The 61,219-nt window shown below is 42.1% G+C and overlaps 2 protein-coding genes and 1 long non-coding RNA gene across 4 annotated transcripts; 1 reads left to right on the forward strand and 2 right to left on the reverse strand.

The window, feature by feature from the left end:
* Positions 1-21,896: 21,896 nt before the first annotated feature.
* LOC110016431 (uncharacterized) lies at positions 21,897-26,043 on the reverse strand. Its single transcript, XR_002291744.3, has 2 exons — positions 25,809-26,043; positions 21,897-24,566 (listed from the first exon to the last, which is right to left on the reverse strand). It is a non-coding gene; the product is annotated as an uncharacterized LOC110016431 (long non-coding RNA).
* A 126-nt stretch (positions 26,044-26,169) lies between these two features.
* Positions 26,170-28,300, forward strand: LOC101159460 (heart- and neural crest derivatives-expressed protein 1). The gene is made up of 2 exons (XM_004076814.5): positions 26,170-26,948; positions 27,619-28,300. The coding sequence occupies exons 1-2, from the start codon at positions 26,469-26,471 to the stop codon at positions 27,712-27,714; spliced, it is 576 nt and encodes a 191-aa protein (XP_004076862.1). The 5' UTR covers positions 26,170-26,468; the 3' UTR covers positions 27,715-28,300.
* Positions 28,301-28,610: 310 nt separating this feature from the next.
* Positions 28,611-34,689, reverse strand: sap30l (sap30-like). 2 transcript variants are annotated; one of them, XM_078930883.1, is made up of 4 exons: positions 33,904-34,689; positions 31,877-31,999; positions 30,587-30,685; positions 28,611-29,860 (listed from the first exon to the last, which is right to left on the reverse strand). In XM_078930883.1, the coding sequence occupies exons 1-4, from the start codon at positions 34,087-34,089 to the stop codon at positions 29,660-29,662; spliced, it is 609 nt and encodes a 202-aa protein (XP_078787009.1). In that variant the 5' UTR covers positions 34,090-34,689; the 3' UTR covers positions 28,611-29,659. The 2 variants fall into 2 exon arrangements, with proteins under 2 accessions (XP_078787009.1, XP_023818045.1); XM_023962277.2 differs by having other exon boundaries at positions 28,611-29,937.
* Positions 34,690-61,219: the final 26,530 nt, after the last annotated feature.

Here is a 61,219-nt window from a genome sequence, read left to right on the forward strand (position 1 = left end):
AGCAAGGGAACGTTGTCTTCATTTACAGCAGAAACTTCTCGTCATTTCCCTCCTTGGTTTGCTGGGACCATGAAGATTTCACATGAACTTTAACCTCTTTCAGAACTTGAGATTGACCTGGACTTGTGACCAAAGACTTGAAAGTTGACTTCGATTATTGGGTAGAAATCTATCTCAGACTTCGCCAAGCATGTTGGAGGTCAAAGTTGAACTGAGATTCATAAAACTGCATCAGGACAAACTACATGACCTCTGGATCCGTGTTCTTTACCACATGTTTAGGGTTAATTCGCACTGACCTGTGTGGAGACGATGCAAACATGTCAGCCTCCTTTAAAGCACGGCAGGGGAGGAATGATGATTTGAGCTTGATTTGTAAAATGTTGGTATAAACTTGCACATAAACCCTGAGATCTGCATTCATTTCAATGAAATAATTGTTGACAGAAAATAAAATGTTTTTTTTTCTTCAAAACCTTAAAGTTCATCTGGTGGTTCAAATCCTTATCCTTAATGCTCCAAAACTCAGTCTCGGGGTGGACACTGTACCACACTAGACCATGGAGCTGCAACCTTAACCCTTGTTCTATCCTAGGCACTTTAACATTGGGAGTTGGGTCATCTAGACCCACTAGACAGTGCTCTGAACCTTTTTTCTTCAATGATTTGTGATCTTCACTGGTGTCCATGGATTACATGAAATCTTTCCACCTTTATCCACCTTTGTCATGGTAGGGAGAACACGTCAATGGAAGGGTGGGGTCATCTTGACCCCACTAGATAGCACAAGGGCTAAAGCAAAAGGTGTTTGTACTCTGTGTAAGATTAAAAACATTGTAGCAAAACTATTAAAATGGGGTTTTTGTTGACAGAAGCAGCGGAGGAACTAATGACTGAGGATTTTAGTCGGTCTGAGCTGTCTGAATGATCGGTTATTTGCTCTTTCATAGTGAACATACCTGTGAGGACGAAGGAAGCAGGAGAATCCGGTTGAAAATGTCTAAAAGCTGAAAATCCTATAAAAATGCAATCCAAGGCTGCGTCTGACGTGAAGGTCTGGTCGGCTGGTTCTCATGAAAAGCTCAGAGGCCCCGGACAGATATTCAGGTGTAATTAGAAGCGTGTGGTGCGGCGTGTCAGCCCGCAGCCTCAGTGCTTCTGTCTGCACGTACAGAGAGATTCCGACCTGTACACACACTTTAAGTTGAGTCACAGTATATCACGGCCCCACGTCTCAGCTCTGCTTTTACACTGATCTATGGGCTGTGAGAAAGCGTGGGAGAAGGGCGTCTGCAGAGGACGCTCAACCACGAACGACGCAAAGAGACGGGAGGAAAACACCCGTCGCTCAGATGCTTCGGTCTGTTTGTGAGGATTTCACATTTCAGTCAAAAACATTTTCAGAACCTTAATTAGCTGGAAATGGTTCCAGAAAGGTTCTCCTCTTAACTCGGAAACAAAAAACCAAACTGAGGTTGATGCAGATTCACCAATAAAGCCGCCACTGCGATTATTTTAGCAAAATGACCTATTTACCCAAAAGAAACTCCACTAACGTCACACCAAAAACCTTCAACTTAAATGAAAACTCACAAACCCTAAAAGTACATGTTATTTCAACCGTATGAAATGATGTAAACAAAGAGAAAAATTATAACTTAGAGGAAGAGGAAGAGGAAGAGGTGGTTTGGATGGATCTCCCTCCTGTAAGGATAAAGCAGGAAGACCTCATACTCCACTGACTTCAGCAGATCTGTGTCGTCCATAACAATGAAACTGAAAAAGTGAAGCAAGAATAAATAATTTAAAATGAAAGAGTTGACTATAGAACGGACAGTCTGTTAAGGCTGGGCTCCAGGTTTAGCACGATCAGTCGTTCATAAACGCTCTTTACAGTGCGGGCCCTGATAAGAAAGTAACAGAAAGTAAAAGACAAATACTCTGTGAAGCACTGCGGGGTTCACTGAGCTGTCTTCTGATACTTCATGCAGGTCACCTGTGTGGCCATTTCTCACCTGCAGACGGCCCGCATCCACCTGCACGGACAGCTGGGACGAAGGTTTTAGTACATGACAGCACAGCTGAGAAACAGACTTCAGTCACCTGAAACCTGAAACCAGAATTGACAACTCTGACTGTTTTAGGAGAGTTTGACACAATTACTTCAAAACATTTAACAACATGAAACAAAATTCTAAAAATGACCCATTTCTGAACATTTTTGGACAAAGAGAACAAACCCGTGTCAGCTCTCTTTCCTGTTAAAGTGCTCCGTATTTAGCTTTCATCCCAGCGTTTAAAAACGGCTACGTAAAGGGTGAGATGACAAAAATGTGCTGATCACGCCAGAAGGAGGCAAAGATCCCGGTGTGTCTACAGTCTGATTCTGAAGCATCTGTTTCATGTTTGGAACCCGGATTTTGCCGTATCACTGTTGTGTGAACATTTTCTCCAGGCAAGTCTTTGTGACAGAGTTTCTCCAAAACCTCTTTTCTTTACACAGAAAAGTCCTCATCAGACACCAGGAATCCCAACATTTCTTCCCCCAGGTTTCCACCTCGTTATCTCCGGGGGAAATCTTCCAGGACAGAAGCAGATACGGGCTTCAGCAAGGGAACCGCGGCGAGGAAAGGCTTGGCCTCCATCCATTCAGCTGGGATGTTACGAGCATGGGATCTCTGATAGCAGAGCAGCCCCCAAACAGCAGTGGCACATGCAGAGTCGACCATAAATCCCCTCCACAGCTCGGTGAGAATGAGAAACAATGAGTGGCTGAGGCCAATGGCCAGATGTGCGGCGGTGCTGCTGAGGAGCAGGACAGATTTATGGCCTCTTCTTTAATGAGGTAACATCCTTTTCACTCATAAGACTTTTAAGAACTTATTTCTTTGGCTCCCACGTGCAAGGAAAAGCAATCCGGCTGCAGGTGAGGCAAAGATGCAGGAAGGAGGGTGCAGGAATGAAAGTAAGACGCAAAAACGAAAGCTTTTGTCGTTCTGACGTCATTTGAGCAGCCGGTAAAGTCAGGAGTTCTGGGAGTAAAAGGGAGGCTGGGAAAGGAGAGAAGCAGCAACATAAACAGTGCAAAAATGATCTATAGTGCATTTTGTGAATGGAAAGATTAGGAGTTTTCACCCCACAGATGATGGGAAAACACAGAATTACAGAAGAATATTTATAGGAATCTGACACTAAACTCATGAGGTCATCAGCAAAAGAATGAGGGTTTTCACACAAACATAGTCTCAGTTTCTGCAAGAACTCCAGAGGGAACTCCATCCTAATGCATGTTTGATGTCATAAGTATGACAAACCGAAGCTCAGCAGCAGAGAGGATGACACCAGATCCTGAAGATCATAGAGGGAATCTACGGTGGCTATGAAGGGCAAGAAAAATCCCTCCAACATGTCATAAAACATGAACGTTTCCTTTTTAATTTTTTTTAAATCTAGTATAGAATTTTGTTTCGATTTCTAAAATCTAATTTTTTTTTTATATGATTTGTTTTGCCTTTTTTTAACTTGTCATAGTGATTTTTAGTATGTTTTTGCGTTGAGTGACTAGATGAGATTTGGGCTTCCGGGCCACCGTACTTGCCTCCAAAGAACCCTTTAATGATCCAGCGAGCGCACAATGAAACCATCTTCTGTCGTCTGCAGCCTCACCACGTCTGAGAGCTGATGGGCTGGAAAATTTCTCCTTCTAAAGTTGATTTCTGTCAGGAAAAGTCTGAGTTTTCTCCCTAGTTTGTTTGGACTCTTCAACTTTAGGAAGCTGGATCTCCTTGTTGCAGATGTTAGAAAGTCCATTAGCAAACAGCAGGGATTCCTTTCAAAAGCAAAGATTTAACAGAGCCCTGAGTGTTTAAAAAGTAAAAAGAAACATCACAAAATAATGTGCCGCTGCAGGTTTGTGGGCTGGATGGTCGTAGAGAGGAGCTACTGCATCTTAAGGGATGCCATGAAAATGGAACGTACCATTGTTGTGCGTGTGGTAGGTGTGCTGTGAAGTATTTGTAAGGCTAATGGAAGTCGGACGTATGTCGTACGAGTGATGATGAGTCCTTTTCTTCCTCATTTCTAACAGTTTGGTTGCAGCAAGAAGCGCACAGCGGGCGCAGCTTCGGAGGGGCTTGAAGAAATGAAAAATTCAAACGACACGCCTGTGTCTCATGTTGGACACGTGTTCACTATAACCTGTCGCCCACAGCACGCCCAAATGAAAAACATTTGCATGAATATTTTCTTTCTATGGGGTCACTGAGCGGTCTACCACCTTTGCTGGGGGGTCACCTGTGTGGTCCGTACAGGTTGGACCATTTTTCACCCACAGAGAGCCCGTATCCACCTGTAAGGACGGCTGGGACAGAGACACAAGAAGTCATAGAAGTGTGAGAGTTTCTAAAACCAACCAAAACAACGCAGCAATGCAAAGAAAAAAGGCTAAAAAGGAAGGTTTTGTTTATGTCCAAACCACCAAAGTCACCTGAATGCACCGTCAGAGAGAACTGATTAAAATAATCTGGGATTGGTTTATTCCAGCCCTGACTTTCCAGTCTGACGTGTTGTAATTGAAAAAGCCGTTATAGTCTAACAGAACCAAACTCCCTGGAGAGTTTGGGTGAAAAATAGAATCTGGACATTAGAGCAAATTTATTTTGTTTTGCTTAATAGTTCTTTACATTTATAGAGGATTCCTTTTTTCCATGTTAAGATATAAAAAGTGCTTCACAAATAAAGGATTAATTGGTCCAGTTCTGGAAAAAACACAAATTGTATCTTTACCTAATCTGTGAAAAATAAATGAATTGAAACACTGAAGATGGAAATATTCACATACTAATAGATATTCAATGGAGAATGTGGTTTGACACTGACTTGCTTCGTTAAGCGGCGTGGAACCTGAAGTAGACGGCAGCACATGTCGCCTTGGCGTGGAGTTCCCGCTGCCTTCTAAGGGCCGGGCGGACGGCGTGCCATGTGCGCTCATGCAGCCGCTCGCACTGTTTGCTGACACAAAGCTGGGTGGTCCTCGTCTGCAGACGTGGTGCCCGCCATTTCCCAGAAGTCTTTGTAAACGGGATCAGACTGCAGCTCTGACTTCTGTTCACCGAACTCCATCAGACCTGATGTAAGGTGTTTGTGTTGCTGCTCTCATCCTGAAAGGGCGTCGCCCCTCTGATTGGATGAATGGATGTGAAATGTATTTCATTACTGTTGGAACTTCAACAATTCCACTGTTTTTCTTGACATTGATGCTGTTAAAAACGTTTTGATCTGTAGTTAGATCTAAATCTGTCAACTTTGGAAAATTCTTTCTACTGCTTAGAGTTTGAAGAGAAACACACTTTGAGAAACTGCTGTAAAATAAGACTAAAACTAATTTTGAAAAAAAAGAAAAGTGCTAAAACCCCAGAACTCCTTTAAGTGAAAGACCTTCAAGTTTAATCTGGAATTTTAGCTTTTGTTTTTTTAGAGTTGAAGCCCCTCCCACAAGTTTATAGAAAAAAAAAAACTCCTTAAAAGTGGCATTGGTGCTGCATGAATATTCCCTGAAGATAACAAAGAGCCTGAAATTCCAGTGACAATGATGAAAAAACCAAAAGAAAAGTGCTGTTTACCTGTTGCTCACCTGTGGCCACAGCTGGACGTGCAGGTACATCGTGGAGACTGGCCGACTCTTACAGGTACGGAGGCGAGCTCAGTCCAGAGGAGGCTCCTCCACATTCAGGAGATGAAGCCTTTAAAAAGCCCGTCCGTCCATCGGGGCAGCGGTCTCAGCAGTGATGCCCAGACGTCCCTCTCTCCGGCCACTTCCTCCAGCTCCTCTGGGGGGACCACAACGTGTTCCCAGGCCAGACCAGAGAGTCTCTCCTGCGTGTCCCGGGTCTTCCCCAGGGCCTCCGCCCATTGGGTCATGCCCAAAGCACCTCCCCAGGGAGGCGTCCAGGAGGCGTCTGGAGCAGATGGCCCCTGGACCTCAAAAGCATCTCTGGGTGAAACACCAGGGGGACGTCCTGTCAGGAGAAGGGGAACCTCAGAATGTGTCCTACTATGAGTCTGGGAACGTCTCTGGGTCTTTATTGCTGGAAGTTCTTGGAGGTTCTGGAACATTTGTAGAGGAGTCGTTCACTTCATTTTGTCCAGGCTAAACGGAGCGATCACAGAGACGAACCAAGGTCAAAGGTTAAAGGCTAATGTTGAGTCTACCATAGCATGCATTTATTTTGAAAAGTAGTTGAATTTTTACTGTAGAACGGATTCTTTTAACTTGAAATTCTTTAATGTTTTGTGGTCATTGTTCTTTGATGTGAATAAATCCACCCTCAGCTTCCATGTCTGCTCAAACCCGAACCTCCATCTTGGTAACAGTCCTGATTGTGGCCCAGCTTGGATGTCCTTTTCTGAGCCGCCGGGCCTGATGACTCCTCCTCTCCTCACCCTTCCTCTCTCCTGTCAGCAGATTTGGACCAGGATGGGAAAACCTTCATGAATGGGCGCAGAAACCACGGTGGAAAAAGGGAAAACCCAAAGTGGGCAAAGTGATCTGAGAGCTGACTGAGAGCGACAGGAGCCGAAATTGAATTTCCGTGTTCAGGTGATGTAATCCGTCGGCCGTGGGCTCTCTGAGATGTTATTATCTTAATTTGGGGTTCATTAATCGCGGGCCGATGACAAGGTTTCCACCTGGTCCCAGCTGCCCGGAGCTGCCAGCTGATTTAGGACGGCTTCCCGCCTCGGCATGTAAACCATGTGCAGCAGGAATGCATAAGCAAGCCGTAAAAATAGGATTTGCTTTGAGGCCTACAAGACAGATCGCGCTGTAAAACAACGCTCCACATCTTCACCAGTGGGGGGTTATCGGGGGGGGGGGGGGGGGGGGGGGTATTGGTTTGGGTCTTAGTGACAAGTTGGAGATTTGAGGAGGGGAGGGCTTGTTTAAAAATAAAAATGGATTACAATCCCCAGAGGTTCTGATCCTCCTCACAAATAAACAGTTGATAATGATTGACTCCCACGAGATGGCTTCTTTTGGGGAGGGGGCACCTTCACATGCAGGCCAATCACCTGCACTCAATGTTTATGAAGTGCTAAAAAAAAAGAAAATGGTGCTTAATCTCAGAGCAGATCGTAATCCATCATAAACAAGAGAAGAATTGAAGTGAGCAGCTCCACCCGAGTCCGCAGAGAGGCGACCTGTGAGGAACCGATTCGTCCTCGATGATCTGTGGGACCTTCCAAAACCCAGAGGGACCCGAACGCACCGCGGTTCGTCTGCCAGGGAATGTTTAAGGAACCAAAACTTTAGGCTAATCCTTTACCCAAACATGCCAAAGCAAAGCGCGGCCTCGCTGTACACGCGTGACGGAGAAGCACATCCGTCACGGCGCTCTCCTTTAAACAGCAGAGATGGTGAAGATGATTGTGGATGAAGAGCGAGATTTACAAAAACAGAAGCAGTGTTCTCATCCTCTCAGGTGAAGCAGCTGAATTCTGCTTTTGCTTCATAACCAAACATTTATTGAAAGCTTTTACTGCAGTTTTATTCTTTTAAAAAATTTGTTTGTGTTTTTGGACACAAACAATCAGAATTTTTGATTAGTCATCAAAAACAGAAATTCTCTAACTTGATTAATTCTTAAAATTTTTAAAATAAAGAATTCATTTAAAAAACATTTAAATAGAAAAATTATGTTTTTTATACTTAATAATTTATACTTAATAATTGTGAACAAAAAGTAACTTTAAATCCTTCTAAGAATAATAACAATAATTAATGTTAAATGCTGTATTTTATTTTATTTTTTAGTCTCCTTGAAAGTGTTTCAAACTTTTCAGGACTAAGAAGTTCAATGAAATCTTAAAATGTTAAGTCCACCTCGCTTTATGTTTCAACTGTTGCTTCAACTCGTGCACTTGAACTTCCTCTATTGTCGTTATTTGTGTTATTATCACACTTCAACCTCCTAACCTACTTTAAAGAGACTTAATTGTGACCTGACTTTGTTTTTCAGAAGTCGCCATCAAACTGTGAAAATATGTGAGAACCAACCTTCCCGCTCGACTAGACTAACGGGTAACTTCACTGAAGTGAAATAAAACATCAAAACCTCCTGAACTGGAAGACCCGGCGGGTCACGCTCCAGTTTGGATTAGAAAGACTCGCTGCTCTTGATCATTAATCACCTCTCCTGGTCGGTTCCTGCTCCGGTTGGGACTCAACTATTACATTTAAATATTTATAATGATGCAAGAACGCAGCTCTTCAGAATAAATGTGGTGCAACGTCTGTCTGACTGATGTTCCTGAAGCAGGTTCCCGTTTACGCAGCGTTATCTCCTTCCTATATACAGCTGTGTCCCTCGGTCGGACTCCCGGCTGGACCAGGAGCTCATCCGTCATGTTGCATGCGTGGAAGAAGGAAGGGTTTCCTCTGCAGCTGAGACTTGACGTGCCGTCCTCGGCTGCGTCAGGCCTGAGGAGGAGGTCTGGAGAAATTCACGTCAAGGTTTGGTTAGAAACGCGCCGGAGACGCCGCGGGCTGTTATTTCACACCAGTAAAGTTATGCCTTGGAGAAACTGTTTGTGTTGCAGGAAAGACAAGAGTTTTAAAGAGGTTTTATGCGTCTGTGTGAGGAGATTTTCTGCCAGACTTTTACAGGAGGTCTGAGGTCAAGTGTCTCCAGCACGCTTTTGGTTTGTGTCAGAAACTCTGTTAACTGCATTTCAGATTTACTGTTAATTCCCTCAGTTTTAGTTCTGTCCGTGCTGCTCCTTTTACTGCTCCAGATAAACTCAATCGGAGTTCCTATTTGCAAGAACTTAATCTTCCGACGACCAAATTTAAAGTAAGTTTCGGCTACGACTGAGAAAGTCCAGATATACTCTTGCAAACAATAAAATCCGTTCTGAAAGTGTCCCGGAGAGTCTCTCCCTTTCAGCTGTTGGACAGATGGCCCAACGCATCCCTGCAAAACAGAAGGTGTTCAAGTCCTTCAGCTGCTAATCGATCCCACATCATCATCCCTCCATCCTCGTGCTTCACAGTGGAAAAGACTTGAACACGTTTTTTAGAATAAAACGCAGCAGCCGACGTTTCTCCTCTGAGGTCACAGCTGTGATCGGTACCACAGCAGAGCAGCAGAATGGAATTTTGTGAGGTTCTGGATCCCAGCAGGCGGTTCTGTGGTTCTGCTGAAACCACCACTAGCAAATTCCAGGTCAGATATGTTTGTAAAGCGCATTTATGACGGCTAAATCTGCTGTGCGGTTAAAACATATGAAAGATGCAAATTAAACATAAAACAGGTTTATAAAAAAGTCAAAGCAGACCATATATGGTGTGTCTGTGTGTGTGTACTGCATGTATAAATACATACGTGTATATTTATGATTAGTAATGTTAAGAAGATGGCATGTTCTTAAAATGTATCTTTTATCAGTTTATTAAATATTATCCTAATATCTTTATGCATTTATATTGGAATTTTCCTTTGTTTTATTGATGAAAATTTATTAAAATAGAACTAAATAATAATCATAGATAAAAATCAAACAAAGCAAAGTTTAAACCAGCTATGGTTGGTTTAAACACGATAGAAGTGCTGCTGTACTTTGCCATGCCATCCACATTTATTTCTGTTTTATGAAAACTCTTTTAATCAGAAATCTTATTTTTAATTTATGTTATTTGTATTTTTATGTTGTTTTTTTTTAAAGTTTCATTAGTTGCATTCATCATAATGAGACATGCTTTGGTGTTTGGGAGTCCTACCTCGTCAATTCGTAACCTTTTAATTCAGGACATTATTTAGAATCACCTTGGACAGAAAAAAATGCTTTTTTGAACAGGAAATGAGGGGTAGAAGGGGTTAATGTTTTTTTTTATTTCATTTAGTTTAGTTTTAGTTTTTTCTGCTCATTTGAGGCCAGACTTAAGGTTTCCGGCGCAGCATCTTCTCCAAAAGCTGCAAAGAAAATTCATGATTTGAAGCGTCATTGCTGCAGATGGCCTCAGATCTTGTTCCAGGTCCTCATTTAACATACGTGTGCTGCCCCTGATGAACATGTGTCAGGGGGAAAATGGCCGCTCCATCGGAGCACTGAGGTCACTCACCTGGGACAAAGACGCCACGAAACTCCACGCCACTCTAATGAGCTGCACCCTGGTTTCCCAGCAGCCCTCATAATTTAACCTCCACTATTTAGATTGAGGTTTCTCTCGGCTCGGCGGCGGCGGGCAGCAAAGTTGTTCTCATGCAAATGAGGTGAACGTGTACGCCAAATTACAGGCTGTCGTTCTTCATCAGGCGCAGGCGAAGCAGACGAGCAGCAGAGTCCGGTGCGCAGACGAGGCGGCAGGGGAGGATGAGGAAAGAGCCGAGTGAAATACTGCACACGGCAGAGATGATTTCTGACTCTCTGTGGCTGCCGTTTGATTGGATTACAGTACAGATGTGTTTTGCAGAGGATAAATCAAAGTTTTGCTATCGCCGCTGAAACCTGTCGAGGATCTGGCGAGCTGGACTCACAGGACGACTCTGAGGAGGCGAGTAAACATTCGGAAACCCGTCCTTGCACATTATCAGTCTGCTCGGCTTGATTCTGGCTGTTTGGTTGTGTACATGCAGCCTAATGCATGGCAGAGGTCACATGTTAGAAGCCCTGCCATAAAAAAGGCCCAAGGGGCAAAGGGGGGAAGGAGAAGAAAGCCGGCACAGAGGGAGCAGGGGGGGACTGGCGGCGGCAGAGGAGGCGTCTGTTTTTCCTCAGGAGTGAAGCTGCAGAGCAAAGTCGACACGGAAAAGCCGGGGAATGGGAAAGTGGTGCAGAGAGCGGCGGGATCGCGCCTTCAGCCCGGCTCCAGAAAGCCTCTCTGGCCCATCAGAGCCGAGCTCTTTGGTTCTGGAGCGGCTCAGCCGGACCTGACAGACAGACTGTCACTGCTGGAGCCTCATCACAACTCAAATCCTCTTTTGTGTCTCATTTCTCTTCTTTTGTGTTCTGTTTTTCTTTATAGAAGCTGCTTCTAAAAGTCCAGATCTGACAGGAAGTGAGTCCTGAAGATGAACAATGAAGCGATGCAGTCGCAGCAAAACAGTCGACGTTTGGTTCCTGAAGACGTCTTCTTCCCGTGTGCGTGTTTGCATGCCTGACTTTTTACACAGGAGGACAATCATCTGTTTTTCACTCCAGACAACAAAGACATTTAAAACAAATCAAAATATACTTTCAAACAAATTATATCTGTGGCTTCAAAATACAATTACATGTATTTCATATGTAGATACACAAATTAAAAAATCCAGCGTGTGACAGAAAAACACAAATAGACAAGAAACAATTGCATTAAAAAACTGCTTGTTTTATTCAGACTTTAACAAAAAGATTTCAAACTATTAAAAATAAATGTCATTGGTTACATGTCATTTCTTTTTAAACGGTACATTGAAAAAAATGTGAGAAAAGGAGCAAAATGAATAGAGCTATAATCGATTTATCAAAGCAGATCGTCTTAAGCAAGCTGTTAATCAAAATGTATAAAATTAACCATTAATTTTTTTTAATTAAATAAATCAAATAAAATCTATCCTGGAAAATCCCATTTGGATTGAAGTCCAGTACATTTATTTGACTAAAAGGTAAAACCGACCAATCACAGCAGACTACACATGTGATGTCATGAACACGGATCAGTCCATCATTCCAGTCCAATGTGTGGACAGACTTTGAATAAAGTCATGTGACCATCCAGTGTCTAGAATGTTCTAAGAATGTTCCCTTTGGATTCTTTGGATGTGGAAAAACAACAGTGGTGAACTTTAGGAAACTAACATGTGAATGGATTTGACATTCATTCTAGTTTACTTGTTGGTTTGGACACAGATTTCATTTAACTTGATGATCTGGAAGAAATCCAAGAATCTGGAAAACTGTTCAGTAGCAGGAATTTCTGTCTGAGTCTCACTGCTGGAATTTTGGATCAAGAGGATCTGGATCCACTTTAGGGCAGACAATCTGGATCAATCAAAATGAACCTAAATTAACTTTAAATCAGATCGAGACATGGTAATAATAATAATAATAATCAAAAATATCTCCAAAAGCTTTTGACAAAAAGTCAAACTGGGAAAACGTCACAGCAGCAGTCAGACACGGTGGTGGTAGTGTGATGGTGTGGGAATGCGTACAATTGTAGGACCAAGACAATTTGTTAAAAATTTCCTTGAATTCTGCGCCGTTCTATAAACTCCTGAAGGGAAAATTCTGGCTTAGTCCATCAGTGGAACAGGGGTTCTGCTGGAGAACACAGACCCAAACAAACAGCAGCAAGAAACACTCAGAAGAAGAAAACTTGATGACTGGATGTAAAAGATGAAGGTGTTCATGCTGTGAAAACCTTTACTGGATCTAAACTGAAATCTGCAGATGGGAAAACTTCTCAAGTGCAGATGTTGCTCTAATACACGTGTCAAACTCAAGGCCCGGGGGCCAAATGTGGCCCTCCATTTCACTTCATGTGGCCCGCGGGAGCATGAAGGTTTTTCATTTCTTAAAATAAAAATTGGTGTGTATTAATTCATATCTGGGGGGAATTGGACTTAAAATATATGGGCAACTATACATTAGGACCTAAACACTGTCCATATAACCTAACCTGACAGAATCAAATTTAAACGGATTCATGGTAGAATAACAAGCAAACATATGTTTTCTATGCAACTGGAATTGTCACTTCAAAAAGTTATAATAAATAAATGAGTTATTTAACATTAAGGAGTAGTTATTTATTTTTCATTACATTTAGTTACAAGTATAAGTTATATCTGGTCCTTTGAGGTCAACCTCTATACTGATGTGGCCCTCGGTTAAAATGAGTCTGACCCCCCCACCCCAATAAATGACTCATTTTCGTGGTTTGAACAGATGTTTCACTCAATAATAATTCCGATTGTCCTCTTGTGACACAAAATTAGTTCTGATGAACCAAATGATGTAAAATTGCTAAGAAAAGAGAGATTTCTTTCAATTAAAAAGACGGTGAGGACTTTGTGTCTGAAGGTGGATCCATCTGTCGGAGGTCCAACCGCCTCACACTGTTTTTCTTAGACAGTACTTGACCCGGCTCTGCCGTCTTCTCCGTCTCAGGGTCTTCCAGGAGAAACTGGGCTCTGCTGGCACCAGTGGGGCTTAGCCCAGATTGACCCCGAGCCTCTCATCTCTCTTTTCCCACAGGACGACTGACCTGGGCAGCCACAAAGCACTCACGCTCAGATTTATGTCCCGGCCACATCGTCCTCAGGTTATCTCTGTCCTCAGAGCAATTTAAGGTGGAGTGCCTCCTCGAGTCAGACCGCTTTAAATTTGTTTAGGAGTACGGCTTTGGCTTCAAACTTCCAGAGAAAAATTCCCAGGAATATTTAGTTGGAGCCACAAAATACAGACGCAAACTTTTGTCTCACATTAAATGATAAACACCGGTTAAATATAGTATGTATTCCATAAGAATATTTATAAAAATGTCTGATATACAGCAAGAAATCCAATAAAAGAACATTTTCACCTTTAACATTCTGGAAGCTTTGTTCATTTCCTGCATGCTTGCATTAGCAAATCTAATACCATTGTCCGGGTGAATCCTCGATTCTAATTGGCTGCTGGGTGTGCATTTAAAATGTTATCCACAGTGACTACCGCACGCCTAAAAAGTAGTTCCGGTCTCATTGCATAAATGTTCTGTATCATTGCGCCGGCTTCTCTCGAACAAACTTTATTCATCATCTGGACAAAAACAAGCGGTAAGAGGAGAACTTTCTCTCCTAACTGATGCTGTATTCAACACATGGTGATCATCAGCATATAGATCGCTTTCCTTTGCCGCTGCACTCGAGATTGGAGGTCGTAGTGGCTGAGCGCGTTGGCACCACGCTACAAATAGTCCGCTTTTTGTGGAAAAAGCGATCCAAACCGAAAAAATAACAAGAATAAAGTACTAGGAACTGGTTAAATATTTGTTTCTTTTGACCGTGGTATAAGCGGGTTAATGGCCGACAAAGTGTGCATCATCAGAATTAACGCATTTGGGGGAAGCAACCGTCCTCTGCCTCCCTTACGTAACGAGCTGCATGTTTGCAGCAAGTCTCTCCATCTGTGCACTGAAGTGGGCCAAATTGCACTTTAAATGGTAAATGGCGTATACTTATATAGCGCTTTCTACCCTCTTTTGAAGACCCAAAGCTCTTTACAGTCACAGACCCATTCACCCATGCACACACACACATTCACACACATTCTCACTTTCTCCCCAGCGATAAAACAAACCCGTGGATTTCCTGTCACAACTACCTGGCTGCGTTCTTCTGTTGACTACCTGGTGCACGGGTCCTCATTTCCAACAGAAATGATGGATTTTATGATAACACGCTGAAAATGAGAGAAAACAGAAACATCTGAAACCCATATTTTATGTACAAACGCCCAACACTTTCACTGCAGTCGCACAACTTTCATTTGCATCATGAATTTAGACTAAAATAACTAAAAATGAAAATACTCAAATGACATCATCATACTTATCCTCAGAGGGTTTTTTCTTCTTCAAATTGACTCAAGAGTATTTCCAGTGGTTATCAGTGCACTGGCATCATCAGGTATCACTGCAGGACTTTTGACTAATGACAAAAACCTGATTATGATGGAAATCTTATCATGCATGTCACGGGTTCTGCTGACCTCTGATGGCCCACAATCTGACTTTATTGCTGGAAGGTCATTAAGGTCCCACTTTGCAACAAATAGAAACATTTAACATATTGTCCTCATTTAAAAATATAAAGCAGAAACAGAAATTAATCTGCCAAAAAAAGCTCTGACATGACTTGGCCTTTCAGTCTTTCCTGACTAGAGACTTGACCAAATGAAGACACATTTACTGTTCAAACTGTTCTCAATTTTAGATTTTAAAAATGAAACTGACAGAAAATACCAAAAAAGATTTTAATGACCAAAGATGGATCCAAACCCAGTATAATTTGGGAGCATTCACACTGCCAGCTTTGGTCCTGGTCTGATCCGGATCTGCTTTTTAGACAACGGCGCCTCTGGATGAGCAGCGGTTGGAACTGTCCGATTTTTTTCCTCGATGGATTGATCCGATAAAAGTTCAGATCAGTTCAAGTTCAGCCGTTAGACTGAGAATCAACTGGCAGGCTTAAATTTTAAAACATTGACTTTGGTTTTGATCTGATGCAGCGACAAAGAAAGAGAATTCCAAAAAATTTAAAGGAAAGAAAACATCTCCTCTTGTTCTGTGGCGACTTTTTGGAATGTTTGATAGATTTTGGTTTGGAGACGTAAAGCATCTGGCTGAAGAGTCAAAGGTTAAAAGGTCAGCCGCCGTTTGTCCAAGCAAAGCTCTAAAATCTAAAATGAAAAGTAAAAATAAAAAGTAAGAGATGGTTGGAACACTGAGAAGCAGCTTTGTGACAGAAATCATAGCAAGGATGGACAGCTGGCGGGTTTTTTTAAAGATGGGACAAAGACTGAAACTTTACAGATAAACTAATGTAAAACTTTAAAAACCTCCACATAACATGAAAACTGTAGAAAGAAGATGAGAAAAATGATGAAGACTGCAAGCATTTCTGTCAGTGGTGAAAAAACGTTACAACTAGTGAAAATGTGAGGAATTTTTTAAATAAAGCTTTGGAGAGAAAAGGTCAAAACATTTAAAGTTCTTAAATGGTTTTGATGTTTTTCTTTTTTTGTTCTTGAGAAAGAAAAGACGCAAGTAAATGTGAAGGATGGATGGAAAGGATGGGTGTTTATCCAAATAACAAGGAGTTTATTAATAAATGCACGAGTAAATGAAGGGGCGGGGCTTGGGAACATTTTTGCTTCTTCCTGGTCTTTTGAACAAAAGAAGCAGCTCAAGAATACGCTTTATTTATTCAGTTCTGCTTCTTATTGTTTCATTAAAAATCAAGAAATGAAACGGTAAAAAGTGGATGTGCAACAATACAAACCTGCAGTGCAAAGGAGGCATGCGCCTGAACGCATCGGCCTTAAACGCATCGATAATCAACTTCAAGTTCCTTCCTCATGTTAATCGAAATCCTCTGATGGAGTCTGAGGAAGGCTCCAGAAAACAGACGCTAACAAGCCTGAAGGAGTCAAACAACTTCGGATTTGGTTCAACTTCTTCCTGTAACCATCGACTCACAACCAACGTCGTCTCAAGATCCTCCAGCAAGAAGAGGGGCGGAGCGGTTTACAGCCCGGAAATACAGAAAAAACACCCAAACAAATGTAAAAACCAAAGGATTTCAGATCATTGACCTCAATTATCAACTATTTCAAGCTTTAGCAACTGTGTTGTTGTACTTTGACGATGAAAGATGGACCATTTACTCATGTTATTATTGCTATGTGTGTATGTAACCCTTGTGCTATCCTAGGCACTTTAACATTGGGAGTAGGGTCATCTTGACCCACTAGACAGTGCTCTGAACCTTTTTTCTTCAATGATTTGTGATCTTCACTGGTGTCCATGGATTACATGAAAACTTTCCACCTTTATCCACCTTTGTCATGGTAGGGAGAACACCTCAATGGAAGGGGGGGGGGGGGGGGGGTCATCTAAGATAGCACAAGGGTTAAAGCTGAAATAGCATAAAAAGAGTTGATTTCAGTTTGTTACTCCGTGAGTTCAGAGGGACGGCTTCACAAATGCAAAAAAACTCAGCTATTTTCTGACTGCCTTTTGCCAGTTTTTTTTATTTTGTTTTGGTTGACAATGTGACATTTTTGGCAGCAAAAACATGATTGACCATCACGTTTAGTCAGTTTACATTTAAAACACAATCATAAATGAACAGAACTATCTTTTTAGTCGACAGTGTGAACTCCTGGAAAGTTACTTTTTCAGTTTCATTTCCTCTTTTTTTTAATTAGTTAAACTCCTAAACGCTAATCCTGACCTCCATGTGCAGCCCATTTTTGGCTCTGTATGACCTTCAGAAATGGTAGGAAAAAGCGACGCCTTGACCCTTAAAGCCCGTTCCGTTCGGACTATTTAAGGTTTATAGCGTGGAGAAGGAGCCTAAATGCGTGTGAAGTATCTGGGGAAGTCCGGCCGCCACGCCTCGCCCTGAGAGGGAATCCAGCGCCTGATACCGCAAAGGTCACTCCGACAACAGGCTACGCTTTTGATGAGCATCCAATCAGAGCCCTCGCCGCTTTGATAAACATCCAATCTGAGTGCGAGGGCTTGTCGTTGCATTCCACAGGCTGATCCGACACCCTCAGAGGCCTGATGCCAGCTGGGACTCAGAGCCGGAGCGCTATTTTAGGCTCTTTGCAGATAGCAGAGAGTCTCAGCCGGACCAAGACCAACCGAGACAAAACGTCAACCACTTCCCGCCGTTCAATCTGTCGTGAAAATCAATCCACACCTGGACTGTTCTATTTGGTAAAATGTTAAGATGAACATTTTAGGAGTAAAATGATCCGTTACCGATCCGCTTCAACGTGTTCAGGTACTTTTCTTTTAGTTGGTTTAAAATTTTGTTTTACCATGAACCATTTTACCATCAACTCTTCTTAGACCACCAGAGGACCTGCAGGTGCGTGCTGATACCAAAACCAGATGGACAGTACCTTAACATAAAAGGCTAATTCTGACCGGCGTGTCTTTGTTTTCTGCTGCAGTTCGCTTCACAAAGACCGGAAACATTTTATTATTGTTTAGGTAAACTGGAGCGGGAGGCTTCACCGGGAAACCACTCGGTCCAAATCAGCCTGTCTGTGCGTCCAGCTGTTTACAGTCATTCCTTTACAATGAAAAAACTGCATCTTAAGGATGACTTGATGTAATGTGTGGCGACACCTAGTGGCAAAAGCTTCACATTGCAACAAACTAAAAAAAATCCCGCTTTGTTTTTCTTTCGAGGAAAAATAAATATTTTAATCTTTAAAAGCAAACATTTTAAAACTTTTTCCTCCATGTTTCTGTTTTTTATATAAATAAATACAAACAATGTAAAATAAAATAAGAGTAACCAGAAGAATCAACAGAATTTGCAAAAAGGTTGAACAGATATGAGTTGTGTTGTTCTTCTACTCCAGCTTCATGTCAGATTTTTGCTATTTTTTTAACTGCTTCATCATAACAAAGATGATGTCATTATTTCATCTGATCAGGATCAGCTGACAGCAAACTCTAGATGTCGGCTGTGCTTCATGTTTTCCCCCCTGCAGAGCCGAATAAAACAGTTGCAGCATCAAATATCTAAACGTTTGAAAATCGTCATAAATGGAGATCAAAGTCTCACTTCTTTTTCTGCTGCTCATAAAGCTTCAGCTGTGTGGCTGGTACCGCTCGGTTCTGATGGTCCGAGGGGGTCTGATGCCTGTGTCTGGGCACCAGCCGGGTGGATCGGCCAAACACACTGCAGCTCGGAGCTCCGTTTGGATGTGGAGATCACTGATGGCAGAACTCAGAGGTCTGAAAGGTGAAAACACACAAAGCAGCTGTTTTCAAGGGGAAATTTCAAAATGTGACACTAAAAAAAAAATCACAAAAGTGTCAGTTTAATTCTGGATCAAATGCTTTCTCTTGGGTAAAAGCTCAGCTTTGCTTGATGCTGCCTTCGTCTTCTGATGCGTTTTGTGTTGCTTGGTCGGCGCTTCACAAAACCGAGGCTTTCCTCCATAAAAAACACCTGAAGACAAATTTGTTCCCCAACTCTGAGAAAGCGCGAGGAAAGCTCGCAGCAGCTTGGACGTTTCTAGCCTGGGTGGCCTCGGCGGGGAAACGACGCTCTCACCCCGATGTTTAACTTCACTTCCTAGCATCACCTCTCCCAAACCTCCTCCCAGGTAGAGGCTAATGGGCAGCCCCACATCTGTGGCCCATTCAGCGTTTTAATGAGCGGGAGAGCGAGGCGGAGAGACCCCGGCATGAATGGACAAACACAGACTTTAACTAGCTGCCTCTGCCATTAAGAGCCTGTGGGGCAATTATGTCTGCAGCACAATGACCTCAACACAACTGCAGAGTGTTAGTCCATACAAACGTCCTTCAGAGGCTTTTATTCTCTCAACAATCCAGCTTTCTGAAGATCGCCGCGTTCAAGGGACTCCTCTGAAACTTCATCAGAGGATGCAAAACAGAAGATTTTTATTCAAATGAGCCTTTATGTCCAATCAGAAACAAAAGTTTACCTCCAGGGCTGAAAATGTTTAAACATTGCAATTTCTGGGGGAGTTTTGACACCCTGAAACTCAGTTACTGATCTTCTGCATCAGGCTGGAGATCGACAAGAGTCTGAAAACTTCCAGCTAAAGTGGCCGACTTCTGGAGAAGTGGGTCCCTGAACTGTCTCCACCTCAGGATTTCTGGAGGTCAACCTCTTTTGCTGATGTTTTGACTCCGAGCTGGGCCTGAAGCCTCTGGGGTCGTCTGACACAGAGCAGCCACCCTCTGTTCAATCTGCAGCAGTGATGATGTCATCAGAGGCCGAGCCGCCGGTGGTCCGTCGGCCTGGAGAGCGGAGCCGGAGCCCGTCCGGATCAGCGTGTGGTGTGAGGAGGAGATCAGTGACCACAAATGTAGATTTATGTTTCAAAATGTGAAAAAAAACAACAACTTTAAAATTAAGTTTTAAATGTAAACCTTTATGTGAAAATGTCAAAGAAACCTGCTTTTAAATCATTGAAATACAAACAGCATGATGGTGAGTCCTGAAATGATTTTTAATGAAGAATCTTTTAAGTTTGAAACACTTTGTTTACCTGTTTTAGTTTTAAAATCTAAAAAGAAAAGCTTAAAGCAGAAAATCAGTGTTTGTGATTCCGTTTAAATGTGACACTAAAGTGCTGTATTTAGTACAAACTGTACATTTATAACCTAAATACTCAAAACATGTCATCATAAATCCAAAACTAAGTTCTGTTCAAAGCTGTTTGGGATTTTATAAATAAAAAAATAAAAAAGGAGAGTCTCAGCATTTCAGTAAAACAGGAACCACTTTACAAACGATTCCTTCAAACCATTTTTGTAACTTCCAAGATATTTTATTAGGGTTAAGGTTCTTCTCTCTGTTCAAACCTTTTCTCAAAATCAGTACAGTCAAGATTTTTATCTTTCTAAGAGTTAAAATCTGGAAATAAGAAATCGTTATTAAAGATAGATAAAATCCAAACTTTTAAAAAATATAAATGTTTAACTCAAAACCTCAAATGTCTCAAATGTCCCTATAATTTCCGGCTTAATTTTAAGGATATTATTTTAAAGTTCAATAAGTGCTGACAAGTTAGAATGGCATTCGGAAACCAAAACGTAGATTTATGATTTAATAAGATGGACTAACTTGCACTGAGGTTCTCATTTTGTTCTAAAACGAGTCATTTCCAATACTTACACTAGCTTTTTTGTCACTGCTTAACTACAATTAGAAACATAAAAACTCCAAAAATACAAACCATTTGCTTAAAACAATGAGAAAATGCTTCTCATTGGGCTGTAGAACCCTCACTTTGAAGTCATTCTAGCATTTTTCCTTGTTGTGATTCTCGTGTGGAACTTCTAGTTTCTAGATTTTGAAATAGTACTACAACATTTCTTGTTCAGTAAAAAAATACCTGCTCCATGTGTGGATCATTTTATTCCTATCCATTGAGTTTCTTATTAAGATTGGTGGTCCTTTTTTGGGTTTTGACCTCTTTGTCAGTGCAGGACAACAGTCAGAGATGGTGGTGGCAGTGTGATGATGTGGGCTGCTTCACTTCTTCAGAGGGATTTTTTTTGTGATCATTAGAACTGTAAGTTTTGAGCTCTGAGAATTTTGTCCTTCATTTTCATTTTTAAATCATTAAATATATTAAAGGTTATTTTTTATATTTTTACAAGTATCTTGTAAAAAATAAATTAAATGAGAAATGTTTCACATCAATAGGGCTGCAATATGCGATATTAGTGATCAATATTGCAATGACGATGTAACTTGCAATACATGAACAAATAGTAAAACAACTAAATACATCATTTCCATTTCACTGCAACCGTTTTGTTTAAATAAAAGTCAACATAACTTAAATTACACTCCAAATGACCCTCGTCTATAGGAGGCAAACATCTAACATAACAGGCTCCATCTGATTGGTCAAAACCATAAAGGGATTTATTTGACTCGTTAAATAGTTCAAACTGCCGTAAGATTGTTTTAGGACATTTAAGGTAACCATTTATTCCCCTTTTTCCGACTTCTACGATAGTGATATTGCACGGCTTGACACTGCGATAACGATAACTTTGGGATTTATTGTGCCGACCTACACGGCACAGTGTAAGGTTTTCAGAAGGAAACATTATTTTAGTCCTCAATGGTCTTCAAAACTGGACAAAAACAAAAATCCGATGTGAAAATGAACTTCTTACAAAAAAATACATATAAATTTTAAAACTTTTAGGAATGTTTTCCTCCACAACCAAAAATCCCAGAAGTTTTAAACCCCAAAAGCTGCATCACAGACACTACAGGCCTCAGGTGGGGAAAAACTCTGCATGTTCAAATAAGTTTGATCTGCATTAGTATTTTGGTTTTCTCTGTGTGAAACCAAACCAGACCTGAGGAAGACTGGAAAGTCTGGAGTCAAACGTTTCTCACATCTGTGAAAAAAAATGCAAAAAAAAGTTCTGTTTTCATCCAAGTCAATCATCATGACGGCTGAAGAGCTCTGCTTCAAATGTCACTCAAAGTTCTTTCAGACTAAAAGCATCTAAAAGGAAATGAGGATTTCACAGCTGAATTTCTGCTCACAACTGATGTTAATGACGAAATAAAAAAGCCTTCATTTGCTAAATAAAAAAGAGAACAGGATTCCAGCACGGCGTCTGAGCTTTCAGGAAAAGGTTTAATGCGATTTTTGGATTTTAAGCCGTCGTCAGGTAAATAATTCCAGGCTCCTTGAAGCCATCTCACACTGTGAAAACACCTGGGTTATTTCTGCAGTTCATGGGTTATGCATGTTGGGATGTATTTGGGGGTTCCTTTTTGGAGCAATGCTAATGTTGGGGGGTTTGGTGGTTTCATTTTAACCCAATTTATGTTTTTTTTCCCCCTTCGATAAAATAGCACAGACATAACCTTGTAGTTGGGTTAAAAACAACCCAACTCCAGTTATTTTGGACAGAGTTTTTAAGTGTATAAAAGGTGATCTGCTGACCTCAGAAAGGTCATGCTTGAAGTAAAACGGCCTGATTGTGGAGGAGGCATGGCTGGATTGTTTTGCTTCATGGGAACCTGCTGCCTCTCTCCCGCCTGCATCTGTGATCTGAGGTACTGTCTATCTGCAGCTAGACTGTCTGCACGTGTAAAACCATCATGAGGTGTTTGGATCGTCGCAGCGAGAGCTGCACAAGTTTACAAACTGTCCAAACAGAGGCTTCAAATAAAAGGTAAAAAGGGGTTTGACAGAAAGTGTTGGACTTTACGTCCCTTCAGCTCGTCTCTGCCACCTCTCCGCTCCACATTCCATCCATCCCGCTCTTATCTTTATTGGCTGAGGACGGGCAGAATTACTGCAGTTAGAGGACCGTTTCTGGGGGCTTCGACACACAAATGACCAGACGCACACAGAGACGACAGTCGCTTATCAACGGATAGCTGGCAGAAGGACATAAAGTACAGGAGATCAGAAGGAGCGGCCTGAAACATGTGGAGAATGCTGCTCCCTGATAGCAGAGCAGGATGAGGAGAAGCTGCTGTGGAGGTTTGCAGTAAAACTAAATGATCCGGTTAAGATCCCTAATGACAAACCGTAAAAAGCCACATCTTTAACTGGTTGCAGTCTGAACGGAGTCAGCTCAGGGGGGAACATTCGTTTGCACTCAAATCTGTGTTTTCGACGTATTTGGAGATCATTATTCCAGTGAGGAGAAGATAAAAACACAAACATGAGAATCCAGAAACTTGAGGTGAGGAAGATGGTTAAAGTCAGAGCAAAGCCACATTTCTGCTGTTCCGGCGTGAGCTGCTGCTTGAGAGCTTCATCACGTCAGGGCAGAGCCGCTCTCCACCGTCTGCTGGCAGCAAAGTTCCAAACCGGTTTCACTTTTTCTCATCTTTGCATCTGAATCGCTCTGATGTGGTGAAGACGCCTAGCAGTAAAGCGTTCATTAAACTTTATAATGAACATGTTCAAAAACATAGTTTTATCTACGCATGGGTTAAAAAACAGCATTTTTAAATAGTTGTTGCAATCTCCTTGTTTTATCTTTTTGCCAGATAAAACCAGGCTAATTTGATCACACAAAAAAAATCATCATAAAGATTTAAGCAACTGAAGAGCATGGAGGTGGAGGGATAATCATGTCATTTGTCTTTCTCAGATATCGGTGGATACGTCTGTTTTTCAGAGTTTAATCTTTCTTCAAAAAAAGTTAGCCTGCAGCTCTCATCTGAATTTTTGTAAATGATCTTCGTTCGGGTTTAATGACTGAACAATGATTGATTGTTTTACTCCTAAAATAGGTAGAAATCTCAGATTTTCATGAAATGTAATTCATCCGAGCATTTCACTGAATTTGAAGCAGGTTAAACAACAGCTGTTTATTCTTTTTATTATGCACTAATAATAAATTAACAATAGATTTGTGCAAAAATGCTCAGTATTTCAGGCGTTCAGTTGAATTATTTCTGTTGATATTTAGTAAGATCAATGGTTGAAGTTAAATGCAAAAGTCTGCCTGAAACAAATAAAAATAATTACTTAAGCTATTTAAATTTTTAACAAACTAAATATTTACAAAAAGGTTTTTTATCATGTGAATTTGATGATTTGTTTTTTCCATTTTTGGAGTTAAATTATCTCATTGTCTGAATATTTGACCTGCAGCATCAGAGCAGGAACAGTTTGACATATTTGACGTTTTGTGTGTCTCGCAGGATCTCACACATCTGCACAATAAGAAGTGGACATCATGCATCTCAATGTGATCCGCGAAGGCTCTGCACGTGCGGCGGGAAGAACACTTGGACCAAAGGCGCTGGGCTTTGAATCAGAGCAGAATATTTGTTTGGAAATGTGGAGAAGAGGGTAAGCACTCTGAAGAGGAGGGAAGCCATGTCTATTGAAACATCTACACAATATGACACAAACAATCATGAGGAGAATTCATAGCAGGCCCAGCATGGCTTCCGTGACCGTTTATGGAGGTTTCCTCCACAGCTGAGCGGCAGGACTGGAGCCTTCTGGGCCTGACAGAGGAGCACAGAGAGCCGGTTCCTGCAGCACCGAACCGGGGTGGGTGGGTCAAAAGATTGCAGAGGATGCACTGAGAACACAGAAAGAAAGACCGGGGGGGGGGGGCATTTCATCCCTGGACAGTGGATATTTTAATCGACAGTGTCAGGTTTTCTTTCTGGAGGCTGCATGGTGTTTTTCACGCTGACACCGGAGGAGGAAGCGTCTTCAGAAGCAGACAGTGACGCGCGCGGTTTTCCTTCAGATCATCTGTTTCTGAAGAGCGCGGAAGCTGTCCTCAGATGTAGGAGATGCAGATTCTGCAGGGGAAAAAAAGAAACCATTCTGAGATGTAAAGACAGATCGAAACACCTGAGAGGAAACTCAAACTAAAAGCAAAACAAAGGATCCAGCTCTGTACTGCGCATGTCAGATTCTTTCTTGAGGAAACAAGTTAAAAGAAATATTTGTTTTCAAACTTTAATGATAACTTCTTACTCTAAAATGTTTAATCATTTCAAAGCTATAAAAATATTAATGAAAGGTAAATAAATAATTTAAAACAAAAATAAACCAAGTACTGATCAGCGCGCAAAAGGAGCGCGTGCGCCGGGTAGTTTCGGGAGGATGCAGGCCGCTGGAAGCTCAGCGTGTCTCCGCGCGGGCTGGTGCGCGTTCGTGTGAAATACGGTTCCACAAAGTTGTGACGGACAATAATTTATTGCAACTCGGCTGGACGGTGAAATATGCCGCAAACGGGCGTGCTGTAAACAGAGCGCGGGCCAGGAGAGCTTTTATGGAAAACGTGCAGGGGAACACCTCCTGATTCATGGCTGTATTTAGATAAGACGCCGCCGTAAATGGTTCCTAAATAGCGCCAAGGTCACGCAATGTAATGGGATAATGTTTTTAGGCGATGGCGATAAGATGATGTGTTTAGTGTGTGAGGGAGGGGGGACCGGGGCGCGAATGAAGCCCGTGCAGGCCTTTTTCTCTCCTGGTGACCTGCGTTCAGGCCGCAGAGTTTGGGTTTGAAACCCTCCACCACAGCAGCAAATAGCCCCCATCCGCGTGACCATTTCCATTCATCACGGCGGCAGTGCATATGACTTTGTTATAATATTAGTTATAATAGAAGCTCAGTCAGGAAAGGCGCGTTTACTCCGCAAAAGGTGGTCAAAATTACGCACGAAGCTGCTACAGAAGAAAACGCTTCAGAAAAAAAGATTAAAAAAAAGACTTTATTTTTACAATAACTTGGTAAAACTGTATTACAGGCTTACAAATTAGATTTTTTATTACACAAATTTATGTACAAGGGAACCTACTTTTCGCACAAACTAACATTTCAATTACACAAATAAAATCTATTTTTTTAAATGAAATTGTTGCACGTATAATTCTATTTTCCACACTAAGTCATTCTGTTCAACTTTATCAGCTGTTTTCTGTGAAACTTTTCCCAAAACACTTCATCTTGAAATTCGCTTGTAATTTCAATTACAGTCAAATGTGTATACATTTTCCAACCCCCAGAATAATGGATTAAAAACAGAACATACAGTAAAAGGCTTTTATTCTACCCCTGAACTGCAGCTCCTGTTGAAGCAGGTGTGCCCGCGCGCAGGTGGTGCGTAAATTTCGCGCAAAATCTCCACAGAAGTTGAAAAGTTCCAACATTCCAAAAAAAAAGTTTTCTTTTTTTAATGACACTGGGATCATCCTGTTGTGATGTTTCTGCAAAGATGGGTGACCAGCCGCGCGCAGCATCATCAAGCAGATATGTGCTCTTTGTGCGCGCGGCTCGGGGGCTGTAGCTCCTCGGCGCATGTTGTTTCAAAGCTCTCCAGACTCTCCTCCCCATCCTCTCCTTCATTGGCTGCCTCCTCTGCGCGCTGACATCCAATTCATATAAACCTGGGGCCTCACACCTTCAGCGGGGTCAAATTTCTCCGGCGGATCAGAGCAGCCTCTTCAGGGCAGCGTGCGGTGCCACAGGAGTCCCGCGCATCGCAGGAGTTTCTTCGTGGAATTATGACGGTGTTTGCGGCCTGTTCCGTCTCGGCTCGCGGCGCCTTCAGAATGTAAAGCTCTGCGCTTTGGTTCGGTTCGGCTGGCTGCGTAGATTCAGAGGTTTCTGCGTGTTGGATGCGTTTCGTGGGCGCGCAGCAGCAGCGGAAACACGGAGAGCGGCCACGGCTCGATCTGCTTTTCCGCTCAACATGAACCTGATCGGGGGTTACCAGCATCACCACCACCTGATGCACGAGCCCTTCCCGTTCGTGCAGCGGTGCCACCAGGACGCGCCGTACTTCCAGAGCTGGGTGGTGAACCACGGCGAGGTCCCGCCGGACTTCCAAATCCAGACGCCCTACCCGGCCGCGGAGCTGGGCGCGCCGGGAGTGCCGCACGACGGCCGGTTGGAGGGGCTCCAGGCGGGGATGGGGAAGCGGAGAGCGTCGGGGCCGAAGAAGGAGCGTCGGAGGACGGAGAGCATCAACACCGCCTTCGCGGAGCTGCGGGAGTGCATCCCCAACGTCCCCGCAGACACCAAACTGTCGAAAATCAAAACGCTGCGCCTCGCCACCAGTTACATCGCCTATCTGATGGACGTCCTGGCCAAAGACTCCGGGGAGACGGAGGGCTTTAAGGCCGAAATTAAGAAATTTGAGACGCGGGACCTGAAACGGAAACGGGAGCTGGTGAGTTCTGCTTTTCTGAAATCGCACGCTCCCGCATTCAGCGCCGTCATTTAGGAAAATACAAACAAAGGGAAAAAAATAGGGAATATGATTTTTTCCCCCCATGCTTAATGTCACTTTTTATTTTTCTAATCAGCAAATATTATTTTTTTATGCTAATGTTAAATAAAAATAGCATGACGTTTTTAAAAGTTTCTATTTACATAAAAGTCAAGGAAAAAGTTTCAATAATTGTTTTGCAACTGCTTTTATTTATAAATTTATGTACTTAATAAATATGTATTTTATTCTTTTTACAATTTTATTGCGATTTAAAAGTTAAATGGTTCCAATTGTATGGTTTTTATATTAATGTAAAATATGAAAATGCTAAAAAAAACTAATCAAATCAAACTTGTTAAATAACACAGAGCCAATTTATGAATAAAGGTTTTGTATTTAATCAAACAACGTTAATTTTATTTAATATTGTTTTGTATTTTGAACACCTAAACATGTTAAGAGATGAACCGGATTTTTTAATTTGTTGAAATTCTATGTTAAGATTAAGTATGTCACATTCCTGGTCACTTTTAGATTGTTTTTATTTATTGATCTATTTTGGATTTTAAAAAATCTTTAATTTGTTAATTTATTGGTTTGATGGTGATGGTGCGTCTTCCTCTCACAGACCGACGGCCTGCAGGAGTCCATAGGAGCGGAGAAGAAGGCGAAAGGCCGGACCGGGTGGCCGCAGCAGGTCTGGGCTCTGGAGCTTAACCAGTGACCCACCCCACCCCCCAACAAAGAAACCTTCACCCGCATCTTCTGGTTTCAAACTGAACACGCAAGCGTGCACGCGCTGACAATGTCTCAGAGGCTGGAAAAAAGACCAGAATGATGAGCACTAGAGGAGCGATGCACGCGCGGCAGCTGCGGCCAAAATCCCGCATTTCCACCTTTTGCGCTCTGCGGCCGACCTGACCCCCCCGCAAAGAAAAAGAAAGACGTTTCTGTTTCTTTTCCACCTGTGCTCGTGATTCAGCTCGAACAGAGACGCGGCGGCAGGAACATGTTCTGATGCAGAGACGTCCTCCACGCGCCGGATGAGGAGCAGCCGCGCGGCCTCAGAGCTTCTTGTAAATACGGTACATGCTTGTTGTCGACGCGCGCGGCTGCTTTTTGTTGCGGGATCCCGTTGAATCTACCTCAGGCCCCAGGAGTGTCCGCGCGCCGCCTTCACGCGGCGCAGCCGAGACCCGCAGCTTTCTGGCACTAACAGGCTTCAACCTTTCCGCGTGCGTGTGGATGGAAACGTGTGTTTTAGGTGTAAAGTTATCTATGGTTCCGGGAATAAATGAATTATTTTAAGACACGCGGGTTTGGGATTGTTGTTTCCTTTGGTCTAAGTTTACTCTCCAAATGTTTTTGTGATTTGTTAAAAAGTAAAAGAAAAAAAATCGCCTTTACCCCAGGAATTTTTAATTTTATTTTTTCTCATTTGTTTATGAAATTTTATTTTGAAATGTTTTAAAACATTTTCTATAATTTCAAAAGCTTAACAGAAACATTTTAAGTGAAGTTTTTTGAAAAAAAAAACAACAACCATCAGCGACACCTGGTGGCAACTAGCGGGAGCAAAACAACGTTTATTACAAAATAAAACCACAAGGGAGGACTTCCGGCTGTACAATACATTTATTAATATTTGGAGCAGTAAGCAGTCACTTTAATATTTGCTTTTTCTAATACAACAGTGGGGTTAATGAGGCATGACCTACGCGTGTACATGATACTAACAAACCTACAAGCAAAAACAAGACTTTCATAAATGTCCAACACAAATTCTAATCCATGACGTCACTGGCAGAGAAACGGCAGGAGGGATGGTTTCAAAATAAAAGTCTGAGTGTAAATAACCCCTGGAGTGTTTGCTAAAGTTGGACGCTAACAGGCGTGAAGCCGTAAACACGTGAAAGCTCCTCAGCCTTTTAGCTGCAGATGTTTTTAGTTTTTTGGGGGGGAAAAAAAGCAAAAATCCGTGAAATCCTTTTGGTGAGTCCTGTCAACACTTCTCCCCAAACATCCGCCGGGATGAAATGGAAGCGAGAACCTGGGAATCGTTTCAGCGGCTCGTATGAAGGCAGAGCATCCGGCTTTTATCCAACACAGGAGTTACATATTAAAAGATGCAACCTCCTCTCTCCAGCCGTCACTTCCTGTAAGAATTTCAAAATCAAAGAAATCTGCACAAAGACAAATAATGTGTTTCATCTGTAAGGGAAACAAAGTCAGCAGCCGCAGCCTCTACAGTCAGAAGCAACGATCGGCTGAGGCAGCAAAGGGAAGGTCACGGCCTCATGCTACATCATTCCCACCGCCCTTGAACGCATCACGCCAGCTCTGGAAGAGGCAACTCGGATCTGTTCCGTTGCTGTTTGACACTGAAGGTGTGGAAAGAAGTCAGTCAGAAATATTTTGGAATAAACAGAACAAAAAGGACTTCCTGTTTGCCCCCCCCCCAAAACAAAGGACAAAAACATGTTGCTTCTTTACTCTTAAGGCAGCTCTTTTGAACATTGCATGTCTTCTTCCATACATCTGGACAGATAAATTACAGAGGGACGGCCCGGTTCCTCTGCAGTCCTTCTGGACCGGGCTCGCGTGGACAGGAAACGGCGGGCCGGGTCAGGCTGCGTCGATGGCGCCCTCCGTTTCTCCTCCGGCTACGTTTAACGTCCTCGAAGGAGGAGGAGGGACGGAGGCGGAGCCGCTTTTGGTTTCTGCTGCTTTCCGGTTGTTTTTTTTTGTAGCTGCTGCCGCTGTTTTCTCTCTCGCCGCGGCTCCAGTTCGCTGCTGCGGGGGGCGCTTAGGGGAAACTTTAGTCCAGCGGTTTGCCTCCTTCTCCTTTCTGGTCCAAGCGGCTCTTGCTGCTCTTCACCATGTAAATAAAGTAGGTCAGCGTCTCCTTCTCGTTCACGGGAATGTTCCTGAAGTGACGACTCACCGTCTGGCAAAGAAAGCCGTCACCGGAAAAGTTAGCTTCAACAAATCAACTTCTTCTCTTCTCTTCTCAGTCTCTTATTTTGAAATCAGAGCACTTGTAAACATGAGACTATTTAAAACCAAACAAAGAAAAACAAAACTTTTTATGCAAAAATAGATTTTATCCCTGCAGAGAAAAGCTATCTTTTAGGGAAAAAGTGTCCTAATTTGCTGTGATGCCTTCAGGGTTGCAGTTATTTTCAAACATCTTTGTTAAACACGTGTGGAAAATGTCAGACTTATTTCAGAATAATAGAAAGAACTGATTTGATCACATTTGCTGTGATAGACTCAAAAAGCCAAATGATGTAAAAATGGATTCTTCAAACAAACAGATTATCATTCAGTTGCAGCTTTTTCAAACAAAATCCAAATGAATCGATTAGTGGATTTAAGGAACAAGGTAATGAAAAAGATTTTCTGCCATTTAAATTTGTACTTTAACCTTTTGAGAGCCTTTTATTAGGATTTCAATTAAAACTAAATACAGTTCAAAAACAAAACTCCCTCTTAAGTATTTTTTTCCTAAAACATCTGCATTTGGCGCCCCCTGCTGGATGTGCTCGGTGCCAGCAGCATGCTCACAGTTCTGCAAAGATCTGGGTTGTAGTTACCTCTGCCAGCTGGGCCTTGTTCAGACCCGGTCTGGTCTGCAGCTTGTAGTGCCGCTTGTAGCGCCGGAGCGTGTTCACCTGCAGCTGGAACAGATCCACCTGGAAAGAGACGAGCAGTCGGATAAAAGCGGGACTTCTCTGCACTTCCTTAGGTGAAGAGAGGAAAGCGTGACCTCCCCTGAACCCTGGAATCCATGCTTTTTTGACGGACCGACCCATTATTGAGAAGAAACTGCTCGTCTTTACAGTTTGAAACTCATTCATTCAAACTGGATGGAATCTTCTTTGTGTTTTTGCCGCTCGGCCCGACAGACTAACTCAACTGCTGCTAGACTCTTCAGTCACGAGGACCCAAAAGTAAAACGTTATTTTAAAAACGTTTAAAGAGGTTACGTCCCCTTTCCGGGGAAATCGGATAATTAAGTACGATAAAAAATATTGAAACCAGGAGGGATAAAACAGTAGCACAGACTTTATTGACCAGTGAAGGACGTAAAAAACGATTAAATTCAAACGACCCGGACAAAACCGAGCGTGGATGTGTCTTCATGCTAGTTATCTGGACATTAAAATGATCAACAGAACTAGAAGGAGCTGATTTATAGAAGAAACTGCAGGTTTAATGCTATGTTGCTGAATGCAAATGAAACTTAAAGGGTAATAATTGGCAAAAGAAAGAAAGAAAGAAATGATCAAAGTTGACCATAAATAAAATGAAAACAGCACAATAACAATAAATGCCAGAGCCGGGTATCGAACCAGCGAGCTTCTGCTCCAAGGATCCCCCATTTATTTCAATGGAGGCAGAAATCCTGGAATATCTGGAAAAGTTCAAGGATTTAAAGGAGCAAAAGTCACAGCTGGAAAAAGCTGAAAGAGCTGAACATTTGAATAGTTGAATGGTTAAATAGATGAAACATTGTAGACGGAGTTAAGGGACAAAAAATGGTGGAAGATACTAGAATAAAGAAAGAGAAACAGGAAAACAATGGTTGAAAGCTACCCACAGAGGAGCCTGCCTAAAAGTGCTGGTAACCAGGCAACATTCTCTCGGTGAGCAGAGGACTGAAGCTGAAAGCTAATAAACCAGTAGATCAGCAAAGTCAGTGAAAAAATAACAGCTTAGGTTGGTAAATACCAAAGAGCAGACTCCAAAATCCACCTACAGAGAAACCAAAGCAGAGGCATTTTGAAAGGAGTCTGAAGAATGATAAAACTCCAACCCACTCTGTGGCGGTTTCCACACAAAGCAGACTCCTCTGAGGAGCAGAACCTGACTGCCGCTCTCACCTCAGGAACCTCCACATCGTGATCTGGAGATTCGCCTCCATCGTCGCTGGTCTTTCTCTTCCTCTTGTTACGGACGCTCTGGATGAAATTCTTGTGGAAATCACAAATGTAGAGATGTCTCACCTGTTGAGAGGAGAATGTGTATTAATAATGCAGTCAGAGAGGTGAAAGTCTGAGTCTTTACAGAAAAACAACAAACAAGCACGAGCAAAAAGCTGCAGATAAACCGTCTAATTGTCAATATGCAACAATCTACTGCTATAAACCGCTGGGGCTGCAGGGTCAAATGCATCCGCAGACATTTCTGCAACAGTTTTCTCAGCTGAGAGCCAGAAGTGCAGCTTTCAATCCACCTTCCTGCATCCCGTCACATGATGAGGCTCAGCCTTCCTGGAAAAGCCTCCCAGGCAAACAGAAAACTGAGCAAATAGTGCAGCACCGTGAACGTTACAGAGCAAGTCGGACGGAGAAGACCTTCATGCCTCGACGGGAAACGCCTTTACCAAATCTGAAGATATCCTACAAGCGATGGCCGCAAAGATACGGACTTACGCAACAGGAAAACCTCTGTGTTTCCATTTCGGAGGAGCTCGGCTGCTGGTTTGAAATCGACGCGTTTCTGCCAAAGCAGCGGCAGGAGATCAGCTCTCACCGAGAAGAAAATCTGATGTTTGTTCCATTTTCCAAGAGCTTCCAATGGAAAAATTGAAACAAGTTTTGCCAGAGGAAGACGGCAGCTTTACTGACCCTGGTGATGAAGACTGTGCTTTGTTATGCAGTTTAGATGAAGAACATGCATTGTTTCAGCTTTCAGTTGGATCAATCAGATATTTTGAATATGATCATCTTTTCATCTATGGTTAATGATGATGATCCCCTTTTGGAATCGTTTTCTAGGACATAGTTTCTGCAGAGCAGCCGGAGTTCATTAGAAAAATCTCCTCTGAGCTGTGGTGGGGACCGTTGACATGGAGTGAGCCCTCCCCTGCTTCCCAACATCCGTTTGTTTGAGCACAGCCCCTCAAACCCCCAACCTAACATTAGGGGTGTAACAAAAATGGCAGCAATATCAGATCCATCCATCCGTACAGCTAAGATCCAGATTCCAGCTCAGACCAGGAAAACAAAGACGTTCACGAATCTATGTGTCTGCATCAGAATGGAGCAGAGCGGGACGCTTACTGCTTGCCGTAGTAGGTTTTTTTTTTTTCACATCGATTTGAATAGAGAGAGAGTATTAGTTTATTCAAACAGTTTTGTTGTTGTGAAAAAGATAAATGGGTAAATGTGGTTAAAGGGTGATTGTGTCACTAAAGGAAGTAGAATCAATAAAGTTATGAGTTTAGAAACTAAACATAAGAAAATCAGGCCACAGCAGCAGCAGGGCTGTGGTTCAACTCCTGACGGAATGCTCTTGGGCAGAAAAAGCCTTCATCAGTCCGAGCTGCTCATCATCATCAACTACAACAGCAGCAGTGAGTGGGGGTTCGTGTCACGCGGCGTCACGGATCCCCCACGAGGACGAGGCTGCTGTGGAAAAACCATGAATTCCAGCGGGGGGTGGGGTAGGTGGGGGCATCGGCGTTACTTTTTCTTTCTGCACCGTCATGGAAGCAGCTTCGATCTTTGTGTCGTTTGACGTGAACCTCGGTGGGACGAAGCCCCGCTGCAGGCTCAGTCACTGCTGCGCAGAAAAACAGCCATTTTACGAAGCGGGGGGGGCGGGGGCGGGGGGTACTGGAGAAAACGGCCCGAATCTGAGTGGAGCCGACACCCCCCCTGGCCCGAACAGGGCTGACATTTACCTGAGAGGCGAGAACACAGGTGAGCCTACAGAGACTGGAGTTTTCCGCAGCAGGAACTCCACCGGAGTCGAAAAACCGTCTCTGCTGATCAACCGGCTAGCTTAGCTAGCATTAGCTGACAGCTAGCTGACAGGACGGTTCCCGCGAGCCTCCCGCTCTCTGCCGACACTCCGCGCGAGCTCAGAAAATGAATGACCAAATGAGAAATGAACAGCTGCTTACGCTTTTATCGATGTCCAGCTTGAGCTTCTTCTGTGAAATGCTCTTCTGGATCCTCTTGCTGAAGGAGGCGTTTCCTGCCGAGCGGCCGCAGCGCTCCCCGTCCTCGATCAGGCAGCAGCTCTGTCCGTAGAACGGCGGAGCAGGCGGTCCGTCATGACTGTCCTCTTCCGTGCTGAAGCCGTTCATGGCGCGCGGCTGTCACCAACTTCTCGGGCCGAACGGGGAAGGAAAAACTCACACTCGGCGGCCGGCTCCCTCGTTCACGCGCGGCGCTTTTGTGTTCCAGTGGAAGTCGTCCCGGCAACGTTAGCTTCGCTAGCTAACCTAGCTAGGTGGCTATTTGTCGAGATAACAGTCTTCGTCCTTTGGTCACTGTTCACGGTTTCTCTTGATTGAAGCCATTTCTTTGTATCCCCAACAGATCAACGCCAAAAGCCCGTAACGTTACTGCGGACCGGCCTTACTTAGTTCGTGCCAACCGGGGAGCAAGGTGGATGATGCTGGAATTCCTTCGGTGAGAGCACCGTAGTTCGATAGCTGCACTAACCACCAGTTACTTTCCCATCATCCCCCTCGAGTCCTTCTGAAAAGTGACAACAGTTCTCCAATCCAGCGTAAAATTATAAACAAAATCGCGTATTCACTGCCTAAAACAGCAATATTCTTTCAGAACTGCTCGTACAAAGGAACATGCTCCGTCTTTGTGAAGGAAGTTCTCGTACTAAATATAGATTGGCCGACGTTCAGCCAAGGCGGGCTCAGTGTGCGAACTCTGAAATCCTATTGGCTAATGCAAATGCCAATCACCCCCCAAAGAGCTTTTCCTGGTAAACTCCCGTCATATGCTTTTTTTTTTCCGTCATATGCTTTTTTTTTCCGAGTTAAAGGTGACGTTGTGTCCAGACAGTGACTTTTAAACTACGCACCAGACAAAAAACAATCACCAAAACTATTTAAATGATTCACAAATCCCCCAACGAGCACACCGCTTATTCTGATCATTTAAACCGAGAAGTTTTTTTTAAAACGACCGGAAAAATAACGAGGTGTAACTTTCGGCGTCCACGCGCCTCTGCTTCAGACACTGGATACACATCCTGCTAGGATCGCCTCTTTATACATCTTAGCGTACTATGACAAAAACCGACGACAACAATAACAAGCTTTGCACTGATCACTTCTTGTTGCTTCGTGTTTTGTGACGAACAAAAATGAATGAACAGATGTTGACATCGACACACTGTAATTCCCTTAAGCACCACAAGGGGGAGACAACGCCTGCGAAAAGATCCAAAGGGAAATCTTGAGAAAAGTCACAATACTGCAGTGCTTAGTCACAACCTATATAATTTAAAAGAGATGGTTGTTACATCTGTAGCACAAAAATGTTCACAGGGAGCTTGAATTTGGGCAAATTCAACTATATATGTGCCTATTGTGAAGGAAAATACTTATGCATAAAATAGGTAAGATATTAACAGGTTTAGATATGTAAATCTTGTCTCAAGATTCAAAGGGTTTATTATCATATGCACAGTAAAGAAACGGGTTTCCCTGCACAATGAAATTCTTTCTTTGCTGTCTGCTCCAAATGCCAAACGTATAGAGGAAACAAAACAATTCACTCACATCATACACACAAAACACAAGATGTCGAGTGGCAGTTGTAAAAGTGCAAATGTGCAAAAGTGACAATGACAATAGCAACAATTAGGATAAGCAAAGGTGCAGTTTGTTTTTTCCAGACTCCAGTCAGCTGTTAAGGAGTCTGATGGCAGAGGGAAAGAAAGAGTTCCTAAATCTGGTGGTCCTGCACTTCACACTGCTGTACCTCCGTCCTGAGGGGAGGAGAGTGAACAGTCCTCGTTGCGGGTGGGTGGGGTCTTTGATGATTGAGGCAGCTCTCCTGCAGACCCTGCGTTTGTAGATGCTCTGCAGCGAGGGAAGAGGAGTCCTGGTGATCTTGGACGCAGTCTTTACCACTCTCTGCAGGCGTTTGCGGTCCGCAGCGGTAGAGCTGCCGTACCACACTGTGATGCAGCTGGTCAGGATGGACTCAACCATGCAGCTGTAGAAGTTGCTGAGGATCTTTGGGGACATGCCGAACCTCCTCAGCCTCCTCAGAAAGTACAGCCGCTGATGAGCTTTCTTCACCAGCTGTGACGTGTTTAGTGTCCAGGTGAGGTCCTGGCTGAGGTGAACCCCCAGATATCTGAAGCTGCTCACCCTCTCCACTTCCAGACCCCGGATAAGAAGCGGCTGATGAGGGTTCCTCCTCTCCTTCCTCATGTCCACTATCATCTCCTTTGTCTTGTCGGTGTTGAGGGTTAGGTTGTTGTCCCCACACCATGTCACCAGACTGGCCACCTCCCTCCTGTAGGCTGCTTCGTCCCCGCCAGTGATGCGTCCTATCACAGCGGTGTCGTCGGCGAACTTCAGGATGATGTTGTCCTTGTGAGAGGCCACACAGTCATGGGTGAACAGGGTGTAGAGGATTGGGCTGAAAACACAGCCCTGTGGTGTGCCAGTGTTTGTGATGATGCTGGCTGAAGTCCTGTTCCCTATTCTGACAGACTGAGGCCTGCCAGTCAAAAAGTCCAGGAGCCAGTCACAGATGATGGGGTGTATTCCAAGGGAGAACAGTTTGTGGGTGAGCTTGTGGGGAACGACCGTGTTGAAAGCAGAACTGTAGTCAATAAAGAGCATCCTGATGTAGGAGTCTTTATTCTCCAGGTGTGAGAGGGAGGTGTGCAGTGCTGCAGCGATGGCGTCTGAGGTGGACCTGTTGGGCCGGTATGCGTACTGCAGGGGGTCTAGTGTGTCTGGAATGCTGCTCTGGATGTGGGTCAGCATCACTCTCTCAAAGCACTTCATAATGTTAAACTGTTAAACTGGGTTTATACAAAGTCACTTGTATAAATATGAGCATATTTTGTGTCTGACTTGAGGCAAACCCCTTATCATGCACCTTTTTATCATTATTTTTTGCCTATTTTCAAATTCAGTTCATAAATAAAGGCAAAACTTTGTCCCAAAAAAAGAGTTGGATCACCTATAAAATGTTCATCAAACAGAAAGGGACCTTTTTAAAGGAATACTTAACATTTAGCTTCTGCAATATAAGTTTTCAAGAAGTTAACTCAACTTAAAAGTAATTTTTTATATAGACAGTCATTTCACTTTGTATACCCAGCCATAGAGACTTGCTGTGCATGTTAGTCAGACTGAAACATTCAAATAATCAATTGAATGTCATTATTTACACAATATCCACAGATTTTTTACTAGTATGTTTGATATGGAATGTGTATGTCCGACAAGGAAGAGACGTTTTGAAAATATGTGAAGGTGGTGTGCGTGCGGGTGGGGGGGTTCTTTGCTCATGTTGCTTCACTCCATTATCCAAACAAACATAAAATGATGACATTTAATGGATTAAACATCTTTTCTTTGTACAATAATGTTGAGGAAATGACTGAAACATAAATGGAAACAGCCCATATACATTCGTTTTCTTGAGAACAACTTTTGACTATTGTGGCAACTTCAGAAAACGTTTATTTTAAATTTTGATAAAGAGAATTCCAATCTGAAAGCTTGGGCTATAAATAGGCCTACACAAGAGAAAAGAAAACTCAGAAAAGAATATTTGATTGGTAAATCAAATAGCTTTTCTATTTGCATTTACAACACTTTAACCTGTTTGACCTTTAACAGCGAAGCTTTTGCTCCAGTGTTGACATCTTTTGGACTACTGTAACTCTTCAACGTAATGATTCTGAAGCGGAGAAAAGGAGCTTTGCGCTGAAATGCAGTCCCGTACATCAGTGAAGGATCTACACAATCAACATGAATCAGCGGATCCTGTCGCAGAAAGAATTGGCTTTAAAGCCACTTTTCTCCACGGCAAAATAAACAGATTGATGTCGATTATTCACACGGTCGAAGAGTCACAGTACGTCAAAGAGCGTATGCTATTTGGGTGTGGCTGGTGACATCTCCAGTGTTTAAGGGTTGAAAACACCACCAGTATGAGCCACCAATGCATCTTGGAATGTATTCACACCAGACAATATGTACCGTACCAGCGTACATTTGAACGTGCTGTCTGTTGTGGTGTTCGGTGCTCAGAGGCAGCTGTGGTCAAGACCATGGTTCAGTGTGAAAGCAGCAACGTAAACTAAAGTGTAAACAACATCACACTGGACAGAACAGACTAAATGTACGATGCAAAGTCTGTTTTAGATTTACTTCTATCTGCTTGTTTTCCACTTTATCCCTTCATTGGTGTTTGGTGAACGAATGAAGAGTGCACACTGCCACTTGGTGCATCGGGGTGAAACTGTGTTCTGGCTGGGATTTTGGTATCAGTGTGAGCCAAGTTCAGAAAAAAGGTGAACAACAGTGCTCTGACATGGCGTGTAGGGACCGCCTGGTGTTGGTTGGCCCTTAAAGAACTTGTTTTGCTAATGATAAAAATGTTGGATCCATTTTTTGTGTGCAAACCAAAGGTTTGTGTAAAATACTTTTTTTTTTAATTTTGGCAAAATTTGTCCTTCCATGTACATTTAGATTTGGAAAACCGAAGGCTCTTTGCCAAACTCGGCAGCTGATCTGGCACCAGTAGCTGCAGAAACATCCTGAAACATTGTGGAGGTTGACTTCAGAGTGCAAACAAGCGCTGAAGGCTACCTGCATTATCAGGAAGTTTTTTTCTTCATTTGCTCAATGTGTGTAAACTGCTTTATCACTGTGAACCGCTAGCAGAAAGAGGAGGTACATTTCATTTAGGGATAAAACACATGAAAGCAGGCCAGCCTTATAAGGAGTATTAAAGACAATCGGATGACTTTTTGTCGTAAATGACCACAAGCTTCTTTAAAACTCTCAAATGGATGTCTTTCATAGCAGAAGGCGGCAGAATGAAATGGGCCGGCACCTCTCCTTGAGTGGAGGGGAATGCTGATTGTGCATCCGCTGATTGACTTACAAAGTGAACGATGATGGAGCGATAAAACATTAACAGGTTTCTCACTTTGCAATTTAGAGGTTTAAATCATCAGGCAAATGCCTCCAAGAGGCTATAACATTTTAAGTGCACTGTGGATGTATTCAAAGTTGTCTCGCCGCCTCCATCTGCGAGCCGGCGTGACCGGCTGAACGTTACGACACCCCAGGGACTCGAGGAAACGGGCCCTGCTGACGAGCCACGTTCACCCAGGAGTAAATCACCACAAATGGACCAAAGCTGCAGCGCTGTCTGTGTGGACCGATGAAATGATTAGGATATTAACATTTATTACCGGCATGTTCCAACACCATCGCTCACAAGATGTGATTAAGGTCATAAAAGAAAACCAACGGTTCGAGGGGACAGTTATGAGGCGCCGGAGGACCCCCTGATGAGAACATAGCCCGATCGTTTGTTTAGAGCAGTGTTTTCAACCTTTTCTGAGGCAAGGCACACTTTCTCCTTGACAAAAATCCCGCGGCTCACCAGCATCCAAAATTTTAAAAAGGAGAAACTCTATAGTCTGTACTGATGTACAGTCCCTCCATGATCTCACATGCATTTTTGTGATAATTGTGGCAGAAAAAGCTAGAAGTTGCAGCTGTTTTTTCTAAAGGATGTAATAAAAGTTAAATTAGTTTTCAGTAATAATTTTTAGCTCAATTATTTGAAATTTTACCCTGGTAGTTGTTTTTCTCTTCAGTTTTTTAACATGCAATTTTATGTAACCTCACAAAAAAACAAATGTATTCTTTCTAAATAGTGATTAATTTTTTATATTTATTTCAATGTTGGTGTAAAGGCAACTGTAATTTTGAACAATTATATGATCACAATATGTTTGATAAATTTTACACAAAAAGATTAACATTATATTTTTGTTTTCTGTGGAAAGTGAACATGTTGAAGTTGTATTAGTTTTTCTTTTGTCTTAATCAAAGATGAAGTCTTTGAAAACTTTAACAAAAATGTTTTATTTCTTTTTAGACGATTAAATTGTTTGAATTTAGTTTAATTGTCTGTTTCACCTTAATCCTGTTTCTTAAATGTTGTTTTTACTTCTTCTTAAGTTTAACATCTAAAATAATCCAGACGTTCATAGAAAAGTGTTTCAGTTAGAAAGATGACTTGGACCAAACTCTGGGATGTTTGGCTGTTAAGAAACACAAACCTTGAAGGAGAACTAAACTGTTGACCTCTGACCTCTGATTTCATCAAGAAGATTGAGAAACTGTTGTGGTTTAGGACGTTTAACAGGGAAGACTCATTGTGCGCTGAGACACTCACTTTAACCCAATGCATCATGGGAGATGTAGTGATGGCAGACAGACTCTCTTCTCTGAGCTTCATGGTTTTGTTCACTTGTTCCACAGTCTGACACCGGATTCTGTGGAAAGCTACACCGCTAAAGACGAGCTTTAGCTGGTATTTGTGTTGGAACTGAGAGACTTTATGAGCAGAATCAGAACAAGGAAGTGAAGACTTTAACCACTTGTGATTGGTCAGACTGATGACGTGTGATTAAGCCTCCAAGAATGATTGGTGGAGACAGTTAAAGGGGCGGGACTTTTCAGAAAACATCTTTAACTGCGGCTAAATCGCGGTACCGTCATTCTTATCAAAGTGTCTTTAATAGAATCAAATAAACACAAAGAAAAAAGTATTTTATGATCTTTCATATTCCTAACTACTCAGTGTTTTATCAGGGCCTGTTTGGATGAACACAGAGCTGATATCCTGGAGATGGGAAATGTTTTTAGATCAGTAATTTCCCACGGCACACCTGACCATCTCCCAAGGTACACTGGTTAAAAAAACACTGCTATTTCTGCACTCCTGTCCAGGCTCTCTGGCAGCAGGTATGTGCCGATTTATCAGTCTGGCTTAAGGTTTCAATCACTGCCTCACCGTCACTTTGTGTGCTTGGTGACATGAGTGCCATCGATATAGAAGAAGGATTAGCATCTATCATTTTCACAACTCTTTGTATTGCCAAAAAAACTATTTTAATAAATTGGAAAAACAAGAAAAATATAAACATAAGTAAACTTAGAAATCTGCTGTTTGATCATATCAGCTTGGAAAAAATGTCAGCCCAAAGCTCAAGTAACTTTGAAAGAATTCGGTCTCTCTGGTCTCCTGTGGTTGACTCCATGACTTAGGGGGTGGGGGGCTTGGTCGTCGCTGCTCCTTGCCCTTCTGCCGTGGTTTGGGGTGGGGGTCGGGGCCTCCGGTGCCTGGCGGGGGCGGTGGGGGCTCCGTTGGTCGGGGGGTCGGGTCCGGTGCCTGGGTGGGGCGGGCTGGGGCGCTGCGTGGTCCTCTGGGCTTGGGTGTGGGGGTGCGTGGTGGGGGGGTGGGGTGGTGGTCTGGCTTGGCTTGGGGGGGTGGTCCCTTTGCCTGCGCTGGGGGGGGGTTGGTGGGGGGCCCTGCTCGGGGGGGGGGGGGGGCATCTGCACCTGGGGCTGGGATCGGCCCTTCCCTGGCTCTGGGACGGGACGGGACAACCCTCTCGGGGCCCCCGGTCGCTCTGGGTGTCATCCGCTTCGGCTGCGGGGTCTGGGGTGGGGTGGGGTGGGGGGCTTGTCGGCCCTGTCCTGTGGGGGGGCGTTCTGGGGGGGAGGGGGGGCTAACGGGTCAGGGTCTCCGCTGAGGCAATCAGTGGTTGCCTCGGCCGGTTGGCCTCCTCGGTCCCGTCAAGGCCTGACCAGAGCTCCTCTAGGGCCGGCGTCTGGGGGTGGGGGCCTGGGCTTGCTCCGGGGGGGGCGGCGCTCTCTGGCTCCTCTCTCTCTGTGTGGGGTGGGTGGTGCCGGGCCTGGGGTGTCGGCGTCTCTGGGGGTGGGGCCCCTGGGCTGGGTGGCCCTGGCCTCTTTGCTGAGTGGGCCCCCCTTCTTTCGTTTTTATTTGCACCTTAGACATGAAGGGTCCTTGGTAGGGGGGGTGCTTGGATATCACTGCAAGCAAGCAGCAGATGTCCTCCTGGCACCCTACCCGCCAATTTTAACCGCACCTTAGACATTTAGGGCCCCTTGGTGGGGAGGGTGAGGGGACTTCACTGTGAGTAATCAGGAGATGTACCCTTAGTGCCCTACTCACCAATTTTAACTGCACCCTCCTCAGTACACACACCCCTCCCCCTTCAATATATACATTCCAACATAAACACACACAGATGCACACACACACCCTCTCATACACACATACACGCACACACATTTTGCAAGGAAGGTGGGACCTGGGTCCATCTGTCCCCTACCCCTTCCCTGGTGGGGGGTGCGGGCCCCTTGGCGATGGTGGCCGTGTCCCTTGGGTGCCGGCTCCCTGGGCCCGGCGGTGCTCTCTCCTCACGGTGGGGGGGTTCATATTACACCTGAGCCGGGGGTGTTCGTGTCCCTGGGGGGTGGGTCCTGGTCCTTGCCCCTGAGCGCTGGGCCCCGCCAAACTTCCAACATGGCCGAGCCTGGTCGGGCCATATTTATAACACCCCTTGTGGGCCACCCTTTTTTCCCCGGGGTTCCCCCCTCCTGGGCGGGGGCGGCGGGCCCCTGCCTTGCTCCTCCCTGGACCAACCGTGGGCCGGGTGGGTGGCTGCCTGGAGTGCGGAGCGGGTCTCCCTTGGGGGGTCCTGGCTCGTACCTGGGGTTGGGGCGGGGGGATGCCCGGAACTCCTGGGTGGTGGTGGGGTGCTCGTCTGGGGCTGTGGGCGTCCTTCTCCGGTGGGGCCCTGCGTTGGGCTCTTCAGGCGCGGCGGGGGGGGGGCTGCTTTCCTGGCTGGGCTGGGGCGGCGCTCTCTTTCCTTCCGCGCCTCCCTGCTCTCTGGCTCTGGGGGCCTCGCGGCGGTCCTGCTGGCCCTGGCCTGGGTGGCGGTCTTGGTCGCCCGGGGGGCGGTCGTTCCCTGCCTGTTCCCGTGTGGCGTTGGGGGAATTCCGGCTGCCGCTGCTGCTGTGGCGGGGGTCTGGGTGTGGGGGTGGCTGGGCGCTCCTCCTCCTTCTTTTCACATTCCACCATCCATTTTAGAAGAACATAAACACTCACCTGAGCACAGATGTTAGCTCACTTTGCACTTATAGTTTGCATGATTGAATGAATGAAAGATTTCACACTAGTTGGTTTAAAGACATAGGTATGCGTTCGTGAACACTATCTGTTTTGTGTACATGTTGACAAGTGGACATTTTTTTGCAGCTAGCAGGTGTGTTGATAATATTTGAGTGTGTGTGAACAGGCCCCGCCCTTTTTGTACTACATTTGAACTGTACCGTAATGATAAACAACCAGTAAACCTGTCTGCTTTATGCTGCTTCATGGTCTTACCCCCCCCTCTCACTATCACCCCCCCCCCCCCCCCCCCCCCTCTGACATCCCTCCCTCTTCTTCCCTTCTTTCCTTTTCCGTCCGGTCCAACACCAAAGATTTTCAATCATGGTTGAAATGAATAAAAGTTTGGCCTCAATTACAAAAGGGGTTTATTCAGTCATACCTTTGGTTTGTTTGAAGATTAAAAACCCCTCTTGTTAAAGTAAAATATGTCCAACGCAAGAGGCCCTCAGCTCTCATCTGCCTGCCCAGCTGTTGGACAGGACAAGTTAAAAAAAAAAAAAAAATAAAAATAAAACACTGCTATAAAGTATTCATTGTTTTCCTGTTTCTCTTTCTTTATTCTAGTATCTTCCTCCATTTTTTGCCACTTAACGCCTTCAATTTTTCAGCTGTTTCAACAATTCAACTATAAACATGTTCAGCTCTTTCAGCTTTTTCCAGCCATGACTTTTGCTCCTTCAAATCCTTGAACTTTTCAAGATATACCAGGATTTGCAGAATGTTTGCCTCCATTGAAATACATGGGGAATCCTTGGTGCAGAAGCTCGCTGGTTCGAAACCCGGCTCTGGCATTTTTCACAATTATCTTTTTTGTTATTGTTCTGTTTTCACTTTATTTGAAAATGGGATAAATTTAAAAACAAGCTTTAAATCAGCTGAGGACTAAAGTCAGTATAGAATAGTTTTCCAGTCAGGAGGACTTTCAGAATTTCAGAATAAGAGCAGACCAGAAAGAGAGTGCGCTGTTTTGCAGATCAAATTTTCTGCCCTTGCAAGAAGGGTTCTTGAAAACCGTTTTATTTTGAATATTTTTGTGTTTAGTGAATGCTTGTAGCTGACAGTTGGTGCATCTGTGCTTAATTTCTGTTTCCATCTCCTTCAGGCTCAGACGTTTTTGTCCAAGCAGCCAATTTTTCGATAAACACCAATTTTTGCTGCAAAACTGAGTGTGAGGATCTCCGCTGAAATGAGTCTGGGCTTGCTGTAAGAGAAACAAAAAATGAAATTACAAAACAGCAGTTGTTACAAAGAAATATTGTTTTATTGAAGTATTTCTTGTTTTCTGCAAATTAAATATTTTTTCATCAATTTTTTTTTTAATTTTCAAGATTTCCTTTAAGTTTACAATGTATCTGTCAATTAGACATGACGTAGGGGCCAGCAGGCTCCACCTACTTTTACTGAGACATCTGATTGGTCAGTTTAGAACTTGAACTACAGAAATGATATCATGGAAAAAAAGTTTGGAATAACCCTTGTTCTTCCTAATTCTTCATTTAATTTAGAATCTAAACCAGCTGTTTATTTCTCTGTAGAAGTTGTTGGGATTTTAGCTTCTTGGAGCCAGCGGGCACTTCCTGTTTGGACTGCCAGGGGGTGGGGGGTGGAGGGGGGTTACCCACTCCAGTTCTCACATACAGTCGATGGTAATAACCAACAGGGCTGTTGTAAAACAGCAGGAATCCCACCAAATAGAAGTGCTCACCAGAGTTGTGATGCTCAGAAACTCAACCCTCCATTAAACAGGAACAGAATTCATTTGAGCAAAGAAATTGTTTGTTGTAAAAAAATACAAATTTTTAGAAACTCCTCACAGTCAAGCATGGCAGTGTTGCAGTGATGGTCGGGGCTTGTTTTTCTCCTGAATTTTTTTTAAAAGAGGTTTTGGCTACTTGAACCAATTGAAGTACAGTTCCCAATCTGCCAAAGCCTGTTGGGGGGGTCTTTACTACGGGTGTGGTTGTTGGTTTGGTGATCACGTTAGGTTCTTTCTCCACCTGTCATGCTCAGGTATTTCACATGGCAATAGATTAAAGAAGAACAAAAGCAACACAGGAGAACATTTTGGTGGGTTTTAGCATCAAAAAGCTTCATTTAGTCCTTTTTGACTCTGAGCTGCTGCTTGAGGCCCTGCCGCCTGGACTCTTTGTTCCTGCAGAAGCTCTGCATCGATTCAAACCCTGTAAAACGGCACACAGCAATATTTGTCAGGGAAATCTGATTCTGTGCAGCTCTTCATGAGATTGAAAAGACTCTTCCGCAGCAGGAAGCCGAACAGGTCAGGAGGTTCCAGAGGGAAAAGTTCAAAAATCACACGGTTCCTTCCAGATCAAACTCCGTCATGTTTACTGTTTACAATTTTCATGCATAAGATAATATGTAAAGTTGCGCCTCCTTGCCAGGCGGGGTGACACTTTGACTCATTGCTTTCTGACCTTTTGTGGCATTTGGAAAGGGCAACTCTGCAGACAGATGGTTCATTACTCATATATGCAAATGGATAATGTTAGGTGAAGGTGGCGGTGGCAGCGGCGGCAGCTGGCGGTGCCGGTAATTCAAACAATTTGCTGGTGCCGTGGTGATGCTCCTCAGTCGGGGCCCTGATGACTGTTGTTCTGCAGTTTCTGCATAATCGCCTAAATATTATCAAAACTGGAGGAAAGGCGGTCTGCCTGCTTCATGAGAGATGCTTTATGCCGACAACATCTCTGGAAGTCAAACTCTGAACCGTGTCATCACATGTTTGTCAGAGTGAACTCCATATGCCGCCCACTGAAAACATGCTAATTCTGCTCAGCTTTACCCTTGAAACATTTTTAATGCACAAGCAGAAACGCCGGCGTCAGCATATAAATATTAATAACTAGGCTGTATTTACATGCGCTGTATAATTTAATGACGGTGGACATCATTGACAGAGACAGAATGCCATGATGTCAAGGTTAGTTTATCCTCTTTCTGCTTATTTTAACTATGGCAGGAAGTGGCATCGAACTTTTCCAAAGCAGTTACGCTTAAAAGCTTAAACAAGAACAACTTTTTCTGTTTATTTTTGCTATTTTCAAACTATCTTTCAGACAAGAAAAGTAATTTAATCAGTGAAAGAAGCTTAAATAAACATTTGAATTTGAAAATCAAACGTATAAAAGTAGAAAAAAAACAGAAACTGCGGTAAAATTCAAACCTTTCTGAAAATGCAAGTCAGTTTTCTTTTCCACATGCTTGATCCTGTATGAAAACATTAACGTCTCACAACATTATTAGTCAGAGGATGCGATGGTAAAAACAAACGGAGCCAAATGATGCTCCAAAAAGATGAAAAAATACTAATACACATGGTAAAAATACATTGGAAAGAAAATAAAACTGATATCTTTAATTATTTTAAAAATCATATCAAATAAGTAAAAAGCGTCTTTCCTGTTGGAAAAAACACAAACAAGGCTTTAACACAAAGCCATCGTTTGTTTTTTTGTTTTTTATAGGTTGTCATAAATCTAGTTTGGTTTAATTTTTTGTGTCAATAACATTTCAGTTTTCGTGAAGGATCATAAAAAGATTCTTTCAACAACAGTGATTCAAGGAAACGTTAACATTTACAGTTATGGACACACAAAAGCAGGAATGTGTTCTCCTTTCACGAGTTGTATGCACTTCCTCAAACAGCCACTGGGTGTCAGGCTTGAGCAGCAGAATATGAACAGTGTTGCAGACAGACAGGGTGGTCTTCCGCTGCTCCTCCTCACAGTTTCTTTATCTTATTCACCTGAATGCAGCTGTCACAGCCATGCAGGACCAACGGGAGCACAGAGTCAGCATTGTGTGCTGAAAAGCCTCACGACGCTGCTTTATCTTCACAGCAAAAAAGCTGTTAGCTCCTCTTTAAAATGACAGAAAACGTAACCGTCTCCTGTCAGGGCCGCTTTTATTCTCCTGCAGACAAAACATCTTTGATTTTTTTAGTGATTCCTCTCGTTTTGGTTTCATCAAGAACTTTTCAAAATGTCCGTCTTTGGGTCAAGACTGAACAAAGAAAGATGTGTGAAAGGAAATGAAAGCGGTGAAATCACCTCCACTCTCTAAACTGCTGTGGATTTGCTGACATCGTTGAAGGCAAACACCTCCAGATCTTGTGAGGACCTCTGTTGTGAACCTTCCGGTCGTCTCCTTCTCCCTGTTGCTCCTGAACCTTCAGAAGGTTTTGCTCCGAGGACTCTGGTCTTTTTGCTCTTCACCCGTCCAGTCCCAGCAGCAGAACACGTCAGTCCAGGAACTTTCTGTTCGTTTTTCCTGTCCGATCTGTCTCAATGCAGTTTCAAAGACTGACCTCAGTGACATCACTGCTTTTCCTTTTTTACTAGCAGGTCCGAATGTTGGGTTACTCACATGTGGAGGTGTCAAACATAGTGTGGAAGTGTCATCAAACTTAGATCATGCAACATAAACGGCATCTTAACCATTTTAATGTACAGTAAAATCCTTTACCTCGTACTTCATTCAGTACATACTGTCAGTTCTTGCACTCGCTGTTTTTGCTGTTGTAGTTAAACGCCACATGACTTCCTGGGCTTGTGCGTCTGTAAGGACCATCTATTTTAAGAAATCTATCAATCATTCTCATTATTTATTTGTTTTTATTTTATTTTATTAATTTTTTATTTTTCATTTGTAATTTAAAAAATCCCTTTCCCCAAATGAATTTAGTTATGCAATTTTATTTAATAGAAAAAAATTCCAATTTAGAGCGAAAAAATATTTTGTTCCCCATGATCCTCCGTAGAAAAGAGCAGCTCCTTCATTTCTTACCTGATTTGTTTCAGTTGGGTCTGTTTGGCGTTTTCTGAGGTTATTATGGGATGTCCTCTGTCACATTTGAATAAGACAGATTTGGATGATGGAGGAGCCTCTTTCTTTAAAGATTACATGGTTCTCCTGCTTTAGAAACGCATAAAGGTCTTAAGTTCTATTTTCTCTACAAGAGCAAAATGCACGTTTCAGAAATATATTAAGAAAACACCTGATATGACGGGTCGTCCATGAGCTAGAGCCAAAAACAAGAAGAGACAAAACAGAGCTGAGAGCAAACTGTAAATGTGTAAAAACACAGAAGGTCACAGCATAGGTGACGGTCAGTACCTGAGCTCAGGTGTGTACAGGAAACAAAGCTGACCTCAAGAACAACTCTAAAATAATAAAAACATATTTCAACAAATCCACAAACTTGCATGAAAATATTATTCTTCTGTTTTTGTTTTCCAACTGTGTTTTAAACGCAGTAAGGATGTTAGTTATTTTGTCAGCAACATCATAAAAACAAATAGTACTAATAGAAGTACATCCCAGATTCTACAGGCTTCAGTTAGCCCATTAAATACAAAAAGACCAGTCAATTAAACACCTTTTTTGGAACAACTGAAAGCATTCTAACCAAAAGTGTTCAACCAAAATCTCTCTGGAGGAGAAACGTGTAAATATTTTTAGACCCAAAACTCTCAGAGAAGGAGCCAAATGCAAACAATTCTCACCCAGGAATCATAAAAAAACTGAAAGTTAGGCTAAAGTGAGGCTTTAGACCAACTAGCATACATTATAAATGCATACACGTAAATAATGAGAAAATAAATCTATGGATAAGAAAAACCAATTTGTTTGACCAACTTTCACATGACAGCTCCCAAGAGTTAACGGAGGAAGTATCATGGTGAGGGAAAAGAATACACAGGACAGCTACTTAAAGAAAAATCAGAAAGAAATCAGGAATTAAAGCTGAATGCTGAAATGGGGAGTTAAATTTCAGACAAAGCATAAAAAAAAAGAATAACAAAAATGAAGCATTTCTTCTTTAATGGATGCCGTGGCGTCTGTTCAGACGAGGGAGTTGGTAGCGTTTGGTGCCGGCTCCATTTCAGGGTTTATTGCCAATAAACCAGGACTTTATTTTCATCAGACGGCACCGGCTCACGGCTTTATTCACCTGCAGTCAATCGTTTGTTCTTGAGTGGAGGCAGAATGAGTTTTGCAAATCCCTGCATCCCATAATAAAGTGAAAAAACATGATTGAGCGGAGAAGAGGAGAAAAAACGAATGGCAGAAGTTAAATACTTTGAGACCGTGTCACACTGAATCTATTTACAATTTGCGTGTTGTCCTGGGAGGAATATCAGTCGTACATGAATGCACGTCTTCACAGTCTTCATGTGAAATTGTGACAGATGTATCAATGAATGAACTACTTTAAAACCACAGAAGAAGAACGAATAAACCACGCAAAGAACACGTAAACCCGCACTTCATTGAATTTCTTCACTTTATCATTCAGAGCACTGAGCAGAAATCAAATCGCATCAGCACCATGGTCAGCGCCCGGGGTAGGCCCTCACAGTGCTTCGCGGTTCAAGCGTAGGTCTCTCACAGGGTAGTGTCCGGTGGGTCGCGGTAGGGGGTCAGGTATGGCGGGCGCAGATGTGACTCTGGACGCCCTTCTTGTGGATCTCCCCAGCTCCCCCCACGGGCCCCCGCGATGCTTTGTTTTAAAGGAACAGTGGGATTCCCCTGATCTCTGCACCAGTCAGCTGCAGGGGTGTCAAACTCCAGGCCTCGAGGGCCGACCTCCTGCTGCTTTTTCAGAAATCCTGCCTCATCTTCTGTTGATTACCTGGATCAGGTGTGTTTAACCAATAAGGAGCTTCAATGGCAGGTTGGTTAGAAAACACGGAGGACACCGGCCCTTCAGGCCTGGAGCTTGACATCTGTGTGCTAATGGTACCAGATGAAGCAGCCCGCCGGGGGGCAGGGTGGGGCTTGGGGGGGAGGACTCCAGCCGAGACGAGGCAACCCCAGCTGGGGAGATCTGCGAGAAGGGCATCCAGAATTTCATCAGCGCTCGCCGTCCCCGGCCTCCCCACCGCCCCGCAAGTGACCTGACCCCCTGTCCGGTTTGTCCAGAGGGGGGAGTGGGAGACCCCCGCTGGATAAGGACTGCTGAAGGGGTGAAAGATCAGACGATTTATATACACAATACCCAATCGCACATGAACCGTGCGTGATTATTGCGCTGTTTATATGCAATTCATTAGGGATTCCTGCGTCAAATACGCAATTTTCACGTGACATATGCGCCGTGTACGCCATATAAAAGTTATACATCGGTCACACAGTACATGCGTGAAAGTCCTTTAGACATACGTGGAACGGTCGTGGAAAACCACAAATCTGTGTATGCATCTTGCAATAATCACTCACAAAAGTAATAACTGCGTATAAATTACGTAAACTACGTGTGTAATTCTTTACAGACCAAAAATTGTGAACAGCTCAAACCAGATTCACGGCAAAACCCTCGACGGACATCTACGCACATCGACGGAGGATGAACGCAAGAAACAAGCATGAATGACGTGGATCACGAAAGACCGACCTCTCATATGTGGAAACTGTACAGATTGTACATAGCAGCAGTGTGACACGGCCTTCATGGAGAAAAGGGTTAAAAGAATAAATGTTTCTCTTCCCTTCCTTTTTTTGTTCATTTCTACAATTACTTGTTTAAAAATGAAGCGTTCAGCATTTTGAAGCAAAGAGGACTTCATCCTATCCCATAAACTGCTGCTCAGAAATCCTTAATACTTTTAAGTCAATTCCTGGTATAGTATTGTAACAAACCTCTGGGATTCTTTGTCTTCTTCTTCTCTGATAAAAACCAACATTTATCTTTTTACGGCGGACTGCCCGGGCGTCTCCTTCAGTCGACTCTCACACTTCTCAGAAACATGGTGTAATGTTCTGTTCTGCCGGCGGAGCAGCAGAGAAATCACAAACCTCGTTTGAGCTTTAATCTGTCCAGGATTTCTGCCAAGAGCAGACAACAGAAGAGTAAACCTGTCGGTTTCGTGTTGTTGTTCTTTATCCAGAGAACACGATGGGAACATGATGAAGATTTTCTCCTCAGTGACAGAAAAACTTCCTGGCTTTGGTTCTGTTCTTTTAAATCTTTTGCTGAAACTCATTTTATGTGAACTTCTTCAACTTAAAATGATATAATGAAGTTAACAGTTAAGTTAAATAAAATGGTTCAGTTCAAAGTGCATGTATATTATCATCTATTCCCTCCAGCAAATGTCAAAGGAGAAACATGGGAGTTGAGTGAGGGATGGATTTGATGGTCTGATGAATTCCCTTCCCTCGTCATTATTTCTTCTCTTTTCCATAAATGTCATCCAGGCAGGAGGAGATTTTCTCCGGCTGGAGGATGAACTCTTCTTCAACTCGTGTTTGTTTGAGTATCACAGGAAGACAGATGGAGGTTTAAACCTGATCCCCGCAGACAGATTGAAGCACAACCCAGGAAGGAACCAGTTTGGTCTGACTGAATTCTGAATCTTTTGAAAAAAGCTAAATTAGTTATTAAAAAAAATTCATTTTAGGAATTAAAACGTAAAAAAAATCCCAGAAAATTTTGGAAAACAAAAGTGAATTCCAGAAATCAAAAGAAAAAAATATATATAAAAAAAGAAACAAAATAAGAAAATAGGAAAAGTCGATATTATGGGATGTCACCGTTTGGTTGATGACATTAACGAAGAGGGAAATCAGAAGGATATTTTACTGAACTGTAGTAAAAAGTTTTTTGATCAATCACAAATTTGTTTAAGTGGGCGTGGCCAAAAGCTCAAAGAAATATGGTTCAGGCCATGAAATAATTACTTCCTGTTGAAAAGGTGAACAAAAGTCATCTTATCAGTGATTTCCTAACATACCTACCTTTTCTAAACCCGTATTTTTGTTTCATTAAACAAAAATCATCTTATGGCATTACCTGTCCATTACCTGTTAAGAGCGAGCAAACCTGCAAGTCAAACACTGACAGACTGACGGTTTGGGATGCATTCCTGATAGAACTGAAATGTTCTTGATTTTCTTCTTACAGGGTTTTGATCTTTGGTCCACTGCAGTGGACAATCCAGTGTCTCCCATCACATCTGTCTTTTTAAAACTAAACTAAACTATTTTTTTTTAAATACTGAACAACATCAAAGCCTAAAATATGCCACAGTATTTTTGTACTTTGTTCTGATCTCAGAGTTGTCATTTTGATTGACAAAAGACCTTTAAATTACCTCACTTGCACAACATTATGATCATATGTACATATACATTTTCTTTATTTTTCAATTTTTTTAAATTAGCAATCAATTTATGACTAAATATGTAAATTAGGTTTTATTTATCTAAGTAGGGCTTTTCTTTTTGAAAAGATGTTTGAAACGTTTATAGAAATGCTCTTCCTCTGTTTCCTCTCTCTCTCTGCCCCCCTCCCATGATGGTTGTAATCCCTTTTTCTCTTCTCTGTCCAAACTTTTCTTCTTATTTACTCCGTTTCAGTTTAAGAAGCCACACATCTCATATCGATTTGCTCTATCATTTCACAGTGTGGCTGCAAAGCCCTGAGCAGCACTTTCATATGTCTTATTGCTCCCTCTCTATTTACTCAGTGTTATTCAGTGCCAGCACTGCTGGCTGGGTGAGCTGAACCCCCAACTCCCCCCCAGGCTAGAAGACGCAGAAATGCGGATAGAAAGGAAGCACTGGAGGACGGGATGTGAGGGTTTTTGAATTCTTCCCCGCAGAATCGCCCGTGTAATCCTCAGCTGCGGTTTTTAAAGAAGCTGCAGTTCACTGCAAGATAGGAACAAGAGTTTTCATAATGGGGGCTAAAGACCCCCTCCCAGGAAAATGGTGTTTCTGTTTTTTTTTAATACGTCCTGGTGGCATTTTCCTCATGATGGAAGACATACAGTAAATACATTAAATAAGCTTAAAATAGCATTTGTGTATTTTTTAATTGAAATTATTGTGAATCAGGGCAGACAAAAAATGCTGTTTAAAAAGCTTAATGTAGAAGTTACTGTGGCAAACCACAAGCTCCCTGCTCTGCTCCATTCTGATCATCCACCTGCAGACCAACAGATCCATGAACATCTTTGTTTTCCTGGTCTGAGCTGGAATCTGGATCAGAACCGATTTAAGTTTAGTTTAGCAATCAGCTGTTGAATTGAATGACTTTATGTTCTTTATGATTCATGTTTATTACACAACTACTGGTATGAAACCCATTGAAACAACAGTTGTTGTAAATATTGGGCTATAGAAATAAAATTGAATTGAATTAAATCGTTTAACATTTGAGAAAGTTGGAACATGTATCACATTGGAAAAAAGTAAAATTGAACCATCTTTAAATTCACGTCAGCTAATGATGTCTTTCCCAGCAGAACTTACGTGTTGAGAGATCGTCTTTTTTTCTTTAATGCGATGCTGCTGCAGGTCTCATACTGTTGGACAAAGACACAATTACAGCGCTTTGAAGATGAAGGAGCATTGAGGTTAGGGGTTTTGGGAGGTTGGTCTCATTATGACTCAGATTTTTTTTTTCCAAATGTTTTTGTGGGTGACGGTTGCTTTGGACCGTGCTTCCTCCATCCATGGAGGATGGTGTTCACCCATCAGTGAATTCCTCACAGTGTCATTGACACAATCCTGTCCATGTTTACCATTCAGGACAGAGAGAGCGTAGGTCATTTAATGGAGCTGTTTCAGCAGGCCTGAAGTATATAGGTTAATTTTCTGTATTTTATTGAGTGTGTTGTATTGATTTTACTGGTGATTGTTTGTTTCTGCTCTGAGTTCCACCAGCAAAGAAAGTTCCTACTCGAAACAAGTATTTTTGATTTGGTTTTGATTGATGCTTGAGGTCATCCAATCAAAGATTTGGCCTTGTCCCAGACGCACAGAGATTTCTCCAGTTTCCCTGATCTCTTGATGATGCTTTTGCAGTTTGGCTTTGAGGAAGATGGTTTTTAAGAGGATTCGCAAATGGAGAACCTCCACCCATCTCAGCCTTTTGTCTGTGTTATAGATAATCAGTTATTTTACACACGTTTAACACTGAACTCATCAGGGGCTGAATGATTCACCAGCAAAGTGTTTGGACGTTTTTTCTGCTTTTTGAGCTGTTTTTCTCACAATTTCACAGCTGGAATCCCATTAAAGATCAAATGATTTAGGTAATACGAGTGTAACATTTCTCAGTTTCAACATTCACTATATTATGAAAAAATAATGCTTCATTTGTTTGGTTTTCTTAGTATTTACATTTAAAAAACAGTTCAGAATTTCCCAGAAAGTCATGAGCTCAGGCTTAGAGTCTCTCTATTTGTGAGTCACAATCATTCAGGTTGCTGTCAAATGTTACTTGAGAGTTCTGCCAAATACAGTTTACAACAGCAGTGTATGTCTGAGTGGAACAGGACAAGTAATTAAAGCAGAAAACATGATCTTGTCAGTCAGGGAAATCAATCCTTATTGGGTTTTTAAAAAGTCTGCATGTTCTTCCTTGTGACCTTCATCAGCACAAATCCAATTGGAGCGTCAAAGATTTTCATTTTACCTGAAGGACACTGCTGCCACGAGACCGACTGAACTGTCAATACGGTTTTATATGTCCTGACATTTTCCTGCACCCGTCTTATTATTTAATAAAGTCAAATAGCAGCACACACGCATCCGTCTGTCTCAATATCATATGCTTTCATTTAATTTCTGGCAGGAATTCATGCGGCGTCCCTGCAGAGGTTGAAGAAGACAAAATGTTGACGTATAGAGAAAGCAAAGCTGGTTTACGGGATCCAAACGAGGCGGATCTGTTCAATCAACAACCAGAGATTATGTTTCATGTTTGTTTTAAGACTTTTGCTGCAGCCACACTTTCATGATATCAGAATCTAAACCTCTCGTTCCTGGAAAAGGAGCTCCATCAAGGTTACACCATGCATCACATTTGAATTACAGTGGAGGTTCTTATTGAAATGTGAGTATAAATGAGAGAGTGCTGTATGCAAATGGTATGGATACAGCATATATAATAAAGACGTTGGACCACATCACACCCGTCTTGGCCTCTTTGAACTGGCTGCCTGTGCAGTCCTTGGTTTTCATTCAGATTCTGGTCGACCTTTTATTTCCCTTGCAGGTAAGGGTGTTATAAAAAATCGATTCTGCAATATATCGCCATAGTTCATTTGGCGAAACTTGTTTCGATTCAAAATGCTGTCAGGACGATATATTTTTTCTGAGCGTCCTTCAGCGTCTGACTCTTTTTTTCCACTTCAACCTCCAACCACTAGTTGGCAGCAGAGAACGCTGAGCCTCTTTGAGCAGCTCTACACGCACAAAACAACAGGAAAACCTCAGCCAGAGGCAGCTTTATTCGTTGTTATGAACAACTGAACTGAATGATACTGAACAGAAACTGTGCCATGTTGCTGCCAGCAACATACAAAACCGTGGATTGGGATGCTTTGTAGCGGACTCAGATAAGAATGAGTGAAGCAGTGTGTAGCAAATTGATTTTTTTAATGAACATTCTCAAACCTTCAGTGATTATTTAATTTTGAAATTATTTTATTTTGAGTTAGCACGTTATATAAATATTTGGTTAATCTCATTATTTCACAAGAAAAATGTGTTCCACATGGTTACCTGTTGCGCAGGGAAGGCAATTAGTGGGACACACCCTGCCTTCACCATGCGGCCGCTGCCCCTCCCTTACCAGTGCCAGTTACCAAGATGGCGGAATAAGCGGTTACTTTTTTTGGGGCTCCGACGCTTTACCTGAAATAATAACTCTTTCTATATGACAAGTTCAACCAAAGCTAAAGAAAATACCAGCAAAGAACTCTCAAACCGATTCAGCTTGAAAGAGGTTTGTTTACCACTGTTTTCGTTATATTTTTAAAACTTCGACGTGAAGAAATGGCTAACACTAGCAAAGACCATGAGTACCATCTAGTGGCTTCAGGACAGACGTGCAGCGAGGGAGAAGTTGAATGGATGGAGGAACAGGAAGACATCTCACAAGATCAGACGAGAGTCAACAGACATCATACACCGGTAAAAAGCCCAAACCCTAAAAAGATTAAAAAGAATGCTCCACAAGAACGCAAGGAGGAAATATCCAACAGTGTCCTCTTTAACGCGATTCAGACCCTGACAACCAAGTTTGACACTCAAAGCGAATATCTGAAAGGATATGAGTTTCAACTGCAAGAGATCACAGATGCAGTTAAACAAGTTAAAGAATCTGTTGATACAAATACAGCTGCTGTTAAAAGTGTTGTGGAAGATGTGAACCGCCTCAAACTGCAGATGGTGTCTATGCAAAAAGAAAATGCTTCTCTCCGTGAAATGTGTCTGGAACATGCAAGATATAAAAGAAGATGGTCTTTGCGACTTATTGGCCTTTCTGAGAAAGAAGGGGAACTCACACGAGATGAAACTCTCAAGATCCTTTCCAAAGTGATGTCGGTCAACGTTGAGGAACTACGACACTCAGTGGACACAGTGCATCGGCTGGGACAGAAAGGAAAAAATAACCAACCAAGACAGATTATCATCCAGTTTGGAATGAGAGTTGTTCGAGACCAAGTCTGGAGAATGTCAAAAAATGCAAAAATCTGCAAAGATCTAAATGTTCGCTTCAAAGAAGACTTTTGCAAAGAAGACAGGGAGACTCGTCAGCGTCTTTGGCCGAAAGTGGAGGAGGCGAGGAAGAGAGGACTCAAGGCCTTTTTAAAGGACGGATACGCGGTCATCGATGGTCATCAGGTCACTGCTTGAAACCAACACTCCTTCATCTAGACTGAATGGACAAAGACATCTTCCTGAAGAAGAAGAGAGAAAATAAATCCAAAGCTGGTATGTTATTGTGTTGAATGTTATTACAGCTTTGAGAAAACAGATTAGAAAAATGTGAAATTGCATTATAGCCCTTTATGGAGTTAATTGCTTTCCAGCTATTCTTTATGGTTCTTTCTTTGTTATCTTTAAATGTTCGTGGTTTTAAGAATGTAACAAAGCGCAAGGCAATTTTTCTTTACTGTAAGGCACAAGTTAACGTGAACTGTTTTTTCTTTCAAGAGACACACAGTAGTGAAGAAGATTTTGATTTTTGGAAATCTCAGTGGGGCAGTGGAAACATTTATTTATCTCATGGCAGTCCTCGTTCAGCAGGAGTGGCAATTTTCTTACATAATTTTGATGGTAAAATTGTTGATCATAAAAGTGACACAGAAGGTCATTGGCTAATGGTTAACATTGAGGTGGACGACACTAAATATATTCTTGTTAACATTTATGGTTTCAATAATAGGACAAAAAATCAGAAATTCCTCACAAACATAAATCACAAGATAATCAACTGGAAACAGATGTATGCAACTGACAAGATTATTGTTGCAGGTGATTTTAACGTAGTACCAGATGAAAACCAAGACAGACATCCAACTCAACACAACTCTCCTCATTTCAATAAAATTATTTCTGAATTTTCTAACTCTCTCGACCTTATCGACATTTGGCGTAGACAAAATCCAAATAAGCTTCAATACACCTGGAATAACTCTCAACACTCTCAACGCTCAAGGATAGATTACTGGTTAGTAACAAGTAATCTAACATCTTCAACCTTGAATTGTAATATCTCCCACTCTCCTCTCACTGACCACTGTGCTGCTATCACTTTGGCTCTTTCCCCTGAAAAAAATCAACCAAAAAATGGAACATCCCACTGGAAATTCAATAATAGCCTTTTAAATAACAAAAACTTTTGTAAAAAAATCAAATCACTTATTCCTGAAATAAAAGAAATACAATACCTGTCTCCTATTAATAGATGGGAGTGGTTGAAATTTAATATTAGAAAAATTGCAATTGTAGAAGGAAAAATTTTGGCTAGAAAAAAAAGACAAGAACAGACTGAAATAATTTCAAAATTAAACACTTTGTGTAATTTAACTCAACTGAGTGAGGAAAATGTCATTGAAATTAACAAATTGCAATCTAAATTAGATGAACTCTATACCGAAAAAGCCAAAGGAGCATTTATTCGTTCAAAGGCAAAGTGGATGGAAGATGGAGAAAAAAATTCGACTTACTTTTTTAACTTGGAAAAAAGTAGACAAAGGAAAAAAACAATCACTAAGTTACAGATAGAAAACTCTCTAGTAGACGATCAAAACAATATTAAGGACTATATCACCAACTTCTATAAAAATCTTTACACTACTCAATATTCAAATCAAAACACACTTTTATTTGAAAGGTTAATCTATGATAAAGTCCCTAAAATAGACAAGACATTTAGAGATCTCATGGAATCTGAACTTACTATAGATGAGCTTGATAAAGCTGTTTCCCAGATGGCCAGTGGTAAATCACCTGGACCTGATGGAATTACAGCTGAGTTCTACAAACACTTTTGGACTGACATCAGAGAAATGTTGTTTGAGGCATTCAATGAATGCATCGACGAACAGATGTTGTCACCTACAATGAAAAGAGGCATTATTTCCCTTTTACCCAAACCAGGCAAAGATGTGTTATTAATTGATAATTGGAGACCAATCACACTTCTTTGTTGTGACTATAAAATACTAGCACATATCTATGCTAACAGACTGAAATCAGGAATATCTCAGATCATAGACGAATCACAATCAGCATTTATTAAGGGGAGACATATTCACCACCACACTCGCTTAATCTTAGATATATTAGATTACAATCAAATTATTCCTCAGGATAGTCTTATCCTTTATTTGGATTTTTTTAAGGCCTTCGACTCATTAGAACACGCCTTTTTGTTTAATGCCTTGAAAACCTTTGGCTTTGAATCAAAATTTTGTAACATAATTAAAATGTTCTACAAAGACATAAGTAGCAACATTGCCATCAACCGAGGTTTCTCAAACAATTTTCCTGTTAATAGAGGTGTTCGCCAAGGATGTCCAATTAGCCCGCTGTTGTTCATAATTTCAGCAGAATTACTAGCTATCTTTCTTAAATATTCTCCAGATTTTGAGGGTATTAACATTTTCGACAGGGAATTTAAAATTAGTCAATTTGCTGATGACACAGCTTTATTTTTAAAGAATAAAAATATGGTACCTGTTGTTATCAATAAAATACTTTTGTTTTCAAGAGCCTGTGGCCTTACCCTAAATCTCAAAAAATGTGAAATCTTACCTATACATACCTGCAATCAAAGTATTATTGAAAACATACCTGTAAAAAGTGAAGTGAAATATCTTGGTCTAATAATAACAAAAAATAGTAATGATAGAGAAAGTGTAAATATCACTCCCAGACTAAAAACAATACAGAAAACTTTAAATCAATGGTTGGGACGTGGTCTATCAATATTTGGCCGCATTCTATTATCCAAACCGGAAGGTTTTTCAAGACTTGTGTATCCCTGTCACTCATTATATACATCCCCAAAGAACATCAAGTTGTCTAATTCTATTCTCTTTAAATTTATTTGGAAAAATAAGACTCACTATATACGAAAATCACAATTGGTCAGAGATTATAAAAATGGCGGTTTAAAAGCTTTAGATGTTGAATCACAGATTGTAGCGTTTAGAATGAAATGGTTAAAAGGCTGTATTTCCCAGCCTCATTCTGTGTGGTATCATATCCCAAACAAACTCTTCGGTAAGGTCGGGGGACTGGAGTTTTTGCTGAAGTGTGATTATAATATTTCAAAAGTACCAATAAAACTATCAAACTTTTACAAACAAGCCTTATAATTTGGGAAGATGCTTTTCAACCATAACTTCTCCCCTCACAACACTGTTTTATGGAACAACAGATTTATAACTGTAAACAAGAAATCCTTGTTTATGTCTGAATGGTATGATAATGGTGTGTATTTTGTCCATGACTTGATGCGTACTGATGGAAGGCTGTTATCATACTATGAGTTTGTAACCAAATACAAGATTAAGGATTCTAGTAACTGTTATAACAAAGTCTGTAAAGCAATTCCCATACCTCTACTTAATCTCATTTAAAACATACTACAATACAATGAAATCAAACCACAACTTTCGGAGCTGAAAATTAATAATATTCCCCTAAAAGAAAAAAAATGCAACAATAAATTAATAACTCTAACCTTTAAACAATTAATTTTCTGCAACTTTAGTATAAACAATAGATGCGATTTAGAAACCACCCAAATGAACAAATCTTTTTCTTTATACACAAAGTACCCACTTCCTCCTAAAATGAAAGAAACGCATTTTAAAATAATATCTAAAATTTACCCTGTTGGAGATTTTTTACATAAAAGATTCAAATTTGAATCGGAACCATGCATATTCTGTTCATCTGAAACTGAAACATTAGAACATCTGTTTTACAGTTGCAACCAGGTTAAAATATTTTGGTCTGATATACACAATTGGTTGTCACTCAAAATTTTTTTTTCCTTATATGATGTTCTTTTCTATATGGAAAATCTGGACCCGGGAATTTCTGATGTCATTAATGTTGTTATTATTTTATGCAAACATTTCATTCATTTGTGTAAATGGAAAAATACATGCCCTTTATTTAGTATTTTTTTGAATTATTTTTCTGATTATTATAAGTGTCTTAAATGCATTCCTAACAAAAACAAGAAAACTACAGTCATTTATCAAAATATATCAAAAGTATTATTATTTTGAATTGTTTTGGCCTTGCCTTTGCCTATTATTTCATTTTTGTTTCTTTTTCTTTCTATATGTGCATTTATAACGTTTGTTCACCCTAATTTGGTTTGTATATGAGCATCTATAAAAAAAAAAAAAAGGCACACACATTGTTAAAAATATTACTATTTTTCGTTTTTTCAGTCTTATATGTGTGTTTGATATTAACAATTGTTTATTGTGCAAGTAAGTGACTGTGAATGTCTGTTAATTGAAAAATGTACAATAAAGTTTGTTTAAAAAAAAAAAAAAAAAAAAAAAGCCCCTCCCTTACCAGTTGGAGTGAGCGGTCTAAGCTGGTGAGTCGCGTTTTCTGCAGTCTCCCAATATTTTTAGTTAGCTGTTAAAATAAACGGGTATAAGTTTCTTAAATATGTTTAAAAATGGATGCAGTTGACAAGAAACTGCTCTCGAATAATTTACATTTACTTTTAACTATATTTTTATGTGGTTTTTGGTGCCGGTTTTGATCGCGCTCTTTTTCCTTTGATCAGGGAGCTGCAGTTGTGATGTCCACTGATGCTATTTTCTTTTGCGCTGTTTTAAAGGTTGGTTTCCGCCATTTTGTCTTATTCTGTTTAACAATGTTTTATTTTAAATGCTGTATTTACCA

This window comes from Oryzias latipes, chromosome 14 (genome assembly GCF_053564925.1).
Source record: "Oryzias latipes strain Hd-rR chromosome 14, Olatipes_Hd-rR_3.1".
Lineage (NCBI taxonomy): Eukaryota > Metazoa > Chordata > Actinopteri > Beloniformes > Adrianichthyidae > Oryzias > Oryzias latipes.

Coding starts and splice junctions, on each gene's coding strand:
- sap30l (XM_078930883.1), bottom strand. CDS start 34,089: ATGAACGGCTTCAGCACGGAAGAGGACAGTCATGACGGACCGCCTGCT. Junction 32,000..33,903: donor AGCTGGACATCGATAAAAGC/GTAAGCAGCTGT, acceptor TCCTCTCAACAG/GTGAGACATCTCTACATTTG. Junction 29,861..30,586: donor ACAAGGCCCAGCTGGCAGAG/GTAACTACAACC, acceptor CATGGTGAAGAG/CAGCAAGAGCCGCTTGGACC.
- LOC101159460 (XM_004076814.5), top strand. CDS start 26,469: ATGAACCTGATCGGGGGTTACCAGCATCACCACCACCTGATGCACGAG. Junction 26,949..27,618: donor TGAAACGGAAACGGGAGCTG/GTGAGTTCTGCT, acceptor TTCCTCTCACAG/ACCGACGGCCTGCAGGAGTC.